Below are 72,089 nucleotides of genomic sequence, written 5' to 3' on the forward strand. Positions count from 1 at the left end.
ATATATATATATATATATATATATATATATATATATATATATATATATATATATATATATATATATATATATATATATATATATATATATATATATATATATATATACCGTACATATTTGTATGGCTGCGTATAGGTTTACATTCGGTCACCGTTTTCATCTTCATTCCTCTCTGTCCCTTTCATTTCCTGTGTACACTAAAATTATCCCATCTTTTATCCGTCGTCCACATCTGCCCAACACCCTCTTACCTCCTCTCATCCTTGTTTACACAGACACACATCTGAAGCTCCATGTAATTAACAGTTACGGCCGAGCTAATTGGCACACTTAAAGAATCAGGGATAACACTAAGTATGTAAACTAACGTTGCTGCTAATGGCACTCTTATTATATGCAAGCAACATTAATGAATTCAGGAGTAATTTGCCTTCGCAGAATCTAATTTTCGCCTAATGAAAGCTGGTAATTACAAGGTGGAAAAATAAGCTGGTGGAACGCGGTAGTGTGGCCTTACCTCGTTACTGGGGTGATGGGCAGTGCAGAGTTGCTACACAGCGGCAGTGCAGAGCTTCCACACAGCGGCAGTGCACAGCTTCCACACAGCAGTAGTGCAGAGCTTCCACATAGCGGAAGTACTGAGCTTCCCCACAGCGGCAGTGCAGAGCTTCCACACAGTGGCAGTGCAGAGCTTCCACACAGCGGTAGTGCAGAGGTTCTACACAGCGGCATTGCAGGGCTTCCACACAGCGGCAGTGCAGGGCTTCCACAAGGCAGTAGTGCAGGGCATCCACACATCGGTAGTGCAGGGCTTCCACACAGCAGTAGTGCAGGGCTTCCACACGCAGTAGTGCGGGCATCCACACATCGGTTGTGCAGGGCTTCCACAAGGCAGTAGTGCAGGGCTTCCACACAACAGTAGTGCAGGGCCTCCAACAGCAGTAGTGCATGGCTTCCACACATCGGTAGTGCAGGCTTCCACAGCGTGGCAGTGTAGGACTTCCACACAGCAGCAGTGATGGTTTCCCATAACGGATGAGGAGAGTGTGACAGCTTGAATGTGGCGCGATTGTTCTACCCTGACGAACATCCTTAACTCCTTTTTCAGTTCAGCCGATGGCCAAGTGTAAAGAGATTGGAGGGTCGATCAGACTAGTAAAAAGGAGACTCATTTTTGCCCTCTACCTACCTCATTGAATTTCATGCATCTGCGACTTAATATTTAAGTTATGGGAGAGGCCTAGTTCATGCATGTGAAAGTAAACGGGCTACAGTCTCTTTAACCCTTTGTCTGCTTGGATTTCTCTTAACTGAACAGTATCGTCTGGCTTTATCCTGAACAATAAACCTCGGTGCAGATCACAGAGACAGGGTTTCCATTCTCCGGGTTAGGAGCCCCTGAGAACTAAGGTTTTCCTCACCTTACTAAAAACTTCTTGGGACCTCCTGAACCAAATAAACAAATACACAAAACACAGCGAAATGTTAAGGATAATATCAGCAGCTTACACTGGCATTAACAAAAACCTGTAACCCTTGATAAACACTGTCTGTAGTACCGCAACATCACGTTTGAATATGATGTCCCCGGCATATCAAATCACACATGTGTAGGCATAAGCGCAGTCAGTGAGGAAGGTGGTGGCAATTGAATCATCATCATCTTCGTTTTTTGTCCTTCTGTTCCAATATTCAAACTGGGGTTTGACGTGCGATGGCTTTTCTCCACTGCTTCCTATCCTGGATTAAATCTTCTCAAATACCCAGTCCTTCCATATCTTGCTTTAAAACACTTTTCCAGGTCTTCTTAGGTCTTCCTGGCGGTCGACCTCCCACCACCTCCAGTTCCTCTGCTATTCTCACACAGCTCCCTTCCTCTCTCCTACTCACGTGACCAAATCATCTAAGCCGCCTCTGCCTCAAGATAATATCTAGATCATTCACCTCGTATCTTCTGGCTACCTCCTTACTCAAAACTCTGTCCTCTCATCTCACTCCCGCCTTGAATCTTAACATTCTACGATCAGTACTCCTCAGAACATTCATCAGTCTATCTGTCAAAGCCCATGTTTCAGCACCATACGTCAATACTGGTCTAATGCAGGCCTCATATATTATACTTCTGTGTCTCAGTGGTATGTGTTTGTTGACCAGTAGGCTAGCTATTTCTGTCTATCTATCTATTGCCAGACGCCATAATCCCGTAAGGAGTGGCCATTGACTCTGAGTTATTTGTTTTGCGGGGAGGGGCACTAACCCTCCACCAACCCACTTGTTGACACGTAGGGATCACTTATGGCTTGGTTACGGTTACCACCCAGCGTTGTAAACTGTTTCTTGGCTTACAGGAAACCATTTGACTTGTCACTCAATGTAAAGCCACCTGTAAAGGAAAGAAAAGTAGTAAGAAGTGACAGGAAAGATGGGTGAAATAGGAAGAGAGAAGGGCAGGCACAGAAAAAAAAAAAAAATGATAAAGGCTAAGAAAGAAGTAGGCAGCACTACATCAAGTGAGTGGATGATGGTCGCCATCACCTGCCACTAGCTATTTCCTTCCACTTTAATCATGCTGACGCCGCTCTTGTTCTAACTGATCTCTCCACCCTTGCTTCACAGTCCAATACATCTCCTAGATAGCAGAACTGCTGCACTTCCTGTAGTGTGCCCCCATTCACCTCAAGCTCATCCTCTGCTTCATCTCCTTCCATCTCTCTTCTTCTATTCCAAAATTTCCTGATGTTCCTGCTATTGCCTTGACTTTTGATCTTGTATCAGTATAGAGAGACATGACAGCTGCAATAAGTCTCTCAGGCACATTCTGTCTTTTCAAGGCCCACTCTATAACTCTCCTTGGTACTCTATCAAAAGCTTTTTCCAGGTCCACAAACACATGATACAAGCATTTCCTCCTCTGTTGAAACTTTTCCTGCAACTGTCTGATGTTGAATATTGCATGTATTGTGGATTTACCTGCGTAAAATCCAAACTGTCGGTTATCTATCCTCACTATCTGCTTCAGCCTTCCTTCCAACACCTTTTCGAATATCTTTATTCCATGCTCCAACAGTCTGACCCCTCGGTACTTTCCACACAGAAGGGCATATCCTTTGCCTTTATAAATTGGCGTTGTCCAGCTATCTCTCCAGTCCTCAGGTGGCTGCCCTCCTACTATGATATTATTAAAAACCCTTGTCAATTCTTTTACACCAATACTTCCAGCCTTTTATTTTCTCATCAGATCAGCCGTTATACCTGTTGGGCCCGGAGCTTTCTCGGTCTTCATTTCCTTTAAGACTATCTCCACTTCAACATCTGTTATCATTGCAACTGGCCCTTCAACTTTACCCATCTATCTCATAATTATTTTCTTCATTTAACAGCTCCTCAAAGTACCTCTTCCACCTTTCCAGTATTTCTGCCTCGTCAGTTATTATTTCCCGATTTTCAGCCTTTACAATTTTAGCTCCCACATCGTCTTTCCTCTTCTTCCTCATCTGTCTTGCAACTTTAAACATTTTTGTCCGTCCTTGTGCACTCTCCAGATCTCTACTCCAACTTTCCCAGGCGACCCTTTTCGCTGTGGACACTTCTCTCTTTGCCTGTCTTTTCTTTTCATTGTATTCTCTTCTGTCTTCTTCCTTTCTAGTTCTCTGCCATACTTTAAATGCTCTTTTCTTCTCACGTATCGCCTGCTTCACCTCCTCGCACCACCACCACGTCTCTTTCTTTTCATCTGTGCCCTGTTGTTTCTCCACAGACTTCCCTCGCAGCGTCTATTATATTATCCCTGAAGTGTTTCCAGTCACCTCTCTGTCTCTCATTTCTTCTCGTAAAATTCACTTCAAATTGTAGTCTTATCTCCTCATCCTTCAATTTCCACTCCTTTACTCTTTTAACACCCTTCCTCTCCTTTCTTCCTTTCATATTTTCCGCCCTCAAATCCATAGTTAAGAGTCTATGTTGTGGTAGACATGCTTCACCTGGTATAACTTTACAATCTTTCACTTTAATATCTTGCTCCTTTCTCATCAGCATAAAATCAGTTTGAATTTCTACTCCTCCGCTTTTGTAAGTTATCAACTTCTCTCTTTCCTTTTTGAACGTTGTGTTTATAATTTTCAAATCCTTACCCTGGCAGAACTCCAGTATTCTCTCTCCCTCTCTATTTCTCTCTCCAAAGCCGAGGACTCATATAAATTCCTCATACCCTCTTCGATCAGTACCAATGTGTCCATTCAAGTCTCCAGCAATGATCATTACCTCAGAGTCTGGTACTCGTGCTGCATCATCAAGTTTTCCCCAGAATGCCTCTTTTTCGTCATCTGGTCTACCAATCTGTGGCGCATATGCAGAAAAAATATGCCAGATCTTTCCCGCCACTACAATCTTAACCTTCATCAACCTTGGAGACAGTCTCTTCATGAACTTACCATTTTAGCAATAGCCCTTCATCCCCTGTCTGCACGTCGCTTGATGTTTTTGTCATGAACCAAAACTGCCTGATACAGCCTAGTTCTGCGACGTCCGTTTTTACTGGATGCGGCTGAATGTATTCGTGAAACATATTTATCTTCATATTCATTAAAAAGCCATCTTTCATACTATCCCTGTTCCGATCAACTCTCATTTCCTGCAGTTCCTTCCTGGATTCGTTGAAATAATACAAATGGAAGATTACTATCACTAATCGTTTATGTTAAATGATTCTGCCTTCCCACTGGAAGTTTCTGAAAATATTCTCTACGCATGCGGTGACTAACGTGAGTGAAATTTTGTCTCTTTTGCTGACGTCTGTGTTCATTGGTACAACATTATCTGACTAAACTTGATAGTTTTATGTTAGCACTGCTGTCTATAAATATTTTCCAGCGTCTTAAATTAAATTCCTTATACTATTATCTTCCAGTTACTTTCATCACTATATTCTTCAGATTACCAGTAATACTTTTACAGTGGAGGGATGATGAAGTTTATATCAATCTCTTCCTGTTCGAGAAGCCTATTATAAATGGAAGAAAATCTACTAAAAATGTTATAACAATTAAACAGAACCTCCTTGTGCTAAGCAAAAACACTTTGTCTACATCAAACTGCATCACTTGTATGATGTAAGCCCACAGATATACCTTCAGGATCTTTTTTTTAAACTCTCTACGGCCACTTGGTACGTTATTGGAAGAGTGTAATGCTACACTTTCGAAGTCTAGTTAAACTCTGTCTCTCTTAATTTAATGTGGAGAGAGACAAGTGAACTTTCGTTTAACGAATGCCATCGTGTTACGCTGAGTTAAGAACTTCCCGGTTGTGTACGCACAAAACAGTCTTCTCAGGATTCCTTTCCCGAGTGTGTAACTTTAGTTAGAAGAAGCTGTCAGTGCCTGTAAGCGCATTCCAGCAGTGTCTGAATCATGAAAACTCATCAGTAAATATTCGCTCGCTTGCACACTCTGTTTCTTACAACACAGCATTTGTTGCAATAAAGGTCATAGGATCCAATTGGTCTGATAGGGAAAAAATGTTGAGCTCGTTTGGCCTAATACTCATAACTTGAGATCAGTACGCAGGACACAACACTCAGCTCTAATGCATGTGTGATTTTACTCAGTGTCTCCATTACTTAATGTATATCTTCTAGCTAAGTGGAGAGAGAGAGAGAGAGAGAGAGAGAGAGAGAGAGAGAGAGAGAGAGAGAGAGAGAGAGAGAGAGAGAGAGAGAGAGAGATTCTTTTCGGGCATGGTGGGAGGGTAAGAATGGAATTTATTTGTAAAAGTGAACTTGGCTTCATAATCAACATCATTATTTCAGCACAGTTTACCTTAACATAAGAGTAATTACTTCATGCACCACACTGTCTCAAGCTTCTGAGGATTTTTAAATTTTTCATTGTACAGTACGTATATTACGCATGTATGACATACTGAAATTTCATAAAAAGCAGTCTGAATTTATCATCATTATCAATATCATCATCATCATTGTCATCATCATTACTTATTCTCGCCATTTTACCATTGCAGTGTCATTATCATCACCATTATCCCAGCCAGTTTCTCGAAAATATAGTATTATACATTAGGTTATGATGAAATATTTTGAAATGAATCATCATCATCATCATCATCATCATCATCATCAGTGGCATCAGCAACACAGCAGCAGTATCAACAACAACATACACAGCAGCACCATTACCCTAACCACTTTCCCAGTAATATATGATTGACTCTCCATTATACAGAGATAAAATATTGCCATACGAATGCCCCTGGAATAATGACCTTTATGCATTATACAAGCTGTGTCTTTGATAGCCTACTACCCACGCGACGTTATAACATCATCAGCTTTGAAGCCTCATCACATATGCAGAGATAATGCTGGTCGCTTTTTACCTCTGTAATCCGGGTGACATGCTTTTGTAGTTTAATTTTGCTACTCTAAAACGATTACAGTCAACGAAGGAAAGGCCTCTTGTACTGGAGGGATTTACTATGGATGTAAGTCTTCGGATTCGGAAAGCCTATCCTTTCTTTAGTAAAATCGTTGAAAAAACAAAAATATAAAGCTGAATGGGTTAAAACGAACTCCAAATTTTGCTTCAGACAGATAAGTAGATCGATTTACTGATAGATATATAAAAACAGGTTTACATTTAGTCAGAGATATATAAAGATAGGTAAGCGAGTAGACAAAGAGATAATATATGCAGTGGGATGGATAAACGTATACAGTAAATACATCCCGTAGTGGTTGACCAATTAGAAATTCACACACACACACACACACACACACACACACACACACACACACACACACACACACACACACACACACACATACACAAAAGTAACAGATCCCAGCCGAGAAACTATAGTCCAATTAACATCATATGTTTGCAAGCTGTTGGAAACAAGAATCGGAGAGAAATATGTTACTGGCATAAAAATAAGAGTAAATCACATCATAGATTCACAAGACATTTCGGTATAGTTGATCTTGCTCGAAGAGTCTCCCGGATTTTTTTTTTTTTTTTTTTTTATGAATTGCATTTATATGATCAGCCGAATTATAAAGAGCGAGTAGTAAAGCTTCACCAGACACTTAAGGTTCGCTGTTGTAATGGCAGTGGATTAAAACTGATCGACAATTAGCTTCCGGAACACAAATTGCGAAATGTATTAAGTGGTTAAGAATCAAGCTGGAAGACGTTACTAGTGGTGTTCCATTAGGTATGAGTGTTCTCCCCTGCTTCTGATGAGAATTACTGTTAATGAAGGCTTGCATTATAATATATCCAAATTTAATTATACAAAATTGTTAATAGAGTGGAAAAATCTACTCAAAGGAATGTCTCTTAATGATATTACTGAACTACTTTGCCGGATCAAAATATGGAAGAGGGATATCGGTACTGGTATATAGAAAATGGAAGAGGGATATCGGTACTGGTATATAGAAAATGGAAGAGGGATATCGGTACTGGTATATAGAAAATGGAAGAGGGATATCGGTACTGGTATATAGAAGATGGAAGAGGGATATCGGTACTAGTATATAGAAAATGGAAAAGGGATATCGGTACTGGTATATAGAAAATGGAAGAGGGATATCGGTACTGGTATATAGAAAATGGAAGAGGGATATCGGTACTGGTATATAGAAAATGCCAAATATTTGTAGTAAAAAGGAAAAAGCTGGGAATGCTACAAATATACAGAATTCGATAATGTAGACCACAAAGAATATACAACAATTATATTTAATATGTACGGAAACCTGCCCAAAAGTACACATAGGTTTATAAGAAAGAAAGCAAAATCGCTGAATTAACAGGTAGATCATTCGAATGTATGGTGGAAAATATCATCTTTTTTTTTTCCTAGTACTCCTGCACTTAGTGGTGGTCAGCTTTGATTGCTTTAAAAAAAAAAAAAATCTCAACAGTGCAAGATAAAGCGGCAAAAACAATACCATGACTTAGACTCAAACCGTATGAAGAACGTCTTGAGAAACAGGATCTGTTGACCTGAAATAAGTGCAAATTAAGAAAATATTTTAACCATGACAGTTTCTGTGTTGTATGGTGGTTTTCTCTTTCACCTGGTGGCTTCAGTCGGAGGGAGTTGTGGAGGGATTACTGTACAAGAGTGTAAGTAATCCCTAAAACTAGCGACCTAAAAAAAGACCAACAGAATTGTATTTATTTCTTCTCCTTTATATCATGCACTGTTCTCTTCCGTCAATTGAGCAACAATGGTGAGAAGGGGAAACAAATATGGTGTACTTACTGTATGTGCAGTAGAATTGTGGTGAATAATATCGCTCCTCATTTTACAAATTACAGAACACGTACAGACCTTACTACAAATTTATTTTGTCTATATAAGACCACACCACCGTTTTCGAAAGTTAATACTTCCTGTGCCCATACTTTTCGATATGAAGTGTATCAGTATTTATGTCCACAATAAACTCGACAGATAAATCATCTGTACTCCTGGGTCTGTTGGGCTTCGAGGTGGTAACTATTACTGGATCCGCGTTATTTGGTAGGGAAGTTGTTTCTAATCAGTGTGTATCACATCACAAATATTTCTTTTGTGTGTGTATGTGGGGGAACTAGACTTGAAGAACATACATACACACATAAGGGGGCTAGACTTCAAGAACATACATACATACATACACACACTGCACACATTTAAATTTGGATATACAAGTAGGCGGATACAACCTGAGGTATACACACGAACCATCTCAGTGCAGCATGTGAGGTGGTGTGTGGGGTGAAGACGAAAGGGGGTGCAAGGAACAGCATCGTGGAATGAAAATGTGAAACAAGCCGTGGCGTAAAAGAAGAAAGCATGTAGTGGGTGGATGGGAAGCAAAGACATGGAAGAAGTTAAGAGACAGAAGACAGAATTACATGTAGAGAAGAAGAGAGAGGTGAAAAGATCAGTAAGAAAGGGAAGAAGAGAGTAGATGACGAATTTGGCACGAATCTGAGTGTAAAGTGGAGGGAGGTAAAGATGGTTGGAGAGGGTGAAAACAAAGTTAGTTGGGGAGTGAAGGAAAAAAATGGTAGATTGATGGTGGAGAAGGAAGAAAAGGTGAGCAGATGGAGAGAATACTTTAAGGAACTGTTAAACTTCGGGAATAAAGTAATGCGAGTATAAGTGGCTGGGGAATGGCTGGGAGAAGGAGGCAAGTGAGATGGGAGGAAGAAATCAGTAGGATGGAGGTAGTGGAAGCAATGAAGAAAGTCAAAATGGGAAAAGCCCCTGGAATTGATGGAGTGTGTGGTATAATTATTAAGCATGATTGAAGGATAGTAGTAGAATGGATATGGAAGATGTGCAGATTGGCCTCGGAGGAATGTAGAACCCGGAGGATTGGAAGTCAGGTATGATTATTCTCCTGTGCAAAGGAAAAGGGGAGAAAGAAATGTGAGGTAATCCAAGGGGAATCTGCCTTCTCAGTGTAACTGGAAAAGTATATGGTAGGAAACTAACCGACAGAATTAGGGAAATAACAGAGGAATTAGTTGGAAAAGAACAGGGAGGTTTTAGGGAGGGAAAATGTTGTGTAGATCAAATATTCATTCTTAGATCCTTAGCGGTAAAGTTTCTAGAGAAGAGAAAGAAGGTTATGTGCATGGCCTTCATGGATTTGGAGAAAGCATATGATAGAGTGGATAGACAAGGCATGTGAAAAATATTAAGAATATATGGAGCAAACAGGAAGCTGTTGAATGCAGTGAAGAATGTTGAGGATGCTAAGCCTGCAGTGCGTGTGGATAGTGAACTGAGTGAACTTTTGTACCTGAATGTTGGATGAAACACGAATGTGTCATGTCTTTATGGTTGTTCAGTCTGTATATGGATGGGGTTATAAAAGAGATACAAGGTAGGGCAGTGGATATCGGAGTGGCCTTAATGAGAAAGGGCAGCGTTTGGAAACTTCCTGTACTGTTGTTTCGAAACGATACTGTACTCTCAAGTGAAGACACAGGGGAATTACAATGCTTGGCGAATGAGTTTGGAAGAGTGTGTAGCAACGGAATCTAAAGGTGAACGTAGGGAAGAGGAAAGTCATGGTTTTCAAGAGAAACGAAGTCACTGAATGGGCAGTGAGGCTGGGGGATAAGGAAATGGAAAATGTGATTGCATTTTAACACTTGGGTAGTGTGATGAGTAAGGATGGAAGTTTGGAGGAAGAAGAGCTTGACAGGGTAGAGCCTGGATGAATGGTTGCTGGTTCTTTGAAAGCAGCGATAAGAAATAGGGAAGTGAGGAAGGAAGTAAAAAAGTCGCTTAATGATAATATTGTGATGCCAACTCTACGTACGAAAGTAAAACTTGGACCTTGTGGAAAGGACACAAGTGAAGAATGACAGCAGTGGAAATGTGTTATCTGATAGGTGCAAAAGGAGTTACAAGAAGAGACAGACTGACAAATGAGGAAGTGAAGGAGTGTTGTTGTGTGCATGTGGATGTGAAAGAAAGCGTTAGGAGGAATATATTGAGGTGGTTTGGTCATCTGGAAAGAATGGGGATCAAGAGACGAACGAGGAGAGTGTATGTGAGTGAGGTGGAGGGGTGGCGAGGGAGGAGGAGGCCGAGGATGAGGTGGAGGGATAGAGTGGAGGGTTATATGAGAGAAGGGAGTGTGAGCTGGGGGGGAGGGCAGTGAAATCGCAGCGGACAGGACGGCATGAAGGCGATTTGTTTTTAGCAACCCCTAACGGGATTAAGGAGTCCGTTTCAATAGATATACTGTAGACAGATAGATAGATAGACTGACAGATAGGCAGACAGACAGATAAAGAGAGCTATTTGGCCATATCGACATACAGATACATCCCAAGGTAATATATCCACGCACCGCCTCTTCAGTACTTGGTTGGTGAGAGGGGCGGTGAGGGACTACATCACCAGCAGCATGTGGGATAAGCAGCTTAGTAGCGGCAGGACGCAGTAGAGCCGCGTGAAAGGACGCACTGCACGACAGATGCAACGTTGATGTGTGACGTAAAGAAGGGATATGACGTAACGGAAAAATAATAAAAAAGAAATTAGGTAAGAAGAATATGGGAAACGAGAATAACAGGATGAATTTGAAAATATCGACGTACAATGCATCAGTGCCTCTTCTCCATCTGGAAAAGTACACTGGCTGAAAGAGTAATCAAAGAGTATGCTGGGAGAAAATGAGTGAATCCGAGATTAAGAGCGAGAGATGTGATTAGATAAGAGGGAAGGGAATAATCAGATAAGAGGAAACTGAGACTCAGGAAAACACAAATTCTGTAAGAGGAAGCAAGAAACTCAAGAAAACAGGCAGAAAAAATAGAAATCCTTACAAAAAATATGGCATGAAAGAGGGAAAAGATGCACTGCCTAAAAAAAGACTCATTGTCTTAGAGAAAAAGAGTGCAGTTGGGTGGCAAGTGAAGGGGGGAAAGAGAATATATGAAATGTTCTGTTACAAAGAAAATAGATAATGGCTGAGAAAGGACGCATGGAGGATACCGCAAATATTGGGATAGAGATTTAGGAAAACGTAAAAGAATGAAGAAAGAAGAAACAAGGGAAAAGAAAGAGGCTTAAAGTATGACAAGACTTGCTGGTAAATGAAAGGAAAGAAGACACTGATTATGAGGAGACCCAGGTAGAATTTCAGGAGAGAAAGAAAGGACGTGAAAAGAAGGAAATGAAAAAAATAACGAAGACGACAATGAAAGACTAGAAAAACAGGGATGAGAGAGAAAAATACTATCTTAACAAGGAAATATGTGTTCATAGAGAGGATAAGAGAGTTAATGTGGGGAAAATTGCTGGGTAACAGGAAACTGGATATCGTAAAAACTAGCCAAAAACGTTAAAATGATGCACACAGACACAAGAGAGGGGAATAACAAGCAAGCTTTTCAAAACACCGACATAGACAGGAGGCACAGACTGAGGAGGAACCAGAGAGCATGTCCGAAGAAGAGGGGATGAAAGGGTAATGTACGGAAAGAAAAAAGCAGAAGAGGAACTCGAAATACAAGAACAAGAAGATGTAATTCGAAATGTCCTACGCATAATGTGTTACCACAGAGGAAAATGAGGCACTGTGTGATAGGACTCACTGATAATCTGAGGGTAAAAGAGACAGATGTGAGACAAAGGCGAAGAATAATTATTAGGCTAAGGGAAATTGGAAGCAAGAAAAACAAGATAAAATTATTCAAAGACGGAGAAAGGAGAGAGATATAGACCAGGAGAAAAAAGCTTGAACCTTGAACGTGTATAGAGTGGAGGAAAGTGAAAAATACAGGAAAAATTGCAAAAAGGTATACACATTAAGGACATACTGAGAAACGAAAATGAGACAGTGCAAAGGAAAATCATTGTGCAAGAGGGAACTAAGATGCAAAAACAAGCTCATTATTAAGATGAGGCCTTTGTAGGATGTGGTAGGAGGAAAAAAAACGGCATACGAAACACGAATAACCAGTTAGAAGGAGGGAATATTAGGAAACGGAGGGAGAAAATTGAACAAGAGGAATGATATCAAGCGAGATAAATATGTGTGAAAAAGAATGTTCGACGAAAGACAGGGGGAGGCGCTGGATGCTGGAGGAGGGGAAAAAAAAAAACGAGAATGACAATGGGAGAGGTATGACGAAACTTACACGTACACAGAAACACAGATGAGGTGGATGTTCAGAGAGAATGACAGGATGGTAGGGTAAGTGAGGGGAAATAACAACGTAACGCGAATGGAGAAGGAAAGACGTAAAAATATAAAAAGGCCTACGCAATTAGGAGAGAACAAAAAGAGTAAAAAAAAATCTGCACTGGAGGAGAAAGCAAATGTGGATGTACAGAGTGAAATTTAAGATTACATGTAGAGACAAATGGAAAGAATTAATGGCAAAAAGGCTTTAAACACTCAGCATGTGAAAGGACCTACGGAGAACGTGATATGAAGTCGAAAGACGAGGAACCACGAATGTCCAGGAGATAAAGGAATGAGAATAAGGTAAGGAAATAAATCAGAGAGAGAGAGAGAGAGAGAGAGAGAGAGAGAGAGAGAGAGAGAGAGAGAGAGAGAGAGAGAGAGAATGGAGTCACTAAGAAAGGTTGACGAGATAAACAGCCTTTGACTCCACTTTCTTTTGAGGTCCTTTACATAGTGCGATCCCCCCACCCCACATCCCCAACACACATATACACGCTAAAAGGACACACTTGCAGGCGAGAAGGGCCACTGCACAGAGTCAACGAGTGAGTACGGTTACTAAAGACAGGGAATCTGGTCAACACACTTAACCATGCAAAGCTGTTTTCATGAGAGTAAAAATAGCATCTTTCCCAGACTAACCACAAGACGAGAGAGAGAGAGAGAGAGAGAGAGAGAGAGAGAGAGAGAGAGAGAGAGAGAGAGAGAGAGAGAGAGAGAGAGTGAGAGAGAGAGAGATTTTGATGATGAAGAACTTATTCGTAGGAGACATACGGATGAATGTTAGACACAGCGATATTGCACATACATCCTCAAAATATTTCCTGCAATAACTGGGATCCAACCCGTGACTCCACAGTACACCCCTCTATCCACTCCCTCTTTTGTCCAGTCACTTCTTGTTCCTTCTTTCTCGCTTTTTTTTTTTTTTTAACTGGTAGACAGTGTTTGTTCTCTTCCTTCTGTGTGCTTCCCTTTGTGTACTTTGCTTGGAACATTTTCTCAGAATTACCTTGCATCAGTCTTCTAAAACCCCGACTACAATAACAGTTTCTCTGTGTTTTACGTTACCCCCTGACGTCTTACTGCGAAGTACAATTGTATGATTTAGCAAGGATGAATTAATACACCGCAAAACTACGGACTGATGTAATGATTCTAATTTCCTCAAGGCCAAGTATAAAACTCTCTCTCTCTCTCTCTCTCCCCTTCTTGACACACCCCTCATCTCCTGCATTTTTCATCATTAACCCTAACAGAAATTTATCCATCGCATCGTCATATACCTAAGTGTCCGACAGATGAAAGGAGTATTCGTTGGTGGTTTATTCCCTGGGTGTTTGTCAGTCATTAAAGTGAATCTTAGATGTAAATAAACCACTCTCTAAACCAAAGTCCTTTCACAATACGGGCCTCGTGTAGATCTTTAAATTTAATCATCAGACAATATTGCTCAAATTTACAAAACAAAATACAAGTGGTGCCAGGCACAACAAACCTCGCCCGACAGCAGTTATTTTATTGCTGTTAAATATAGTGTCAGTGCTCAATTAAAGTTTATGGTAATGGCAGAAATGTTTTCAAGTTATGCCCTCTAACAATCCGTGATCTTGCATTTGACCTTGCAAGGTCACTCAAGGTCAAAGGTCATGCTGCCAAATGAAAGCTCATATGAGACCTCCTATATCCTGGTAATAGTAAATATCTCTATCTTCAACGAGTTTCGAGTCATAGCCCCCTGAATATCCGTGACCTTGAGTTTGACCTTTCAAGGTCACTTACGGTCTAATGTCAAATGAATCAGTTAAAAACACATATGGGATTTCCTCTATGGTGATAATAGTAAATATCTTTCTCTTCAACCAGTTTCGAGTTATAGCCCCCTGAATATCCGTGTCCTTGAGTTTGACCTTTCAAGGTGATTCAAGGTCAAAGGTCTTGGTGCCAAATGAAAGCCTGTATTACGAGTTCCTGTATGATCCAAGAGTAAATATCTCTGCCTTTAACCATTTTCAATTTATAGCCCTCTGAAAATCTGTAACCTTGATTTTGACCTTTCAGGGTCACTCGATTACCTGCAAAATTTAATCACTTTCTTTGGGGATCAGTGCCCACATATCCTGAAAGTTTCATGTAATTTGATTCAGCCGTTTTCCCGTAATGTTGCTGACACACAAGCAAAAACAGAATCTCGATCAAAAACAATACCTTGCGGACTCATTCCAGGCGAGATAACAACGCACCAACAAGGAACTCTGCTCACTCTGTAATGTAATGCCTCATACCACAACACACTCACTTCGTCCACCTCATTATACCATCACAGACAAACTATTTACACCATGTCAACCAAAGATCACTGGGAACACACACATTAGTTAGTCGGATTCGTGCAGTCAAATGGGTTTACGTCCAGGTGGGCCCCCTTGAACACAGCAAACTACAGTATATAGATAAATAGATGCTAGAAACAACAACACCAACTATTACTTCTACTGCTACAATGGCAACAACATTTACAACTACCAAAACTACTACTACCACTACTACTTAACAAATCCAAACAACTCTCTCTCTTTCTCTCTCTCTCTCTCTCTCTCTCTCTCTCCCATTGCCAGTGAAACATTTATTCCAAGCGTGCATAAGGACGTATGTGCACTACTCACTTGTTAATTAATGACCAGCATACGTGTGTGCGCCTTAAGAGAACAACAGCCACTACATGATAAAGGTGCCTACAGCCACTACATGACAAACGGACCTACAGCCACTACATGATAAAGGGACCTACAGCCACTACATGATAAAGGACCTACAGCCACTACATGATAAAGGGACCTACAGCCACTACATGATAAAGGGACCTACAGCCACTACATGATAAAGGACCTACAGCCACTACATGATAAAGGGACCTACAGCCACTACATGATAATGGAACCTACAGCCACTACATGATAAAGGGACCTACAGCCACTACATGATAAAGGACCTACAGCCACTACATGATAAAGGGACCTACAGCCACTACATGATAATGGAACCTACAGCCACTACATGATAAAGGGACCTACAGCCACTACATGATAAAGGGACCTACAGCCACTACATGATAAGGGGAAGTAAGGACTTTTTTTTTCCTGCTTATTTTTTGTCTTCCTTGGTTCTCCTACTTTGATGTTTTCGTTTCCCTTTGTCAGGATCATGTCCATGGATTTCACTGGAGGGATCTGGGGCTACGATGATGATGGAGGTGATGATGGTGAAGGTTGGTGTTGGTGATGATTATTCTACCATTAATAAATGAAGTTTTGAGTGGTAATGAAACGAATGAAGATGATGATTATGATGATGAAACATTAAAATCGTAGCAAAAGTAAAACTTGTTTATATTTTCTTCTACTCTGTACCGATGGGAATAAAAAAGAATGCAATGCTACCCCGGGCACACATATTACACTGATGATTACGCGAAAGGAAGGCAAAACGCAATTATTGTGACTCTGTGTGTGTGTGTGTGTGTGTGTGTGTGTGTGTGTGTGTGAGTGTGTGTGTGTGTGTGTGTGTGTGTGTATGTGTGTGTGTGTGTGTGTGTGTGTGTGTGTGTGTGTGTGTGTGTGTGTTCTAATCCTTTCCACTCTGAGAGCCGACTAGACATGCCAGACACGAGACAGGGTGGTTGAATCGCACAGAAAAACATTACTCCCTTGGTGGTGGTGGCCACCATCATGAAAGTTACGTCCGGCCAACACGTATAATTCAAGAATAGATAAACAAATTGATAAATAAACAAACTAACATTAATAATAATAATAATAATAATAATAATAATAATAATAATAAAAATAATATTGTAATAATAATGGGATCAAGAAGAAACTGGAAAAATATGGAGTTTCGTGATATGTGTTTTAGCCTGTCAGCAGTTTGTTTTAGCTACATTCTAAGATATTTTAGGTACAGAGAAGCACGAAGATTAAGGTTAGATGCTTAAAACAATAGTAATTTACCTTTGTTTTGAGGAGTTAACATGGACTGTATTTGTTGAGGCTTATGTGTACATCGGAACTATCCTACACTGAGCGTCTTACGACTCTCATACTTTGTTTAGACTGATGTCACTTGTATCAGGTTACATTAGGAGATGTATGAACGCAAAACTGCGTGCTAAATATTAGTGCTGTTGGCAGAATCATCATCATTACGTTATAATCATCGTCGCCAACATCGTCATCATCATCCTTATCATCATAACAGTCAGTGGTAGTCAGTTGGAAGACAATTGTTTTTCCACTCTTCTAAGCTCTGACCTCTAGGCTATTAATTTGCTACATCTTTCCTTCTTGTTCACTGTCTGCTTCCTCCTCTCAGTCTGTCTCTTGGTAGCCACTGAATAATACCATAGTTACTCACCTGTCATTTGCACCACGAAGGATGTCAACTGCTCACATTCATATCTTTTGTAGACTGCAGTGATTATATATCCTACTCTCGTCTGATGTCGTATCTAAGATCCAGTCTTAATCTCTTCTTGTGCTTTCTTGCGTAATTCTTTAAAACTGCGCTCTAAACTCTCCTGAGTTTACGTCCAAGGATTCAGACAGACCCCATGTTTCCCATCCGCAAGTCAGAAGAAGAGGGACAAAGGCAGTACATTTTTTAAACAGGAGATAAATCTTATTTTTTCCATGCATAGAGCGATATGTGATATACACTGACGTTGATAAAGACAACCGTAATAAAATAACACTTGAATTGTCATTTTCGTGGTGTACATTAATCTTAGACTATCTATCCATCCATCTATAGCCAGACGCCGTAACGGGTGGCTGCTTGACTTTGAGTTACTTGTTTTGCTGGGAGGGGCACTAGCCCTTTGACAACCCACTTGTTGACAGATGGGTTGGATATATGGTTACCGCCCAGCACTGTAGAAGGTTTCCTGGCTTACAGGAAACCAGTAGGTTTATCAATCAATGTAAAGCCACCTGAAAATTAAAAAAGGGTGCTGAAAAGTGACAGGCAAGATGGGAGGAATAGGAAGAGAGGAGAGCAGACACGGCAAAAGAATGAAAAAGGTGAAGGAAAAAGTAGGCAGCACTACATAATGTGAGTGGACGATGGACGCCACCACATACCACCTTTCTTAGATTCACTGAATGTAATACAGAAAAGCATGTCAAAACGTCTATGAATACTCGTTCTAGACCTTATTATAATTTTTTCTAATGTTCATGTGTGTAGGGGTGGGGTAGACAGTAGGCTACTTCAGTGTGAGCGTTAGTTGTGGGACATGTAGTGTCACCGCTCTCTTGATCACTGTTTTTTTTTCCACGTGCACAAATTATTGACAATGTTGTTAATTAGAACTGTCAGCCTTAAGGATTCCATTATATTTTCGTTACCGCCAAAAGATTATTTTCAGATTAAAATCTAGATGAGGTCCCAGTGCGGTGCGTCCGTTTTTCAAACTTGCTAATAAGATAGATGTTTGGTGTTAAAAACCTGTTTTGACATCAACACCCCAAAACTATTTTTGGTGTTTCAGTTATACTTGTTTTCCTTCGTAATTATTGTTTAAATCTGAGGACTTTCTCACTCTTTTATTATTATTATTAATATTTTTATTATTATTATTATTATTATTATTATTATTATTATTATTATTATCATTATTATTATTATTATTATTATTATTATTATTATTATCATGCTATCCTGTTGAACTTCGGGAGGGCAAAAACTTCTCAGATTTTTTAAAAGTCTATCTTAAAATTGCATATTTGAGCAATTTTGAATGTCATATAAATTGTGCGTAAATTTTTTGGACATTTTACAGGTTAGTAATTTTCATAAATGTACAAAATATGTGCACCGACCTACTAACACAGTTATTAACAAATTCTTATTCAGATACAATTTAGACACAGTCTAATCATTCTTCATAGCTAGCAACAATGATATCTACGCTGTCTTTCTGTTACTTAAGTTTAGACCATCAGTTAACATTGGTTTCTCCATTACAGGACCCAGTGTTCTGCCTGATTTAAAAAAAAAAAGAAAAAAAGAAAAAAGAAAAAAGTGAACTAGATAGACAAACTTTTATGCATATGACCAATATGTTGAGATCTGGTGGAGAGGTTCTACCTTAAGAAATTCCGGCTCAATGTGATGTTCTAAGATGTGGACTTCTTATTAAAGAACAGAGGTGTGAGGATGTGAGAAACTACCCAGCAGCCAGCCTTGCAAGACATTATCCAGCAGTGCTTGAAAAATATAAATGAGGAAATTATTTGTTCCAACCTCCTGTTATTAATTCACGAGTAACCATATTGAACAAGTTTCAAGAGAACTGGGAGCAGACAAGAAACATAACTCTTTGCAGAGACACCTCACAATCAAGGAAATTTTTATTGCAAAACCTGACAAGTCCTTTGACAGCCTTAATTGCATAAGTGAAATCGTTGCCTGCTCTAACTACAGTTGTCTTCGTGGTTGCAGAAATGAAACTCACATCAGCTGTCAGTGCCCTACGGAGGGAAAGATTCCTTTGAGAGAAGTTGCTTTTATCAAAGGACAAAAAGACAAAACTGTCTCCATTGGACCACATCAACTGGGGCTTCCAGATCTTCCTGCTTATTACAGGCAAGTTGAGAAGCACAAGCGACAGCAGGACGAAAAGCAAAAAATTTCTGAAAATATACAGAAAGCTGAGAAGAATGATGAACAGTCCCTGATATCATCTGAAACACCGGAGTTTTGTGGAAATGAAGAAGGCGACGGAGTGTCCATTGATGTTTCAGATGAGTCTACTGTTTGAAGCCCAAAGGACATCCACCAGTAAAAAATGGAGTACAACACTATAGAAAAAAAATTACATTTCCATGCGAGTACCAGGTGTGACCTTCGTCCTACTGTTGCCAGCACCACAGCCACATTGATGAAAGCAGGGTTGATTACTAATGATGCAGCAGTTGACCACAACAAGGTAAAGAGGGCACAGGAGCAACTTATGAAGACACTAGACCAGAAATAAGGCGCTTGGTGGAAGGAAGGAATCACTAATTGTATCATTTTTAATGCCGCCGAGACACAACAAAGGCGATGCTCGGGGCAAAGTAATCAGACAGATTGTTTCTAGGCACGCTCAACGAGAAGCATTAACTGCTTCAAGTGAGCCAGGTTTATAGTATATCTTCCACTTCACACCTGAGAAAACCTCAAAAAGGAGGAACATGCAAGATCATCGCAGGCAATCTTGAAGAATTCATGGGAAAAAGGGGCATTGACAAGAGGCTGGAAGCCATTGCTGGTGATTTCACAAATATTAATACTGACTGGGAGGATAGCCGTATGTACTGGGAAGAGGTAGAGCCTGGCATCTAAGCTGAACTGGCTGGTTTGTGCCCTCCATACCAGTGAGTTACCTCTTTGACACTTAATAACAGCACTGAATGGCAAAACGTCATCAAACAAGTGGACTGGCTCTATAGGGAAGATAACTGACTCTGCTACAGAGCTAGAAGTCAGTCCTTCATTTACAAAGATTCGAACTGGAGAACCTCTTGTCCACCTGAGCAACGATGCGTTGAAGTATCTCCCTGCTGATGATGCATATGGTTACGTGATTACACAAGCGATCAAAACAGGATACCTGCCAAAATACCTGGATCTTCTTGAGGTTGGCCTTGTATGTCACTCATGGTGATGGACAAAGGCAAACAGATTTTGCCAGATATAGGTATCAAAGCTTGGCACAAAGAAAAACATTTGAATAATTTGAGAATGAAAGTGGTGTACATTGTGGGCGTTGTGTTAGCATTTAAGTGAAACACTCTTTAATTCAGGGCCCTCGCTACATTCTGCTTCAACTGCAACAGCTTAAGAGTCAGAAAAAGACTGTGACTGCTATTTTTATTCCTGCCTATAACATTAAGCATGGTTTACCTTTATTGAAATGATAATTCAAACACTGATTTGCTCTAATAATATTGAGGAAAGGCAGCAGGGTGTCCAAAAGATTAGTGACTTCAAAGGAGAAAGAGATGAGGAAACTAAACCTGGGGATATTTCTGTCCGTGCAAGCCCCTTCCATCAACTCAGAAACATTCTCGTTTTTAGACATGACTGATTGGTCTGAGGAGTCTACGAACCACCTTTAACCTGTGGGCTTACAACTGCTGAAGTGAGGAAGTTCATCACTGGGGCAATGCAAGTACTACACCTCAGATTCCATGTCATGCTCAAGCCATGGAACGATGTGTCAGGTAAATCACAGAAGCCTCAGACAATGTATATAGTTACGGGAAGCGAGAAGGTTTCATTAAAGGCCATGAGGCAAGCAGGTGTTTGATGTCCAGTAATTAATCAATGCGGGACTTGATGACATTGGCACAATGAACCAAAACAAATGAATTTTGAGGGTTATACTGTTTAATGATAATGTTTTTCCCTCATTAAAAGATGTTTTTAATGAAACGTTGTTGTTTCAGCAAGTTTCACTTGGTTTTTACGTAAATTGAAGGCAAAATTTCCATTACTATATTAGCTTTCTGGGATTTTTTATTTTTTTATTATAGCCATTATTTAACAAACTTAATGTGATTTTATATAATTTTTTTGTATATGTGGTTTTTAGTTTCCTAGAGTAAATCACATGTTTTTACCCCTCATGAGGAATATTCTCAAAAATTGATCTTTACCATTCAAATCAGCACTCCCCAGGGTCCCTGTGAGATTAGATTAAGGTTTGTGTACCCCGGATCATTGTCCTTGTTGTAAGCTGGAAGTGGGGTTAGTCTTCATTATGGTGACATTGACCTTGTATCCTGACTTTTGACTAAGGGTTAGGATGGGAGTTGGTCAAGTCAGAGCTAAGTTAAAGTTAAGAAATCAGGTCAACTTTCTTGTGCCCCAAAACATTATCCAACACGAATATCAGAAGGAGGTAAGTCTTCATTACAGTGATGATACTCTTTTAACCTACACACAAGATAGGGTGAGGGCAAGGTCCAGTTCAGGTCCAGTCAAGGCCTACATGCCCTCAAACATTATCCTGTCTGTAAATTAGAAGTGAACTATTATATTTCTTTTTATTACATGGACATGATTTTATTGCTCTTCACGCCAAAACGAGGTTAAAAATAGGGTCAAAATAAGGTTATGAATAGATCGTATCAAGGTTCACATACCCCCGGAACAATATCCAGTCCCTTAGTTAGCAGTGGGGTCGACCATCATTTAATCCAGATTAATGCCACCACACTCCCTCGCGTTTTTAGCAGCTGTAATGTACGATGCTCCAAAGGTAAGTAGCTGTACTCATTAAAAGCGAAACGTGACGGTGTGAAATAATAGACGTTTTTGTTTCTTTGTTTTTGTTATGGTGAATGGTTTTCTTTGTTCCACTGTTACAAAAACCTCGGATTGATAAACTACGGTCAGTGCAGTTAATGGTATATTATTTTAGTAGTTTTGGGGGTGGCAGAGGTAAAAAAATAAAAAACAAATAAAACCTTAAACAGACTAGAAATGGAAAATTTGGCAAGAAAAATTAACGACGAGGAACCCTAGCACTAAACTTGATAAGTACGGCATGGTAGACCGGTGGCACTTAACGGCCACAACTTATTTCAGGAAGGACAGTTCGGAAATGAAAAATTTATGCAAGGCTCGACAAGATGCCATGGGAAATCTTTCGCCAAAGTCCGGAAAGGAGGATGACAAAGCATCTCAAAGGAAGGTGAGAAGATCGCCAGTGTAGCGCCCCTGGCGGTCAAAAAAATGGTCCTGCAAAAGGTGCTTTATTTTTTATTAATAGACTTAAAAACTTTAGACATACAGGATGTTAAAGCAATTGTGTGATAGTTAGAGGGGCTGGTAATGGTCACTTTTCTTTGGGATAGGCTGACTGAGAGCAAACTTCCAGCAAGAAAGGCACATGTGGACTGACAAAGGCTAAAGCTTACCTACATGGATGTAAATATAGACTCACAGTTCTTGAGGTCAACAGGAAGGACCCTATTAGGCCCATATGCCTTGTTAGTACTGAGGTCTGTGAGGGAACAAATTACATCACCTGTAGAAATTTTAATGTCAAGATATAGCAGAAGTTAGAGGAGGGAAGTGATGAAGGAACATCACCAGAATTATCTGAGGTGGAATTAGAGGAGAATGTCTGAACAAAAACTTCTGAATTTTCTGTAGAAGAAACAGCGAAAGAGCCATTATAGTGGAAAAGAGGAAGGAGTGGTGATGAAGTTATCAGAGGTTTTGGCAAGGCGCCAAAAGGAGGGGGAGGAATTTCAATCAGTGAGCTCAAAGCATTTAGTACGAATGAAACTACTCTGTGCAGAGTGGAGTACAGACTTTGTAAGGTTCTGGGCAGAAACAGAGAAAAGATGAGATTCAGGTGTGTCTTGGCTCTGGTTTTTCTTGTAGGTCTTCTTCTTGTTGTGGACAGTGTTAGAACAAGAGTGACTACTTTTTAAATTATTTTTTACATCAGTCACAGAATAAGAGAAAGAAATGTATGCTTTCATGCCCAGGAGAATAACCTCCATAATGCTCGAGGCAGACTCATGTGGCTCTCACTGCCTGAGGACCTCCCAGTCACCAGTTCCGTGGAAGCCAAAGGAGTACTGCCTGAGGACCTCCCAGTCACCAGTTCCAAAGTTCCACCGCGGCTACTCCTTGAAAGGTCCACAGGTGATACTGGGGCAATAGGATAGGCTAGGATGATAAGCTTGCGACTGGAGGAATCCAACGAAAAGAAATTATTGAAAGGGTAAACAGAAGAATTAGTTGTAAGGAGGAGATCTAATAACGTTGGAACTCTCTCCAAGGCGGTCACTGATATGGGTAGAGTGCTGTAAAAGCTGTTCTAGGTCATTAAGCACAGAAAAGTTGTAGGCCTGTTCACCAGGTGGGTCAGTGAATGGAGAGGAGAGTCAAAGGTGGTGGTGAACATTGAAATCACCTAAAATGGAGATTTCAGAGAGAAGAGAATATAATAGGATGTGTTCCATTTTTGAAGCAAGATAGTCAAAGAATTTTTCATAGTCAGAAGAATTAACGTTAAAGTACACAGCACACATACATTTAGTCGGAGAATGATAGGATATCCGATGCCAGAGAGCAGCGAATTCAGAATAATCAAGTTCAGGAACACGAGAGCAAGGTATGTTGTGTACATGCACACAACAGCCACCTTTGCTATGTAGTGAGCATAGAGAAAGTAGGAGGATACAGACAAGGATTTGCTGTCAGTTGCCTCAGACAGATGAGTCTCAGTGAGGAAGAGATAATGAGGTATAGAGGAAGAGACGGTGTTAAGCAGAGAGAAAATTAGATGAAGGTTCACAAATGTTCTAGAAATGAACAAAGAGTAAGTCAGACAAAGGCTCAGTACATCTCACTCTAGCGCCACCGAGAGCCAGAGGTGGATTGTGGGGGCCTTTATGGCCCCACCACCACCACTCACCCCCACCCAAGGGAACCACCAAGCTGGGTGTTGAGACGCCATTTTTTTTCCTAAATTTAGAATAGGAAATGTGGTGAGCAATGTGCATGCAGTTTCGTGTTGACAGTTACAGGAAATACTAATGTATTCATTAATTTCGATACATATTTTCCTTATTGTTTTCCAGGTACTGTTTTACCTGGTATGTATTTCATGATCAATATTTTTGTCATATGTATTCATATAAGGCCGTAATTGAACCATGGTTATTTGTCCTTATTTACAAATTTTCCTCTACTTATTCATCAATTTATTATAAACTTATTTGTCCACTTCTTTTATTCATTTTTCTATTGACCTATTCATTATTTTTTGCACAAATAAGCACGCGTATGCAAGCGTGTTCATGCGTCTTGTTAAGCCTGGCTGCTCACATTGCTACTGTTTAAATATTTACATCCGTCATTTTAATCAGTTAAGCAAATTATGCTACTCAGTGCCCTGTCATTTTCAACAATAAAAACATAAGGGCTATTGTTCCTTTTATCATGAACGATCAATTCTGTGGAATGAAACGATGGTATTAATGAGTGAAAGTGGAGTCACTGATCATAAAATACCGTACCTACAGTTTATAGTGTTCACCATTTGATTTCCCCTTCTGATACAATTCTTATGTGTGTTGTATCTGTCTCAAACAACAACAGCAGCAACAGCAATGAGTACCGACAACCCAAGATCGTGTTGTTCTTATTTATCTGACATCTTGAGACATAGTAATAATAATAATAATAATGATGATGATGATAATAATAATAATAATAATAATAATAATAATGATGATGATAATAATAATAATAATAATAATAATAATAATAATAATAATAATAATAATAATAAAATAACTTTAGATGATAACTAATAATAATAATGATAATAATAACAATAATAATAATAATAATAATAATAATAACACTAATAATTATTATAATTAAGGAGCAGACCTCCCAATATCATTTTCCAAAACTTTCCCAATGTACAAAACCTTCTGAGACCCTCACGCCCACCAATGAGCTGCCCTACTTCACTGTCTCCCTCCAACCATGTGTAATGACCATCTATGTCGGTGTACGAGGCTCATCCCCACCACTACTACCCATGTACTTCAGGAATATACACTTCTGTTCTACCCAAGTCAACAAAATTTCTTCTTTCTACAATTATTCTCTTGTATATTCAATAACTTGCCTCTTGTATCTCGTGTTCCCTCCTTACCTGTCTCGCTGTTCGGTGCTCATTTTCATCCTTACAATCCATATGATTAAAAAATACTGGTCCATGTTATCCACTTTATATAGATACCTCTTTCTCTTCGACCTATTCGTGTTCTCTCCTGCGTGTCATATCTCGTGTTTACTGTCTGTCTCTGTCTCTTTCTCTGTCTGTCTGTCTGTCTGCCTGTCTCTCTCTCTCTCTCTCTCTCTCCCCTTCACATATACCTTTCCTTCATTTACCACCGTGTCATCAGGTTCTCTCCATTGTCCTACCCATTAATTAGAGTCCCCTGAGTCACAAAGGCGTCCACCTCCCTTTCCCCTCTGAACCCGTGTCAGGTTAATACACTGCATAAAAAGGCGTGAGAAGTTTTAGCACCGTCTTCCAAGGATAACAGCCCCTCCCTCCCTCCCCTTCATCCCTTTTCCTCTTCAGGTTTAGACTATTTTGTAGCTGCTTCTTTAATGTCTTTACTATGATGGTTTAATTTATATCTGCCACCTCAGCGTAAGTAAATCCATACTGGACAGATAACACACAAACACATACGCAGAAAAGAAAGAAACACACACACACACACACACACACACACACACACACACACACACACACACACACACACACACACACACACACACACACACACACACACACTGAGACGTATGACTGATCTGGGAATACTTAGCAACCACATCTTGGCTAGTAGAAGTACAGAATAGTGATATATCAGATCGAATATCATTTATCAGAGATCCGCAGACGCAGATGCTGGTGCAGATTTTAAACCTTTGAACACTGTGTTTGCGGATGCAACTGCGGATTTTAAACATGTTTTGTGGATGCGGATACGGATGCGCATATTCAGCTTTCACATCTTCGCCTATGCAGATGTGGGTTCAGATGCAGTTTCTTTAAATAATTAAACTATATAACTTTATTTCAACTTAATGTACTGGTTGTACCTAATTGTAAATTACCTATTTTTACACAACGGTATCGCAGATAACCTATTGCTTAACTGTATCCTAGTAACGTACATATATCTTTGTTGAGAAGACGGGTTTTCGCCACACAGTTGGGTAGGAGTTATGTGTTACCATAATGCGGGACGGGAACCCAACTCACTGTGCATCCCAGCCACCACTCTTCCCAACCTCCAGCTTTTGGACAGGAGTTAACTAAAGCTAATGTAAACTTGAAACAGCATCTGCACATTATGTACTCGTAGCTTAAAGGTGACATATTCTTCTTCAAAAGCAAAAGTTTTTGTGCTTTCTCTTTCAGCAACCGCGTACTTTTCACGTCACATAAATATAAGGCAAACACCACTAAAAAATTATTGCTTGCGGGGACGGGTGGAGATTACCGTTCAGGAACCTGCACTAAGAATCTTCATCATGGTCGAGATGGTGGCTCGTTAGGGCAAGAACATCCATACTATACAGCTGATTCAATTAAGTATGATCCCTTCCTAACTCACAGTAGTCGTGTCCCTAAGTGCCGCTGCCTGCCGGGCTGTACATGTCCGGTTCGGTGCCACGGTTCCTTGTCGTTAATTTTTTCGTGAAATTTGCATGAGGTCTGTTACAGTTTTTAAATGTTTGTATATCCTATATGAGTAATATATAGGTGTTCACACACACACACACACACACACACACACACACACACACACACACACACACAATAACTGTAAAATTATTTACAGTGATTGACCTAGTGTGGCAACTGCCTTTGCTATCACAGCACATATTCACTAATTGCCAGTGACTATTGCCAGTTCCCAAATGCTTATTTCGTATGTCTAAAAAATTACGCATATCAACTGCAAAAAATACTTGCAGTTAATTGCCTAAGGGTAGAGATTTGCTGAGAGAGAGAGAGAGAGAGAGAGAGAGAGAGAGAGAGTCCTGACTATAATGATGTTACTTACTCCAGTTTTAATGATAAATTTGTATAACAACATAAGTTCTTACTTCCGCAACATCCACAACATTCTCACACCGCAAGTGCGGATGCGAATGCTGATGTGAATGACGTATGTGCGGATGCGGATGAAGATGCAGAAGTTGACCAATGAAACCGAGGATGCTAATTTTTATTTTAATATGGATGCTTCGCGGATGCGGATATCACTTACATCTCTAGTACAGTGACGCTGGTGCACACTACCTTAAATCACTGAATAGTGTATGGACAATGCTGTCTCCCGACTCAGGTGCTGCCTTACCGTACTGCAAAGGAAAGCTTAACATTGTCTAGAAACCTTTGCCCCAACACTCAAAATACAATAACTTGACCGTCTAATTCTGAGTTGCGATCTGGGGGTACGAAATCTTTACAAACGGACGACTACATACCTGTTCCCTCTTCTCAGTTCACACCCACTTGACCTCACATACTCCAATACTTTGTTATTTGCCAGCATCTTGACCTACTTGTTCATCTCCCAGCCATCCGATGCCTGTGCACTCTTCAAATCCTTCATTTTCTCTCCACTCGCCTTTTGTCGCCGAAATACCTCAACGAGCTTCTCTTGATGTTTCCCAGCAAAATTTTGCAATGGGCCAAGTCTTTTGAGTAACAAGATATTTTTCTGACATGGCACACGACACACTATGTTTTCCGTTTACTATCTGACTTTGTACATGAAACCAAATTGATGCAGGAAGATTTTGTTTTTTGGTGTGTTGGACTGGTCAAGCGAACGGATGAAATATCAGTGGTAAGCAGTGTCATTTTACCACAGCGAAGAGGAGAAACAAAGGGTTAAGGTGGGGGAAAGGGGGAAAGAAAGGGATGGGAGTTATGGGGTGTTATGAGGGGAAGAGAAAAAGGGAGAGGATTTAGAGAGGGTTAAGACAGGAAAAAGATGAAAGAAAACAGTGGAATTAAGGTGCTGGAGTAGTTGTTCCAATCCTAGGCTCACCCAACCGTAAACCTAGTGAACTGCAAGCAGAAGTATCCCTCTTCCTGCAACACACCATCCTCCTTTTAAGTGGTGGAGATGGACTTGAGGGAGGTTTGTATAACTAGGAATCGAAGCCGACAGATTATATTAGTGGTACTGCAAGAAATGTCTCTCTCCTGCACCAAGATGGAGGAAAATGGGGAGGATACAGGGATGGTAGGTACGGAGGGAGGAGAGGGAAGGGAGGGGGGAAGAAGGAGTGAAGTTAAGGTATATGACAAGGATAGGTGGGGCAGGGAAACTGAGAGAGATTGAGAAGGAGTGAAGGGGGAACGGGAGGTGGGGAATAGAGTTAAACCCCTCAGCAGGGAACGGCATCTATAGCACATCCACACAACCTTCAAGCACTTACATTCAGTTGAGATTAAGTACCCTAGTATTGGATGGGTTAGTAAAAGCTATATCTCATCCTCCAGTTCGAAAGTTCTCCCAAAGATAAATAAAAGTGTCGGAAGCTGACACGAAAAAAAATGTACGTTACCGCAGTCTTTTTTTTTTAATGCTAGAAAAATGAGGAGGAAGGGAGAGACACAGTAGGTGATGTGGACATAACACGCAAGACAGAGTTCTGTTCCTGTTCACAGACTTTATCTTCCTCGTGATTTGTGTTTTCTTCCACCATTCCACCCTGCCTTTTGCTTCTTTGATCGTTTGGTTTATTCTGCTAGCTTCAGTTGTATAACTTGGGAACATCTCTAGGAGCTGCTGTCTCTGTCCGTCAATTTCTCACTGATGATTTTTGGATTCACACCATACAATACTGTGCCTTAGTTTCATATCAAAAACATAAAATCTCTCTCCCACGCCACACCACACCAACAACATTAACTGAAGAGCCATGAAGCTCCGTCACTTAGTGCCCTTGCATCTCCTAGCACAACAATCAGCTCTACGTTCTTTTCTACATCCTCTGACGGCTTTCTTCTGCTCTGTCAATTCAGACATAAAAACAGATTCGATTCATTACGATAAATTGCGAAATAACAAGTAATCATTTCGGAAACTGATGCATGTGACGTTTCTAGCCCAGCACACACGGCAAAGTATCACGGCAAAGTTTTATATTCGTCAGAAAAAAAAAAAAAAATGGAGCCATATTTATTGTCTTTAACTTAGTCATATTCTACTACTGCGGACAATAATATAGGACCACTTAAGAATTCAGCAATTATGGAAATCCTCCATGCAATTCCGAATGAATAGTTTGTACGATACCGATGACCTCATCGAGGTTTCGGATGTCGCTGCTCAGTTAGCCATAATGACACGAATAAAAATTTGTCCATAATTACACATTTAGCAAACTAAACATCCAAACAGATGGGTAGGATAAATCTGCGATTATATATATAAATAAGTAAATAAATAAATAAATAAGTATATATATATATATATATATATATATATATATATATATATATATATATATATATATATATATATATATATATATATATATATATATATATATATATATATATATATATAGATATAGATATATAGATATAGATAGATAGATAGATAGATATAGATATAGATAGATAGATAGATAGATATTCCGGATTCACTAGTGGTCGTAGCTTCAGGGGTATGAACGGACTGGTAAAACCCGTTAAAGATCACAGTGTTTAACATTCCTTCTACATATAGGCTAAGTATTTGGTATGTAAAGTACGTCTATGCATAATAGATCCATATGATACGCAGCATGCGTACTTGTAACTTACATGATTTAGACAACTAATGTGTATTGATCATGTGAGTAAGTGTGTTGGACTTGGTTCAGGCTGCCTGAACCATGGGTGCTCTGAAGCAACTAACACCAGAAGTGTTATCATCGAGCTTATCAGGTTAAACTGTGGATACAATAAAACCAAAGTAAGAATATAGTATTATACACAAAATAACATGCTTTGCATGATTAGCTATACATCAGGTATGGAAGCAGAATAGTTCAAAGGTTAGAACGAATCCTACTTTACGTATGAGGTTCGATAAATGGACGATCGTGCAAGAGAAAAAAAAATGTGAACGATCATTAACTTAACTGAAGCAGAATGTTAATCAAAAAATAAATGACAAAGAATCTAATGATCGTGTTAAAGAAGCTCCCTCTCCTTCGCTTTGAAACACTCAATCCATTCTCCTCCGCTTCTTACACAGATTCTACTGGATGCACACTCACTCTCATCCACACACGCGCGGATCCCCCCCTCCCGTGTGTGTGTGTGTGTGTGTGTGTGTGTGGAGAAGGTAGAGAGGAGCATGGTGTTGGATAATATGGGGTGAAGGATGGTACCGGTGAAGAAGGTAAAGTAGTGCGTATTGGAGGAGGTTATTGGTAATGAATGTGAGGTAATGGTGGGTGCTTGTAGACGGGAGGAAGGCATTGATGGTGGTGAGGTGGAGAAAGGGAGGAGGATGGAGCAAGGGTGACAGACGGCAGAGGAGAAGTGAGGGTGGTGGAAAAGTAAATGAATCAATAGAAGGGCGCAAGAAGGAGAAAATGCAGGCTAGGATAAACAGTGTATTACGGAAATAGGCAAAAAGAAGGAGCGATGTGGAGTCGTGGGAGGAAAAAGACGAATGAAAGAATAAAAAGAGGACGTAAGTATATATGTGGTGGAGAAGTGGGGAGGCAGGAAGATAAGAGCAAGGAAGGGATGAAAAAAAGAGAGAAAGGAGGGAAAAAAGACAGGAAGGAACGGAGGAAGGAAAGGAGGACGGGAAGAAAAAAGGAGGAAGGGTAGTAAAATGGCAAGAAGGAACGGTGGAATGATACAAAGAAGAAAGAAAAAAGGAAGGAGAAAAGGAAAGAAGGAACAGAGGAAAACACGGAATGGACGTAGAATGGAGGAAAAGTTTGAAGGAGGGACGGAAAACAAAAAGCTCCTGTAAGTAAGACTGGAACAGAGATTAAAATAAAAGTAAAAAAGAAGGACTTATAAGAATTTAAAGGAAGAAAGAAATTGAGGAATGAGAAAATAACAAAAGAAGAAAGTAAAGAAGGAAGGGAATGACGGAGGGCGAATGGAAGGAAGGAAGAGAGTGAAGGAAAGAAGAGAGGAAAGGAACGCAAGAAGGCCAGATGAGAGTGGTATGAACTTGTGGAAAGAAAGGATGGAATGTCGAAGGAAAGGGGGAAAGGGGAAAAAAACAAAAACAAGAATGCACAGTATTTACATGGATGATAGAAAGGAGTAATAAATGATGTCAAGACTAAAATAAAGGGAGAAGGAAGGGACTAAGAATAAAAGAAAGGTAGGAGACAAAGCATAATTCATACGTGTAGGTAGGAATGCAGGTAAAAGAGAGAAAAAAAGGTATAAATGAAGTAAGGATGAACACCGGGACGGAAGGAGGGAAGAAATGGAGGGATGGAAGAGGAAGGGCAGAAGAAAAAAAGGGGGGGAAGAAGAAACAAACTTATGCGGTTTAACGAACGGATGAACGAAGAGAGGAAGGAGACAGGCACGAACGATGAAATGAAGAAAGAAGCAGAAGGGATTATGAGCTACTAAAGAACATGGATAAAAATTTTTGGAGGGGTACTAAGAAATTAAGTGAACCCGTCAGAGCTGAAGGAACTCTTTCTCGAAGAAACACTGTCTTGCAGATGAGAATTGTGTGCATCCCAGCAATCAGAGGAACTCTGCTACTCTGGCTAAACCACACTATAATTCATTCACTTAGCGGAGAGTGTCGTCCTTTTGCTGCCTGTTTGCCATATCTCAAAAACAGAATAAGAAAATATTACGCCTCTACATCCTTTCTTTAATGCATTTATGTGTGTGTGTGACTAGCGCCATATTGCAGGATTAATCTCTTGTTACAATTCAATATTCAAGATGGTGAGATGGCAAATTTCCACTTAAAGTGGACAGAATATTGGCAAGTTCACCTTTAAGAGTGAGATGAAAAGTGCACTCCATGTAGTAACATCTCAGGTGACTGAACAAACCTCTGTTTGTCGACGACATTATCAGTCAAAAAGAGGAGGGAGTAAAAAAAAAAAAAAAAAAGACGATTAGAACACGGAAACATTCCAAACAGACTTGATATTCTAAATGAGAGAGAGAGAGAGAGAGAGAGAGAGAGAGAGAGAGAGAGAGAGAGAGAGAGAGAGAGAGAGAGAGAGAGAGAGAGAGAGAGAGAGAGAGAGAGAGAGAGAGAGCTAAGAAGAAGAAGAAAAAGAAAATAATTGGAGCGTAAACTTAGGAGTGGATGGAGTGAAATGAAAAGGAATATATTAGATGTCAGCCAGAAGAAGCAGACGAAAGAAGAGGATATAATTACCACATTCAGCACGTAGAAATAAATGTCAGCAGATCAAATCGATTGTGGAACAGATAACTATTGGACAACCAAGGTACATGAACGGCAACCGATGGACGGAGTGAGAGGAAAAGACAAAGAAGAAGACAGCGAGTTGAGGCTAAAATGTGTCTGTTTGTTAGGAGTGATTGGAAAAAGCCTAACATCTAATTGCTCTGAGTAAAGGTGGGATAGGCCTTCGTCCTGCAGTGGACTGACTCAGGCTGCTGCTGATGTCGATGATAATGACAATGATAACGATGATCATTATCATCATGAGTGGAATGGTAATGATACTAAAATGTGCCATTATTGTTGTTATCATTTTATTTTCAGTTGAATATGGTGTGCGGTGGGATCCAAAAATAGCGGAAGTGGAAATAAGGATCCATGCTCAGTAATGCGGGCAACAAAATAATTCACATACGGTTCAAGCCCTATGAATTCGGGCTCCACCTCACAGGCACATATACTGGACGATTAGCAAGAATAAACTATATTCCTAATGCTCAACGTCGACCAGCAGGTACAACTTCCGCACTGAATGCTGTGCTGCAACATAATAACATTTTTCAGTTGCTGGGTCATGTACCATTATTAGTTAATTGGTCATATAGTATTATCAATTACTTGGTCACATTACGGTTATATAGTATTATCAATTACTTCGTCATATAGTATTACCAATTACTTTGTCATATAGTATTATCAATTACATGTTCATATAATACCGTCAATGAAGCGTTTTATCTCGTTTTGCTGTTTTTTTTTTTTTTCTCACAAATGGCTGACTGATTCTCGCAAGGTTGAAGGCCGATGGTGAGGTTGAAGTTTTTGTCAAACATTATGTGTTGGTCTGAAATAACGAAAAACCTTTTAACCCAAGATAATATTTAATAAAATCGCATTTGTTTATATTCTCAGTAAGTATTTACAGTATTTTAGCACACAGTAGCCTCCCCTGTTCTATCGTTTTATCTTGCACTGTCCTATCAGGAGCGCATAGCACGGGACTGAACTACTCTCTCCTGATGCTTAAGACGAGCGTGACCAGCCACTCTCACCTGAATGGCTTTTTTGGACAAGAAAAGGCAACTACCCCTGGGATTTAAGCACTAATGGACGATATCCGATTTGAGTTCCACAATCCACTAGGCCACCAGGCATCCATTTACTGTCTCTGTGGTTATTACCCAACGTATTAAAGTGAAAAAGTAATTACTTACAAGGGCATACAGGATAGGTAGAGTCCACCTCTCCCTGGTGGACGCCCTGAATGACCACACTGTTGGCGATGAAAACAATTCATTTACAACAGCATTATCAGTTTATTCAGCGTTAACTTCAGGTGAAAATTATTAGTTGTTTAATATACTAACTATATTGGCCACGCTTCCATATTACCATTTCAACAGTGTTTACAGGAAATATTGCCAACCTGCTAAGTACTACTAAGCAGACGAGTTTAGAACATTTTCATCCCAGGACATCCTTCCCCATATCCCTCCTCAAGGCCATACTCCTCCCGGACATTCCCCCTAGATATATCCCCGCCTCGACATACTACCCCTGGATTTGTTCCTGCCTACATCCCCCCCTTTATATGCTCGTTCCTTCTCATACTTCAACTGTTATGATAACACTTATCTCGAAACATAATTTTAAAAAATACTATTAATATTGCACCATTCTCATTATTCCGTCTGACACGTTTTGGGGGGTGGTTGACTATACCCCTTGTGAAGTTCAGCACAGGGCACTAATGACTCCTCTTTCCATAAGGCATCAGTGAGTGTCTACAATGATGGATTCTTGTGGCAAACCAGATGGAGTAGGAGTCATTCCTGCTCCCACACAAATTATCTGAGCGATCACGTTTTAGGGTACCGTACGATCCAGATCATTACAGGATTCTTCGCTAAGCTGAGAGAAGCGACATCAGAATTTGGTTAGTGAGTGAAATATACACATTACATGCTGATACATTTTATGGTGCTCCCAGGCTCATCTGAATGTGTACCCAGTGGACTGAAGGCCGAAGTTGCAATGTTTCATGCAGACGGAGGCTCGAACTTAACTGTATTACCGTATCGAATGTTTTCATCCTGATCACATTATTCTTATATTTACAGCATAAGCTTAGTATGGTGAAATCAACTGTTATTTTATTTAAAGAATAAAATCCAATTGCAGTACGATACTGACAACATTTTTTATTTTTTAATTATGTGTCGACATAAGCGTTACCATACCAGTCGAAGTAAAAGGAGGAAATATATAAAGGAGGGAAATGTCCCAGAAGAATACGTCCAGGGGGGAATATGTTCTAGGAGAAAATGTTCGGAGAGGCAGGGGGGAGGAGCCAGGAGGATTTGATTTGATTTGATAAATCTTATTTAGATGAACAGTATATACACAATACAAATTATCCCAAAAGGGTAAAGGTGCATAGGCAGCCTTTAACCTAATTTTAGTTTGACTAATACATATCATATGCTGTTATATACAATACACGTACATTTATATATTACAATAGATCATATAATACACTTCATGTTTTTACATTTTTTCATCATTTCAAATACTTTGCCATGTTCGAACATCCATATGACTTGGTTGGTCACATTATCTGTATTATCATTTCTATACTGATTCAGTATATTACACTCTAATACATAATGTTTTAAGGTGTGTGATCTAGGTTCACTGCAAAGTTTACATTTAGTATCGTCTTCTGTACATGTGATACCAAGTTCCCAATAATATTTATAGCCCAGTCGTAATCTTGTACATAAAGAGTCTTTCTATTTACAACTAGTTATTCCGTATGTAAAGGGTATCTTACTGGCCACATCCTTGTAATGTTTCATGGTGGCACTAGGTCTCATTGTGTATTTATTTATTGTGCTATTATTTTCGTTTTCATTTTGACACTTTCTTAATTTTGTTTTAATTTGTTTAAGTGTTCTAATACATTCAGTATCAGTGTGGTCTTTTGTGGTAGCCTTTTTTGCCAATTCATCAACTCTTCCATTATGCATTATCCCCACATGAGATGGTAGCCACGAAAAGGTAACACTTCATTCTGCCCGATTCAGTTCACGTATAATATTCTTACACTCTATGACAATATTTCCGAACACAGGATTTCTGCTACTGGGGGAATCTAGTGCTCCCCTGCAAAGTGTCCGAGGGGGAAAATGTACGGTGGGGGCGGGGGGGGCAATATCCGGGTTTCTAAGTAGAAACCTGCTTTATACTGCTTCACACAATATGCAAAGCCATATATATATATATATATATATATATATATATATATATATATATATATATATATATATATATATATATATATATATATATATATATATATACGTTGTATGTTCACATAGTTATTTGATCACACACTTTTTCTGTAATATTTGTGTGCATAATCCTATTTGAATGTTCCACAGTATTTCTCTCTCTCTCTCTCTCTCTCTCTCTAAGGAACACTGCCTTGGCTTAGAAAAAAAAGCTTGTGGATTCCAGTGATCAGTCGAGTTATACTAGTCATGTACAACCAAAATCGGTAGGCCCAACATTTCTTGTACCCTTAAGCAACTCAATAGCCATTGTCATACTATCGTGTTTCCTACTAAGTTAACCTCAACCCTTTTCCCCTCTTCACTCCAACATATCGTCCCGTGAAATGGATCGCACTTCTTTGCACTAACTTGCACCTAAATGTGTCACCCACGGATTGATGGACGTTGTTTCTAACTCAGTCACTACCAGAGGTCTCACGAAATCATAATAATTGTTCTGTCCGTAGCAAAACCAAAATTTATTAGGGTTGAAAATTTTCTCATCATTCTGCCCCTTAATCCTCCTAAATCTGATCTTCCTCTTCTTTCTGTCCCACATCATCATATCCTTATTTCCCACTAAATTAGCTTCGCACCCCATCACCAGCAAAACGCATTACACCTTGAAAGGTAACCCAATTCACCACATCATAACTTGTACCTCCATTTGTCACTCAGGCCTCCACGAATGGTGTGGCCCTTACTCAGCCTTATGACACATTCAGCAACCCACCTACCCAGTCGTCTCTGTCGCACCATCGCCTCACCTGACCTTTAGCTTGCCATACCTCATCTCATATTCTCTCACCTCGCTTCTGTCTCTGTTCACTTCTACCTCACGTCACCTTGTTCCACTTTTGTCTCACCCTTACCTTACCTCATCTCACCAATACCTCACTAAGTGAGGTATTCTTTACCTTACTTCATCTCACATCCACACACCCACCCATACTTGCTGCACCACCACCTCACCTCACCTTAAGACTGCATCAAAGATTTTTTTTTTTTTTTTTTTTTTTTTTTTTTTACCCTTGCTACTACCACAAAAATTTGTTCAGCTGAAGAGGGATAATTCGAACTGAAGATTGGAGGGTTAAGTAACAGTCCACTGGCTACAACTCATGTTGCCACTTCTGTTCAGTAAAAAAATAATCACCTTGCCTGAAATCATCGCCAAACTTCTCTTTAAAAAAAGAAACTTCCATACTAAAAATACCTAACTTCTGTCCACTTGGTGCTGAGTTTCTTTATATTTATAAACGTACCTCCGTATAAATCCTACCTCATTCCTGTCTGCCCTACTCTTCACTTTTGTTTCTCCTAATTTGAACTTGTTTAAGTCTTGTCACAACATTCCTTTTGTGTAAACATCACTCCTTCAAATTTAATTCAATCTTCCTTTCGCCCTGCGTGACACTTAATCCTCCACCTCATCACCGCACCACCTGTGTCATATCTTCTTTGATTCACCATCTCTCACTTTGCCACCTACTCCCTCAAGTCACCACCCAAAATTACACAACACATATCCTCTCTTACCAGTGATCGCTCGTTACCCTTTAGTTCCTCAAATAAGCCATCTCCCCAAATACCTGATATATTTCCTTACCTCTCTCTCTCTCTCTCTCTCTCTCTCTCTCTCTCTCAAACACACACACACACACACACACACACACACACACACACACACACACACACACACACACACACACACACACACACACACACACACACACATTACACCTCATCACCCAAGTGACTGACGCATATCCTCACTATCTCATCCCTCGTTGTGAACCCTGATACCTGATTCATATCCTCACCTATCATCTCTCGCCCTGAACCCTATTACCTGACTCGCATCTTCACTGACTCACCATCTCTCGCCCCGAACCCAAAATACATTCCTCATATCCTCACTGACTCCTCATCGCTCGCTCTGAATCCTCTATACCTAACTCATATGCTTACTGATTCACCATCTCTCGCTCTAAATCGTAATACCTGACTCATATCTCACTGACTCACCATCTCTCTCTTTAAACCATAATACATACCTGACTCATATCTCACTGACTCACCATCTCTCTCTTTAAACCATAATACATACCTGACTCATATCTTCACTGACTCCCCATCGCTCCCTCTGCATCCTGAATACCTGTCTCATGTTCACACTGACTCATCACTTCTCGAGCTGAACCCTAATACCTGACTCACATCCTTACTGATTTACCCGCCCCCCCCCCCCAAGTCAGAAAAGTTCCCTGCGCAATGTATATCTGGAGGCAAAATAGATTCTGGCCATGACTGTGTGGACGAGAAGTGTTGCGTCCCACCCAAAGCTACTCTCACCTGCCCTGTGGTACCGTACTTGCCAATTATTGCTTTTATGCCAGACAGGTTCCTATGACTCACACTGAAAACTCGTCTGTGATGGAATACGATAGAAGCTGCGACCATAAGAGAATGATCAGTGCCAGAATTGACATTAAGCTCCTATGGTTACTCAGCTGAATAAAACCATCTAGTGTCAGCTGGAACTATGTACGATAGATGTTGTCACCATAAGCAAATTAATGGTTTTAGTTTCAACGTCCTCCGGCTCCTATTACTCTCCCTTATCTGAGTAACACAACCTGACGTCTCACCTAAAGCTAATGTATGTTGCTTTCAGTACAGTAACCCACCAAACATTCCTCTTATAATCCCTTTAGTGCGAGGGCGTAATTTACAGTTTAAATAGTTACTTCGTTCACTTATATTTACTTCTTCACTCTCAGACGTGATTACAGGTGACAGTTAAAATCTTTATGGCCAAAACCTGGCATAATGAAGCGCCGTGTTGTTCATTCCTTCCTTTGCGCCGACGACACATTACTTCAAATACTGGGTTATTCTCAGTAGCATACTAGGCCTCATAGCACTGTCTTGGCGATATTTTTAAATGCTCATTACACCTTAACTTGCTCTGGTATCTTAAACAATTTTTATTAATTTTACTGACATAGTTTGTATCAGTACTATTCAAGAGAATATTTTAGGTGTAATATGAAAAACACATCGATGAGAAAGATGTCCTACGAAGCCTTCTATTCCGCTCAAAGTATAATCTCGTGTCCGCTTACATCCTTACTCTCACGAGGCCTTTGAACAAGCGTAAACGTTTTCTGTTCATTCGTCAGTGGGTAAGAATATGATGTGAATGTTTCCTTAGTGGAGAAGAATAGCCTTTGAAATGCTCTCGAACCACTAGGAAGGCTTTGGGAAATGGCAACATTCGTGGTTCCAGAGAAGGCCTTGTAGGTGCTGCCCGGGGCCCTCGCACCTCCCAGTACCATAATGCTTCAGATGTCGCTTGAATGCTGAGTGGACGTGTGGACCATTTTCTGCCCAGTGTTTACTTTTTTGTTTTTTGATGTTTCGCGCCTTACATATAAATGCTTGATAAGGCTTTCAAAGCTGTGGTAAGGAATAGATTTTGTGTGTGTGTGTGTGTGTGTGTGTGTGTGTGTGTGTGTGTGTGTGTGCTTTATTTTCCTACTTCATAATCCAATCTGTCTGAATCATCATCATCATCATCAAAAACATAATCCCAGCCTCTTTCCTCCCTTAGAATGGGGTGAAGTAGGGTTCACGCAGCAAGGTAATAGGGAGGTAGGGTTCAGATGGCAAAAAAAGTAATAGAGGGAGAAGTATTGAAAACCTGCTTATCAAAATGATCATATTCCCATTCATCCGCGTTATTAATAGCGGTAGAAATATTATTTTGATAAAAATGGTAAGTGTTAAACATTTTAACAACTTCCCGCCTTATATCCCAGATCCAAAACCTCACACACACACACACACACACACACACACACACACACACACACACACACACACACACACACACACACACACACACACACACTGTGGTCAAGAGGGGTGGCGTGATTAGCAGTAGTGAGGGTGGCCAACCAGGTCATTTAGGAAATGGGTTCTCTTGGAAACATCACATTTTTTCTCTCTCTCTCTCTCTCTCGTCATGTTATTTCCAAATATTTGTATTTGGGCATATGATGAGATTGGCCCTTTTCTCGCTTTTTATGGTTTTTACTTGCCTGCCTTAAAAAGACTGTTATTTGTGCAGATATCGCTGGTAACATTTTTGTCCGGAGAGAAAAAAAAAAAGTAAAAAATGCAAATTAATGTTGTACATAAACTATTCAATAAACTTTGTGCAAATATAAGCAACTAAAGTTCTTGGGCATAGTCAAGTAACCCCCCAAATATTAGTTCTATGAAAATAACAAATGCTGTAAAGAAGAGTGAACTACGTTATAGCAGCCACAAAGAAAGAAGATGGAAGGACAGTAAAATGCACATCCATTCTTTGGTAGTTTCCTGAATTGTTTTGCTGGTGAAAAAATATGCTCAATCCTTTTTGTGTCCCCGTCGAATATTGGCGATTTTGTTTGATTGGAGTGATCATTTGGGTGAGTAGGGGAGGGTAGAGGGCTCGGTAGGACACACACACACACACACACACACACACACACACACACACACACACACACACACAGACTGATGTGGCCGCTCATGTGTCCGTCAGGTATGAAACTCTGGAACATCAAAGATTGAGAAATAAATCGAACATCTACACAAGTAGGTCATTACAAGACTGAGGATATTAATGCTTTCGTTCTTGCGTCATCTTCACTGCTTCATTGCAGCTAACGCAGGACTATTTTAATATACTGAGAGGAAGACAAAGGAGGCTGAGACAGTTCCTACGGTTCCCACTGACTCTTTAGCATTGTATCCAAACTAACTCCAGATTATTGTACTCAGGATCCCCAGAGTAAAAAAAAGAAAAAAAACCCTGTGCTTCTCATCACTATGTCTTACAACAGATGACTATCCCTTGACCCTTTAACTCCTTCACTATTAACAACTCTTATTTTAGATGATTTTCTTATCCTTAGATACCGTTGTTCAATTTTGGGAAAGACTCTTTGTACTGATTGAGGTAAAGAATACTGCTCATGCGTTAGCTGGAATTAGATACTGAAATTGTGGTCATGGGAGTTAAAATTTTCCGTTTTAATCTACCGGCCAAACCATCCTCACCAACGCTTTCCAGCCGAGCCGATATAGTCACTGTTATTACTGTAATTCCGAATGTATAACCAAAATCTTTTGTAATATCAATGAGATCATCTGACGGTAGGAAGAATATATATATATATATATATATATATATATGATAAATAGTTCGGGACCGAGTACTGAATCCTGTGTTACACTGCTAGTTACTAATCCCCATTCCGACTCACTTCCATTAATAATACTCTGCATTCGTCCTTTCAGCCAGGATTCTATCTGTTTTAAGATATTGCCGTCTATACTGTGTGCTCATACCTCTGTAACTAACCTTTCGTGTGAGGCCTAATCAAAAGCTTTACTATAGTCCAGATAAATAATATTGTAAGCTTTATTGCTATCTACTCCCTCATAGATGTCCGAGAAGAATGACAAGTTTGTGAGGCAGGATCATCCTTGCCTGAATCTGTGCTGACATTCATTTATAAGATTAAATCTTTCTAAGTGTTCCCAAATTTTATTTGCTAAAATTGACTCAAGCATTTTTCCTGCTATTGACGTTAGGCTTATCAGACGATAACTTGATGCAGATGCTTCATCATCCTTATCAAAAATGTGCACTACGTTTGCGGTCTTCCACGCCTCTGGAACTTCTCATGAAATTAAAAGTCATTAAATAATGTTAAAAGTGGCTGACATAATTCTTCTTTGGTTTCTTTAATAATTTTTGCTTATATATCTTCTGGACCAAGGGATTTTTGAAGTTTTAACTTATTAATTTCTTTCAGTACGTCCTCCTTACTGGCGGTTATTTTACTAAGAATATTTTCCGTATTATCATTGTAAATATTTGCTGCTTTAGGGACCAGGTCAAGATTTTCCTTGGCAAATACTGATATGAAATAATTATTTAGGATGGAGCACATTTCTTTATCTTCGCTGGTAATGTTACCTGATTCTTTTCTAAGAGATCTTATTCTATCGTTATTTTTCATTTGGTACATTTGGTAAAATCCCTTGGGGTTTTCTTTCAGTTCTTTAGCTAAAGTAATTTCATAACCTCGCGTTACTTTCCGTATCTCCCTCTTTACTTCTCTATTCAAAATCGCATACTGGTGACGTAAGTGTTCCTCTCCACTTTATATTTTTCTATATATTAATTTCCTTTGGCCTATGTGAGATTTTATTTGTTTAACCATCTTGGTTCTGAATTATTTGTTCTAAACTGTTTTGAAGGGATATATCTATCTTGGCCTCCGTGTGTTATATTTACTAATTCATTATACTTCTCACTGGACAAACGGCTACTTGGCACTGGACCTGAGTTAATCTCTGTCACCTGAACCACACTCCCGCCCATATCCTGTCCCTCACCTATAACCTGACCTTCCCCAGTGACCTGACTCACATTCCCACCCGTTTCCTGCCCCTCACCCATGACCTGTGGCTCCTCACTGATCTGGCTCCCTCTAAAGTAACTAATCTCTCCATGGAATACTGTTCTATAATAGGCTCTTAATCCATCAAAATCTTCTAGACGAAAATTAGGAATGGTCGTGGGATTTTCAGCAGAACAGACATCCCAAATAAATTCGATCTTAATTTTTTTCATGATCGCTATTACCAAGTCGTCCTGTAACTTTTATATCACTAATGACATTTTCTTTATTAGATAAAACCAAATCTAGTATGTTATTACCTCTGGTGGGCTCCCTGATATACTGATAAAGGAAATTATCCCGTATTACCTCAAGAAATTCCTGACTCTACATCCCCTGTCTGATTTCACCAACCTATCTTTGGCACGTTATGATCCTCAACAAGTATTACCAAGCTGGACTGTGACGCATTCCTAATTTCCTCCTAGACGTATTTACCAGCTGCTGTAGTTAATTTTTGAGACCTGTAAATAGCTTCCAAGATTGATTTCTCCTTGTTGTTACTAATTTCAACCTAGACACTGTTTCCCTATTTACTTTAATGGGGGCTCCATTGTAACAGTTTAATGAATCCTTTACATAAATAGCTACCCCACCCCCCTTTCTTCCCAGACGGTATGACACAAAAATATTATAGCCCTCTATCTGATATTCTGCAAAAAAAAAAAAAAAAAAAAAAAAAACACCTCGAGTGTCTGTATTCATCCAAGTTTCTCTGATAATGGCAATGTCCATTTTCTCGACATATAAAGCCCTCAGGCGATCCATTTAATTACAAATCCTCCTGCTGTTTGCGTAGTACACTTTCAGATCATTACGAACAGTTATACTTCTACTTTGGGACTTCCTTTTTTTGTTTTTGTTCATCACTGGAAAACTCTTCACTTTACTATTATAACAATTGTTTGTACTATCAACTTATCACTCCTCTATCATCGTTTGTACTGTCCCCTATCATTGCCTTCTCATTTTGAGGTGCCTGAGTGGATGTATCTACACTAATGGTTAAACTGTTGGTCTTACTTTTGCAAGCCTCGATGCATCTATCCAAACCTGATGATAATGATTTCTGAGTGTAGTTGCTGCAACTTCCTGTACATCTAATTCTCAACCTCAGATAAAACATCTAACTCCCTATCTATCATTCCAGCTAAAACAGTAACTCCCTACCTTCTAAGATGAGTCCCATCCCACCTGTACATGACTCAACGTCCTTAAAACCGGTCCTAGTTGTCTATGAAAGGTATTGCATTAACTTTGCAGTACCTTTCAAGGCAGCAATAAAACATATCGCCCTGCTCACCCTTTCTCTCCCAACCAGCCTCCTAGGCAAAACACTGAGTACCACAGCGGTTCCTCCCCTCTCCCTAACCTTCTCCAACATATTCTTGCACTGCTGCCACAATACCTCGCTCTTACGCCTATCAGTATCGTTGCCTCCAACATTGAGGAATATAATGGGTTTGTCTCCACTATCCTTCACCGTATTTGAAATTTTTCCTATCACAATTACCCACCCTGGCCCCTGGAAGACACACATGTTTAGTATACACTGCTCTGTTTAGATATCTTACCCAGGAGTCTCCAACAATGACAACATTTTACTTTCCTTTCTTGATCTCCGGATACCTACTGATATGGGAAGTACTCTCACCATCCTCCTCCTCTGCTTCCCTCTCTGCCGTCCCTTCACATTCGTTATTTAACGTGTCGAATACATTTGTGTTTTTTATCTCCTCTTGTTTCTTAAGGGTGAACTTTGTTGCACCCTTGTGAACAAGTGTCGAACCTTCAGCCTTTTTCTCTGTCTCCTCCAACATTTCCTCCAACAGTTCCCTATTTGTGACTTCTGCCCGAGAACCTGTACCTCCCGTTTTAATTTGAGAAGTTCTCCCTTTAACTCAAGGTAGTCCTTCTCAAAACTTGCAGCAGGAACACAACTCTCCATAGAGGAAGCCATCACGCACAAATTCACACAGTGGTATCACAGGTCACTACAACACACTAGCACAGTACTGTCACAGGTCACTGTAACACACTACCATGACACTATCGCAAGCCACTAACACCATACTCTCGCAGGTCATTAGCACAAGTCACTACAACACACTAACACAACACTATCACAGGTCAATAAACTCACTGACAACTCTCACAATGGGTGGGTACAGCTACAGTACCTAAATCAGGAACGCCAGGGGACGTCTGACAGACTTACCTCATATGAGCGACTGACTTACCTCACTTGAGCAACTGGACTTACCTCACCTGAATGACTATATCTGTCTATCTATCAGTCTATCTATCTATCTTTCAGTCTCTCTCTCTCTCTCTCTCTCTGTATATATATATAATCATCATGCGGACCTCCATTCCCACCCTAGGGTGGGATGAGGAGTAGCAAGGTCCATATATATATATATATATATATCATCCAATCCTACGTTGCCTCATGAAGAGCGTAGGAGCCCGGGGCTAGGCAAGTTGGTCCTGACATTCAAGATGAGAATGACCAGCCTCACTCATTCCCGAGTGGCGTTACATGAGTAGTAAACCCCAACCATTCCTTGGATATAAACCTTCACTGCCTCAGTCCGATTGGAGCGCCATAATTACCCACTAAACCACCAGACACCAAAATTTGGTTATATGGTTACCACCCAACATAGTAAATGGTTTCCTGGTGTACAGGAAACCATTTGGCTTGTCACTCAATGTAAAGTCACCCACAGGCGGAAGGACGAGAAAAGAATGAAGGAAAGAAAGACTGAAGAAGATGGAAGGAAAGAATGATAGAGGAGAGGAATGGGCAGGCACCCGACAGCAGCACTACATTATATATATATATATATATATATATATATATATATATATATATATATATATATATATATATATATATATATATATATATATATATATATCCAGTATATACTGGAAAAGATAGTAAACAGGGTATATAACAACTGTTAACAAGGAAATCCCCAGCGGCATCTGTTGCTCAAGGAAGTCCATCGTGAGATTCCTCCGTCAGCTTAACGGGAGACACCGGAGGCCAGATGAACCAACTGCTGTGCGTGAAGCACCATCTGAGTCTAGTATTCCATACTCTGAGAACTCGACCTACAGAGAAACCCTCCCCCCTTCCCCTTCCAGCACACACACACACACACACACACACACACACACACACACACTGCTGTGTACTCTGGCCCCAGCTCCTCACACATCACTTAGGTCTTAAGCCCTTTCATCCCAGCCTAATCACCAAGGTTACCGCCCACCATCGTTTACTCCCCTGCTTTACTACACAGCTGATTCCCTATTTTCAGCACTATTCTTCTATTCATTCTACTTATGAATTTAAGAATGTAAAAGAATGTTGGAATGTAAGGGAATGTAGGAATGGATACGATTGTTGGAGTAGGGAATGTCGGAATGGAAGAGAAAGTAGGATTGGAAGTGAATGTCGGAATGGAAGTGAATGTTGGAATGGAAGTGAATGTTGGAATGGTAGGTAGTGCTGGAATGGGATGGAATGTTGGAATGAAAGCGAATGTTGGAATAGAAGGGAATGTACAGATTGAAGTCAATGATGGAACCGAAGTGAATATTGGAAGGGAATATTGGAATGGAAGAGAATGTACAAATGGAAATGAATGTTTGAGTGAAAGGGAATGTTTGAATGGAAGGGAGTGTTTGCATGGAATGTTGGAATGGAAGGGAATGTTGGATGGAAGGGAACGTTGGAATGGAAGGGAATGTTGGAATGGAAGAGAATTTCGGAATGGAAGGGAATGTTAGAATAGAAGGGAATGTTGGAATGGAATGGAATGTTTGAATGGAATGGAATGTTGGAATGGAAGGGAATGTTGGAATGGAAGGGAATTTTGGAATGGAAGGGAATGTTGGAATGGAAGGGAATGTTGGAATGGAAGGGAATGTTGGAATGGATGGGGATGTTGAAATGGAAGGAATGTTGGAATGGAAGGGTATATCAGAATGGAAGGGATGTTGGAAAGGAGGGGCATGTCAGAATGGAAAGGAACTGTAGGATGGAAAAAATGCTGAAACGGAAGGAAAGGCAACGTTTGGAATGGAAGGAAATGCTGGAAGCGAAGGGATACTTGCAATGGAAGGAAATATTGGAATGGAATGGAAAGAGTGTTGGATACGAGTTATAGAAGGAAGTGCTGGAAGAAATGAGAGTGTTGAAATGGAAGAATGAAAGTGAATGTTGAAACGCAAGGGATGCTGAAGGGAGAGGGAATGCTGGAATGTAAGGGAGGTGCTGGAAGGAAGTGTTGGAAAGGACGAGAGCAGTGAAATGAAAATGAGTCAGGAATTGGAAGGGAGTGTTGGCATAGAAGGCATACTAGAAATGGAACACTGAAAGGGAAAAGTATTGGAAGGGATGACTGTAAGCAAGAGATGGAAAGGTAAGAAGAAGGGATTGTTGGAAGGGAGTGCTGCCAAGGATGAGAATGTTAAAAAAGGGAGTGTTGAAATAAATGTTCAAATAAAAGGCAAAACTAAAATAAAAGGATGTGGTGAAATGAAAAGGAGATTTGAAAAGAACAAGTGTTGAAATAAATAGAGATGGCCAAATATATATGAAGTATTGAAATGAAGGGGAATGATGAAAAGTGCTGAAGTTAAATGGAGTCATGAAGTAAAAGGGAATGCGAAATAAAAAGGAGTGTTGGAAGAGAAGAGGCGTTGGAAGGGAAAGGTGTGTTGGAAGGAGAGTGTTGCACTGGAATGGAGTGGTGGAACAGAAAAGATACTGGAAGATAGGGAGTGCTGGATGAGAGTACTAATCTCTCTCTTTCTCTCTCTCTTTCCCTCTCTCTCTCTCTCTCTCTCTCTCTCTCCTTACCCAGCCGACATCCCTTTAATGCAATTCTGATTCCTAACAGATGCACCCCACGCTGATCACATTCAATAGCTATAAGTTTTGATGATTCTCCAAGTTTACTTCGTATCGATCCTTTAGTGAAACATTATCATCAACATCATTATCATACTACTAGTTATATATAAGTGGTGGGTAGGATCCTTATACAGAAAATTACAAAGTAAACTGGGTCACACCATTCTCTCATCATTCACTATTCTCGCCCAATATCCCTATCATGGGCTGAACACTAATATTGTTTTTCAGCTGCCGTCTAACGATGTCATTTGACTGAAAATGAAACATTAGAACATCAGATTGCTGAAGGAGCATCACTGCATCTCGACAGATTCTTTACTTACCTTATTCCCTTACAGATCCTTCACATACTTCATTCATTTACATTCATTTATTCACATTCAGTTTCTGAGATTCCATATACTGCATATTAATCTCCAGTGAAGCAGATTCGAAATATTTGCTGCTAGACCTCTCATCACTCTGTTGTTTACTCCGGCTGCTAAATCTCTTGCTAGTTATAAATCACAGGCAAATTTCTCTCTCTAAAAAAAAAAGATTCATTCCATATTGTGCTACTATATATATATATATATATATATATATATATATATATATATATATATATATATATATATACCTCTCACCCTCCTGGATCCTCGCTCAGACCTCTGTGATTCACTACATCGCTTGCTCTCCTTCCATTTTCGACTTGGCCTTCCCCATCACCTCTCCTTCCCTTTCCATGTGATCAACAAACCTTTTTCAATCTGTCATCATCCATTTTCTCCAGTTTTCAGCTGACCACTTAAATACACCCTAGTCATCTCTGTCCATCAGATCACGTCTGCTTCCATACACCTCTATATGAATTTTAAATATTTCGCCTCTTTTCAATCCCTTGCATTTAGGGCAACCCATTGCATCCGTTCTCCATAGTTAGCACCACTGTGATTCACGTATATCCTATTCATTTAAATGGATACAATTTTCCTTCCACATGCTCCATAACACCCAATAATTTACTCAGTAAGATGTGGTAGCACATAATGGCATAATATTATGTGGTCTGGCTATACGAATAAATTGGAGGGTGATGAACTGACAAATATTTGAAGTGAGACAGTTGATTGACTAACATAATTAAAACATGAACAACTTGGTGATTGGTGCTGTAAAGTCCAAGTAAATCAAACAACACACATCATCAAGAAAAGACATTCACTGTCATCATCCTAACCCTTTCTTCCAACATAAAGAGGGGGTGAGGTTGGATGTAGAGATAAAAATAGAGAGGATGTGCAGTTTGCTCCTGTACAGTCAGAGAAATCATGGAAACTGCTTACCCATCCCTGCAAAAGGTATGCCGAGTTTGTTGAAAATCCTGAGCTCACTTTCCCCTATTTCTGATCTTAATTTTGGGGAGGAAGGGTGACCCCCAAAGACTCAATGGGAGGTTTATGCTCCCTAACTATCGTATTACAGTTAAGAACCTATTGTACAGCATGCGTTAATATATCAAAGCTACATCAGCACTCCTTTCACCAGTTCTTAGAGTTTATATCCCGAAGCCTGCGGCCTACCTCATATTATCTAGCACTGAGCACCTGCGACCTACCTCACGTGAGTAGGAATTACAGCAATGCACCACAAAACTTTCTAAGAGCAGCAGTGTCACAGATATTTTATGGGACCTTAGGATGACTCATATCTCTCATACCCACCCCATACTTGTTGTCAGATGCAGAGTAACACCAGCTGCTATGTGCCAAAATTACTTCACTTCGTAACCTGTTTACCTCAATATAATCAACCCCAAAAGGGTAACAACAGTACAAAGCTGTTTTGAATAACTTACAGTTATGTACAGAGTCACTAGGCGGTTTTGGCAAAGAAATCTGATGGTAAAAAATACAGTAGAAGTAGCGTGCCATGAGCTTACAGCAGCATATCGTGCTAACTGGCACCCCACCCACATCAAGAGGTGGGTGCCCACCACCCCTCTCCACCATTAATTTGTCACGTGCTGTACCACTAGAAAAAGGCTTGTCATTATGACACATCTCGCTCGTCTTCTCGCTACCCTACCCACCACCATACACTCCAGAGCATTGAGGCTGCTGACAGAAAGGCAGACAGACAAGCTTAATGGAAAGAACTGACAGAGTCACTGACAGAGATACAGACTAAATATGTAATAAATGTATACATTTTTAAAAATAAATTGATCTCCTTAGTTAACCAGGGTTAGGATCGTTCACTGTTGAAAGTAGGTAATAAGCATAATTTTCATTGACAATATGCATAAATGGTTCATTTACATAACTAACTACTCTAATTACAAGTCCTTCACTTCGGTAAATATGTATGGTATGCAATTTTTTCCCATCAGGTAAAGACTACACCAAAGAAAATGTAGTAGAAAGGTGTAGAAATACAGAACTAACAAGACTCTAGAATAAGTACTGTACTATTGAGTAGGGTATAATATAGTTGGGAAAAATCTCATAATCATTGTCAGGATCAATAACTGTCTCCATCCCTCGCCTGAGAGCAGTGTATGAGAATTGCTTTATGTAGGTAGATAGAAATTTTGTAGCGTAAAAGCCATTTCTGCCTTTCACTAATTATTTCTGAAAAGTTTTATTTTGGCTAGGGGGGCTGACCTCCATAAAAATCATGGTTGGAAAATTGTATATGGTGGATGGCCTTTCCAGCAACCCGACGAACTCACCTTGGAAGTATCAGTCAAATCCATCAAATAGCCTTGGAGGATGTAACACACACACACACACACACAGTATGGCGCTACGGTATCGGGCACATTGCCGAAAATATTTTTCTTCACAGGATTGATAAGAAAAAGCAGTATGAGGAAACAATGAACTGTTTGCCAAATCAAATAGGTCACACAATAATCACACATTATTCAAGTCTTAGGAAACCCGGAATGAAAACACAAACTAGAGACAGAATTATCGTAATATGACGGTAAATCGTACTTACAATTTCAAGCACCTCCCCATTGATACTTAAAAGAAGTATTCGTACTAACAAGTTTAAGAACCTCACCCTCGATGTGGAAGACACTTTGGAAACAGATAGTCTGTAAAATGGATAAAATAATTGGAGCTGACAGGGTGGCAGGGTGAATGAGGGAGAGTGATGTGGCGTGGGAGTAGGAGTAATGATTGAGTAAGGACAGAAATACTAGGAGGTTCTTTTGTCCAGGTCACCCCACACAGGATACGGCGTCAGGCAGTACATTCCGTGGACTGACTGATGCAGTTATGATAGTGGACATGGATTACGTTATTACTGAAGTGCATACTGTATCTGTGTGTGTGTGTGTGTGTGTGTGTGTGTGTGTGTGTGTGTGTCATGAGCAATCTGTGTATATTCATCATTTAGCCATCTGATTCACCGTGCAATCACCACTCCTATAAATTCAGCACTGCATAAATTTTACTCCAATTAACGATAATGGAAGAGATATTTTGTATTTTGCTTTTCTGTTTCCAGTTGATTTAACAGAGTTTTAGGGATAACTTTTGAACCGACGGGGTTAGATATAGAATTCATTAATATTTTCGCAACAAGGACGTATGATAAAGGTTGACCAGTCGGTAAATAGACAATTTTAAATAATTAAAAAAGGGCCTGTTGTAGTGATGCGGTTCATTAAGGAAAAATTTAAATCATTCAGTTTGTAGTTCTCTCTTAAACTGAATAAAACTGCTTGGCCATAACAGGCCTAAGAGGAAAAATATGTTCTAGTTCTGAATGGGGACGCCCTCGACAACAGTATATGCCTTCTCAGACATTTATTCATCATCCAAAACAGTATTTCTCCATCAGGAGTGTAGGTACCATTAACTAGGCTACTCAGTCCAAACATAAGGGGAGAATGACCAGGTGCTCTTCACATAGCTGCGTTCTCTGAAACGATAATAATCCTCGGAATTTCACCAATGGTCTGCTTCCTGTTGCAGTCCCCTGACTCCCTAGACAAAGAAGCCAATGCACTACATCAGTAGCTACCCAGTACTTAGGCCCACCCTTAATCTTCTGTGCCAGTTCATTACATCAGTAGCTACACAGCACGAAGGGCCACCCTTGATATCCAAGTGTCAATGGACTACATCAGTCAATACACAGCACGAATGCCCGCCCTTAATCTTCATATGTCGGTGCATTACATTAGTAGCTCCACAGCACGAAGGCTCACCCTTGAGCTTCGTGTGTCGATTCTCATCAGTAGATACACGGCGCGAAAGCCCACCTTTGATCTTCACATGTCAGTGCACTGCATCGGTAGATACACAGCACGAAGGCCCACCCTTGATCTTGCGCGCACAAGAGAAGCAGTCCACAAATGGGAAAGTATTCAAGTGCAACATAATTACATGGCTTTCATACGCCAAATAAAAACGTCAGGAGGTAGAAGAATAGAAAAGAAACTGCGTCCAATATATGAGTGAATTAAAGTGTGTAGCCAGGGTATATTAGGCCAACATTATTTTTAACATAAAAGAACAGAGGAAGAAAAACAAATGATTACTAAACTAATTGAAAATAATTGATCGCAACCCACCCACCTTCCCCCACCCATTGCACAATATCGAGAATCGCCTATGTATGCAGCCACATTTTGCACACCGCTCCCATCCTCATCCATAACCTTTGAGTTATATATTACACTGGGGTTATGTTTGTTCGTATAAGCGGTGAAACGAATTCACTTCCCTTTTAAATCAGTGCTTCTATTAACCTAATAAATTCGTCCACCATACACTGAAGAAAATGTGAAGTTCTTTATTCTCGGTCAAAACGTTAAAGGTAACAGCGTAGAACAATTTCCGTGACTTATGTTTCTCTAAAGCTTGTGAATTCATCTGATGTTAATCAGAGTAAAATGTAATGTTGGTAATTCATAACCAAGGGTTAACACCAGCATCACGGCTATTTCATCTTGTTATTACTAGGAGCGAAAGGTGTACTGCACATCCAACTCGCAACTGTATGAATCACACTGGTGGACTCAGATGGTGTCCCCCTCGTCCGTGGTAGCGTGATTGTTAGAGCATTCAGGTCGGGGCATACTGTAACCTACGTGACACGGTTCAAGTCCAAGAAGTGGCCAGAGGTTTTTCTATCATGGTGACGCTACAAGGGGCGTAGGTCGGTCTCCCACCCTTAAATCTTCTGGACTAACGATAACCTAGCCTCCAAGCTCGGAAGTGGGTCAAATGGGAATTGGCAGCCACTGTATCCTGTTCATCAACGAAAATCAAAACAAAACAAAACAAAATGGAGACCTGGATGTAACATCAACTACTTTGGGTCGTGTTTTGGATAAGATCGACTCACTGTTTTTTTTTTTTTTTTCTGTCGTAAAACCCGTGGAGCAGTCAGTACACATTTACCTACACCTCCCATTGGTTTTAGTTTCAACCTAGTTTTTGCTCTTGTTCTTTTTTGTTTAAATTATCAGCACTTCCAAACTTACAATATGCAGTGACACAGGGCGTATTACCCTCAAAAGCCTCACTATTTAATGTCATCCCCGTTCCTCTCCACCCACCACACTTTCATCTGCCCTTTCCTCTCACATCATCATTTTAAACACTTCTTTTATCTGTCAAAACCCTACGTATACAATGCCCAATTTTACGTCTCATCCTGTACTGACCCACCACCACCACACTTATAACTCCACAACATTCACCACTACCGCATTCACCATCACCACAACACTCACAACCACCACAACACTCACCATCACCACACTCACCACCACCGCCGCACACCACCAACACAACACTTATCATCACCAGCACAATCACCACCACACCACCACCACCACTACACACCACCACCACCACAACACTCACCATCACCACACACCACCACAACAACATTCATCATTGCCATAACCACCACATTCACTACCACCACAACATTCGCCACTATCACCACATACTCCTTACCAACACAACAGTCATAACCACCACAACACTCACTATCAACGCCACCACACTCAGCACCGCATACATTACCACAGTGTATAATTCCCACCTAACTAATGTTCCTTCACACTTCCGTTAAATCAACCAAAACAGTGACCTGCCACTCCTTACACTATCCCTTTCGACTCACCTGCCTTACTCTGGCTACCCCCTTTAGGTCTCATCTGGTCCACCTTCTTCCCAGGCCTCGGGTAAACACCTAATTATTAAGATGGGGTAACCTAGAATGGCCAAATACATTTGTGTAAGAATTTGAGAGTATATTTATCTATCTATCTATCTTGAGAACTTGGTTTGGTAGTTATAATACTGAAGAGAGTGTATATTTTGTAGGCTACAATCCCACTGACTGAGACCAGAGTATCATCAGGGACAAAAGTTCGATAAATATTTCACCTAATTTTCTTCTCATTTTTCAGAGCTAATATTAATAAGTTGACAGAAGTTGGGTATGTTGTTACCCAAACCTGATTCTCACTGTTGTGATGCATCAGGGACGAAAAGTGCGGACATGGCCTAAGTGAGAAGCAGATGCATTAGAACAACAGACCAAATTTCGTACCTGACCTTACACAAAAAGCGTATTTTTGTATGAAAAGGTTCATAAATTACTGAATGGAAACTTTAATAGCTTCTTCCCTAAGTTACTACTGACTATTTCGGCCCTCTGATACTAAGGGGGGGGGTCGGGGTTTTTTCCCTCATGTGTTGGGAACACTGGCAGAGAATAAGTTTAACCAGTGGTGTTGACTATATGTGCTAACACTGAATGCGGGCTAACCACACACACACACACACACACACACACACACACACACACACACACACACACACGCAACACAGTATGAGAATGTCACTCACTGAAGCTCCAACTTTGTGACAGGGGTTGAACTAGTAAGACAACCCTCATCCGCTCCTCTTCATCTCCCCTTTTCCCTCCTTTCCCTTCCCCGTCTCATCCCTTCCCTTTTCTCTTCCCCCCCCCCATTCCTCCACCTTTTTCCTCCCTTCTTTCCTCTTCTCCGATTTCCTCTTACCCCTCTCCTCTTCTCATCTCTTTCCCCTTCTTCTCTCTGACCAATCTCCTATACCAAACCTACTTTTCCACTCCCTCTTCCCTTCCACCCTTCTCTTCTCATCTCTTCGCATTTCCTTTCACCTTCTCTTCCAACTTACTTCGATCTCTATCCCCCTTTCCTTTTCTTCTTCTCGTCCTATTTCTTTCCCTTCTCCTTCTTAAAGAAAAAAAAAAATTGAATTCCTGATAGAAGCTCTGTAGGCCTACATCTTACACTGGGTCTCTAGCCTGCCATTGATGAAAGACGGATTGAAGTCCGGGGTGTTTTTGCACGACAGCCTACCAAGCGTTGATGTGGATTCGAACACCATGATTTGTTGGAGTGTGTGTTTGTTGGATTGTGTACTTGTTGGGCTGGGTTGTGTATTTGGTGGATGGTGTATTTGCTGGGTTGGTACTTGTTGGATTATGTGTTTGTTGGAGTGTGTATGTGGTGGTTGGTGTATTTTTTGGGTTGTGTATTGTTGGAATGTGTATTTGTTGGATTGTGCATTTGTTAGATTATGTATTTGTTTGGTTGTGTATATGTTGGGTTGTGCATTTGTTGGATTATGTATTTGTTGGGTTGTGTATTTGTTGGATGGTTTATTTGTTGGATTATGTGTTTACTGGGTTGTGTACTTGTTGGATTATGTATTTGTTGGGTTGTGTATTTGTTGGATTATGTATTTGTTGGGTTGTGCGTTTGTTGGATGGTGTATTTGTTAGGTTGTGTATTTGTTGGATTCTGTATTTGTTGAGTTGTGTATTTGTTGAGTTATGTATTTGTTGAGTTGTGTATTTGTTGAGTTATGTATTTATTGAGTTGTGTATTTGTTGGGTTGTGTATTTGTCGGGCTGTGTATTTCTTGGCCTGTGTATTTGTTCGGTTGTGTATTTGTTGGATTTATTGTGTATTTGTTGGGTTGTGCATTTGTTAGTTTATATATTTGTTGGGTTGTGTAGTTCATGGTTGGTGTATTTGTTGGAATGTGTATTTGTTGGATTGTGTATTAGTTGGATTATTTGTTTGTTGTGTTGTGCATTTGTTGGGTTGTGTATTATAGGGTCGTGTTCTTCTTGGGTTGTGAATTTGCAAGGTTGCGTAACTACTAGCATGTGTATTTGCTAGGTTGTGTATTTGCTGGGCAGTGTATGTATTGGGCTGTGTACTTACCGAGCTGTTATATACTGGACCCTGTTTGTTGGGCTGTGTAGCGGACTGTGCCTTTGCTAGTTTGTATATTTGCTGGGTTGTGTAGTGGACTGTGCCTTTGCTAGTTTGTGTATTTGCTTGGCTGTGTATTTGCTAGGCTGTGTATATGCTAGGTTGTGTATTTGCTGGGTTGTGAAGTTGATGGGCTGTGTATTTGTTAGGTTGTGTATTTGATAGGTTCTGTATTTGCTGGGCTGTGTGTATTGCTGAGCTCTGTATTCACTTGTGTGTGGTCGAGGTGAGTTATTGTGCAGAAACAACCACAAATTCAGCTCGCTCTCTGACATGATTGGGTGGGAGCTATGGATCACACATGTATATGAGCCAATTCACTCAGGTTATGCTCTCGTTTAGTGAATTCTTGCTCCCTCCAGGCGATTTGACTGAACTAAGGTGAGGTTACTGGAACGGGAGGGCTAGTTGAGGCCTTAATCATTTAATCCAGAGACGAATTCTTTTATTCCTGCTGTCTCCAGGCGATTGTATTATGCTTACAATAGGCATCTGTTAATGAAAGGAATAATGAAAGCAATATTTAGTCCTCGTAATCGAAAAGTCTCTCCAGAGATGAAAAAACTCGTCTAGTGGCAGCTGTAATAAAAAATACATGAGTGAAGGGGTTTCTCAACTCAGTATAGAGATCTGTCTTAAGCTGAATAAAATCACCTGAATGTAGCAAGAATTACATGTAGAAACTTCATCACCCATTTATAAGCATCTGAACAGGGAATGATGTTGGAAATGTCGAATTCTTTACGGTACGCCATAATTATAACGTTCTTGCATTAGTTTTGCTGTTCTTGTGAAATTGTTATTCCTTTTTATTTCGTGTGTGTGTGATGAGGTTATTTGTGCAGATGTGGTAAGACTAAACTCTTCCGTCTTCTCTTTTACGAAAAGAAGGGTTGTTATTTTTCTTACGATCTTTTTACTCTCTCTCTCTCTCTCTCTCTCTCTCTCTCTCTCTCTCTCTCTCTCTCATCACCATTAGTCTGTACTATCGGTACTATATTTTTCTCTCTTCACCACCACTATCACACTAGCTACCCCTCCTCTTAACACACTAGCACCACGCAACTCACTTTTAAACTAACATTTCTCGAAAAGAGCAGTCAGCTTCACTTCCCTCTCTTCAGCTCCTCAAAGTAAAAGTTACCGAAGCTCCCAGTCTTTCATTAACACAAGTGGTCAATCAGGAAGTGGAATTTTTCATGTCTTTTTCCTCCCATGAAATCCAGGCATTCGTCCAAAGTAATTTCAGTGCTCGCAAGTCAAACAGACCTTGACTCCTGTTACGCGGCAGAAGAGTAAAAGTAAAGAACCCGAAACTGTTTTATTCCCGCTACCATCTGACTGTTTCGCTAACGTCAAAAGTGTGTTTTCTTCCTTTCGTTTTGGGTGAAGCCCTTTGGTATTTTACTCTGGATAACACAGACAGTTTGTTCACCTGATGGAAGTTCAAGCTCTTAAAGGGTTATAATAGGGCGTAATAAATCAAACTCATCCTGCACTAAAGCCCATTCATTTCTCAATGATTAAAGGATATTCCCCGTAGATCAGTGGCTGAAACAGACAATGCTACTGTTCTGCACCCTTTTGATTACAGCTATTCATGACTAAGATCAGATCCTGCTGTTAATCTCCTGCTTCAGCCCAGCACTGAAGATGGAGAGATAGCAATTTTACAAGAAATTTACGTCGACAGAGTATGGATACCGGCATGGTTTTCTTCATTTTATGAGTTACTTAACCTCAAATTTAATTATGTTTTTGCATAGACCTCCATGCCCTGACATGGCGTAAGTAAACTCCTCGTCTTACGATCCTAGCATTGACAATAAAAGCAGAAGCGTGAGGAGCTGAAGCAAGTGTGTGAGAGAAAAAAAAATGTTTTTGTCATTTCGGCATTTGGTGATGTGCTGCATCTCTAAAGAATTCAGTAACAGTATGTGGGGTTCAGTGTAATACTACAATATAATCATTGTTAAACAGGGAGAAATTCACTGTCAGATAATATCGTCTTTATGTCTGTGGGGTTGCTCCTTGTGGTGGGTACAACTTAAAATAATGATCATCAATATTTTTTGCATTTCATAGGACAGCCTTCACATCTCCCTTGGTGGGTTATGTTGTAGGGCGGTTAAAGTGCAAATGTTATAAAAATAACGGGAAGCGCGCTGTACCTATGTTATCTGCTAGTGTGTTGGAAAAAAAATGGAAAGATGAAGGTTCTTCCTCAACAGTATTCCCGGCATGAAAACCAGAATAAGAAAGAAAAACACCATACACCGTTGAATAGAACAACAACTTACTGGAATGACTTGATAAACTTGTAGGGAATTTGAATCACAGCGTAATACACAGAAGCATAAGAATCAATGAGAGTCCATTTCTGGCCGGAACGCATGTATTTTGCCAATGAACACAGTTTGATTTTGAGGGAATTATATCTAAAAGTGAGCAGCAAACAACACTGTGAAATCAAGACCCAGGTGTAACATTCTAAAAAAATCAATAAGAGAAAATGCCACACGACAATCAGGAGAAAGAGTGCATGGCCCTAAAGCAGGAGTGCATTAGAAATATACGTGTAATGAGGGCAAGAGTGAACGAGATAAGTGGAGGTATGAACAAGTACTCAAGAAAGTGGATAAGAAGCGGCAAAATAAAAGTGCACGATGGCAAAAGAAAGAACACAAAGAGGTTTTAAGTAATGAAAAAGTGGAAAAAATAATTGAAATAGTAAATGAAGAAAATACCACAAAAACTAAGAATACACGAATTATTGCGATACGAAGCATCAACAGTAAGAGTGTAATGAGAGATTTGCAAAAAAGACGTAGCCTACTAAGAGACAAACGTAAAATATTGAAAAGATATAAAAGCATTGATGTCTGAGATTGTAAGAAAAATAAATGTAAGAGATGGTAAACGTAAGAGTGTAGGAAGCAAAAAATATGAATGTTGGGAATTATCAGATAAAAGATATGACCGTAAGGAAACGTAAGAGTAAACCTGTGATGTATACTAAAAAAACAAGTAAGGCAAAGTACAGTTTGGGTAAGGAACAGCAAAAACAAAGCAAGCGAGTCTCAGAAACTGTAAGAGTCAAAGAAGCAGTAACAGTGTAAGAAGCATTAAGAAAGTAAGAATCAGTAAGAGGATAAGAAACAGTAGGAGGCAGGAAAAGAGAGAAGGTTAAAAATCCCAAGAAGGTTGGAGTTGGTGAGAATGTGAGAGCCAGTAAGTGAAATTAACAATATAACCGTAAGAAAAAAAAAACAGGACTAAGAATGTTAGAAGCAATAATACTGATAATGTAGGAAGGAAGAGTAAGATACAGTGAGATCGTTAGCCACAGTAACAGTGTGTGTCAAAGGGGTATGAATGACGATACAAATATAAAATGAGAATAAAATATAGTAAGGGTGTAAGACCTAGTAAGAGTATTAGAGTAAGAAACATCCATACCTAAAGCGTACGATTATGAGAAGAAATCTGGGTAAAATAGGAGGAGAATACGAAACAGTATGAATAGCAAAACTTAAAAGGCAATAAGAGGAAAAAAACAGAGCATGAAGTAAATCAGTGAGAGAAGCAGAAGTAAGGAAAGAAAGTGTTAGAACCAGTAAGTGTGCTTGAGAACGGCAGAGTAAAGTTGGAAGGAGCTAAAATGATAGGGCGGGGCGAGGCGGAAGTGGAACTCTTAGGATGAAAGAATGTCAGAAAGATAAAGGCTGATATAACAGGGTTCCAAGACTGGAAGAGGCGGGGAGGGAGGTAAAATGAACTTAGGAGAGGGGAGAGGTTTGGGAAGAGAAGGACAGAATGAGGAAGAGAGGGGGAAGGGGTCAAAAGAGGAAAGGAGAAGGAAGGGAAGACTGAGGGGGAGTGAAAACGACGGGTCAGCTGTGAGGGGAAGGAAGGGAAGAAGGAAAGGAGAGGAAAAGACTAGTTAGAAGAAGGAAGCACGAGAGGAGGGTAAAGGAGAAGTGAGTACGGGAGTGAGGAAGATAAAATGATAGAACAGGGTACTGAGGCTAAGGGGGATGAGAGCTGGGGTGAAGCGAGGTTAGAGGAGTAGAGGGGTCTGAAAAGGGGAAGAAGTAAAAGGGAGAAGGTTGGGTAGGAGTTGTGGAGTAAGTGGAGAGTGAGGAGAAGAAAGGAGAGAGAGAGAGAGAGAGGAGGAAAGAAGTAGGGGAGGGAGGGAGAAGGGTTTGAGAGATGAGAGGCAAGGTGCAGAAGTTATGAGAGTATGTAGGGGTGAAGATTATAGAAGGGTTCAGAGGCTGGGTGAGGTTGGGGATGAAGAGAGGTAAAGAAAGGAGAAAGGAGAATAGGAAAGAAACTGGAGAGAGGAGAGATGGAGAAAACAAAAGGACCAAAGATAGCGGAGACAAAGCATGAAGGGGAGAAAGTGGACAAGAGGGAAAGCGAGAAGAAGAACTGGAGAGAAAAAGAGTGAATGGAACTGAGAGAGAAGGCTGGACAAAAGAAAGGGTAAGGGAATGGAGAGGAAAGGAGGAAAGATTTCTACAGGAAAGGAAAGTTTAGGATTAGGAAAAGGAAAGGAGGGTTAGGGAAAGATAGTGCGGGGATCATTAAGATAAAGGACGAGATAATAGGGTTCCGAGTCTGGAAGGGGTGAGTGTTGATGAAAGAGAGAGAGAGAGAGAGAGAGAGAGAGAGAGAGAGAGAGAAAGGATAGTAGAGAAGGATGTAGAGTGAAGAGATGTAAAGGAGAAAGGGAAAGGAGGGGAGAGAGAGGAGGGGAAGTGAAGGGTAGTGATGAGCAGGAAAACGAGGAGACGTCAGATGAGGGAAGGGAGAGGAGAGGGGGGGGTGGAGATGAAGTGAGGAGGGTGAAGAGTAGAGGGTGTGGGGGCGAAGAAGATATTGGTATGAGATGATAAAGTTCTAGACAAGATGGCGTGAGGGTAGAGGAAGGGAGGGAGGGGGAGGAAAGAGTGAGGAGGGAATGAGATGGAAAGAGGCCAGGAAAGAGGAGGTAAAGGGAGAAGAGATGAGGGTTTGAGAGAGGTACCAAGAGGGCTGGAGATAAGAGAGTTAATACATGACTTTCTCCGACTAGATTTACCACTATATTTCCGAGACGCCTATTCTTCTGGTTTTATTTTACAGGCCGAGTTGTATTCTTCAATATAGCAGATGGTCTGGATAGGTCCAAGAAGTTTATTTGCTGTTAGATTTTCCTTGTGTTTCTTTGTAAAGTATTCTTTTGTACTGTTTACTCCTTTGAACCTTTCCTTCTCCAGTGCACGGAATATCTCTCTCTCTTATCTCCTCTCTCTCTCTCTCTCTCTCTCTCCACCATAATGTTTCCTCTCTCTTTTTCTCTCCATTTGTAACCAATTTTTTGTCTCTCTCTCACACACTTTGTATTTCGTTCTTTTCCATCCACTACAGCCACTTCTCCTTTTTTCTCTCCAGTACACCCTCACTACCTCTCTCATTTCTCATCCTCACTACCTCTCTCTCTTCCCTTTACTATAGTCGCTAACTCTTGCTCTTTTCCCCACTATTTTCTCTCTTCTCTTCAGTAACTCTCCTCTTTCTTCTCTCTTCCAACCTTCTTTCCTCTACTGCCTTTCTATATCCTTTTCACCACACTCTGTACCTCTTTGTCTGTCTGTCTGTCTGTCTCTGTCTCTCTGTCTGTCTGTCTGTCTGTCTGTCTGTCTGTCTCTCTCTCTCTCTCTCTCTCTCTTTCTCTCTCTCTCTCTCTCTCTCTCTCTCCCATTTTCATTTTTGCCTCCATGCAGACTATCTGAAACTGAAGGGTCTGATACAGGTTTCATTATTGCGTCACTACCATTCGCCTCTCCCACGTTCAGCAAAACTCGACTCCGCGCTAAAGGGAAGTGGGGAAGTGCTGGGGTCTATTACATCGAAAATCTCTCCACGGCTAACAAGCAGAGTATCAGATGGAACCCAGAGGTGGAATAAGAAGATAAAGCAGAGAGAGAGAGAGAGAGAGAGAGAGAGAGAGAGAGAGAGAGAGAGAGAGAGAGAGAGAGAGAGAGAGAGAGAGAGAGAGAGAGAGAGAGAGAGAGAGAGAGAGAGAGAGAGATGAAATTCGGAAATATTCTGGGGGAGGATGAACCAGGTTAACAGCTAACATTTGTGAGAGGTATTTCTCTTGAAGCTGGATACTTACGTTTCAGCAACACACACACACACACACACACACACACACACACACACACACACACACACACACACACACACACACACACACACACACACACAAGTTAAACTAATAGCTGTGAGAAAGAAGGCAACGAGGTTTAGCTCATACGGTAACAGTTCCTACAGGTCTTCATAGACCTGCGGTGAAGCTTTTGCAGCCAGTTTTTAATAGTTTCTCTCCTTGAAACTCATACAAAATGTGAAACTGTTTTATTAGAATGAATCCTTAAAGTCAAAATTGAAAAGTGCATAATAAACAGCTGATGCTTAGGCTGATACTTAAGCTGACATGTCAGACCTAATCATCTCAAATTGTCAAGCTGAGCAAGTATGTATTTCATAAGAATGTCGCTAAAAAGCCTCCTTACAGCCGAAACTGAAAATCGCTTAATAGCTGATGTGTCAGCTGACACAACAGCTGACATGTTAAATAAACTCAGATTGCCAAACTAAGCAACATTGAACTTCATAAGAAAATCGACCAGAGCCCTCCAAGTGAAGATATTCGAACTTTCCTTGAAGGAGGAGTAAATAAATAAATAAATAAATAAAGAGATCCCCCAGGGTTACCACTCATAGACCTGTTGGTTTCGCCTCAGGTGACAACATGAGCAAACCTGAGGAAATAATAAAAGCTGAAAGAGACATGAAAGTGACTAATCGGAGGATTGGTGCAGAAATAAAAAGGTTTGCTCTGAATGACTGCTACGAAGTACAGAACAATGGAAAAAAAATAAATAGATAAATAAATTCACGGAAGAATTTCATGATCGAAGAGTAAGTCCAGGATGGGCAAATGGGTAGACAGAGATTCCCATCATTAGGTTAAAAGAAAGGGACGCCTTCTCGTACTGACACCGATATAACTGGTGGGTTCCACTGATCGGCTATGTATACGCACCGAAACTCCCTGCCCTCCAAAAAGAGGGTAGTGAACTGCAGAATAACATTTTCACTCTGAAGGCAATCGGGTTCACGTCCGTCGTAGTATGAGATAAGGGCAACAACCAAAAAGTTAAATGAAGTAAGGAAAGCCCTGAGAAAAGGCTGAGGGGTTACACAAATAATAATGGCGGCCTCACTTTCCATCTCATTTAGGATGTATGTTACCTTAGATTAAACAATTTAACAAACACTACGAAATAGTCTGAAGTCAAAGCAGCGCCTAAATCAGAATCGGTTATGATGTGAATCTTTGCACACTAATTCCGTTCTTCCTTAAAAAATGAATAATTAAATTATCTCAGTTTGCTAACATGGATCGTACGTACGAGAGTGAAATAATCGTAAGACATATAGAGATGTTCAGCTTCTGGTTATGCTTCAATATTAAACAATAAAATATCCCAGTTTCGTATTCTTTCTTCTAAAATGTATCTTGGTTACATGAGGAAAATTAAGGTAAGTAATTTCGTTGGAGCGTACAGCATGAGAAAGGGTTAATCGAGGGTCTTGTCCAGGGACAGGCATCATCAATCACGGATGAATTGTATAGTACCCCAAGCCCCCGTACTTCTCCCACCAACACATCCCTCTACCCTCCCCCACACACACCTGTCTCCCTACACATGCCCCCTCACCTTTCTTTCTTCCAAACTCTTCTATACGTTCTTCTCCACACCTGTCTTTCCCACATAGTCTTTTCAATACCTTCCTTTTCCCCACACAGTCCCTTCTATACCTTCCTTTCTCCAACACCTGTCTCTCTCCCACAATCTCTTCCATATTTTCCTCTCCCTCAGAATTGCCCCTCCTTTACAATCTTCTTCTATACCTTCGCCTCTCCACACCTACCTCTCTCCCACAACTTCTTCTATACCTTCCTCTCCCCACACTTACCTCTGATCGATCATATCTTCTAAGCCTTCCTCTCCTCCACAATATCTTCAAAATCTCCCTTTCCCTTACATTCGTCTCCCTTTATCTGATTTTCTTAACTTTTTAAAGTGCCACACGAATGGATGCCTGCAAACGTAACCCCGATATTCACATATAGTAACAGAGCACAACCAGGAATACTACCGCCCAATTACTTTAACATCAGCGGTTTGCAAATCGCTTAAAACAATTATCGAACACAAGTTTATGAAACACATAGAAACAAATGATCTCATCAGAGATTCGCAACATGGTTCTCGGAATAATTGCTCTTGCCTCATGAATCTGTTGGACTTTCTCAACGATATTTTGAACATGTACGACGAAGCTAAATCTGCTGACGTTGTCTACCTCGATTTTCAAAAGGCTTTTGGCAAAGTTCATGCAAAAGACTCGCTCAGAAGCTAAAGGCTCATGGATTCAGTGGCAGTGTGCTCGGATGGGTCGAAGATTGGCTCACCGGACGAAAGCAGAGAGTTGTAATAAATGGAAAAGAGTCAGACTGGATAAACGTTACAACCGTAGTGCCTTAGGGTTCAGAGTTAGGTCCTATTTTTTTTTTTTTTTTGAATATACATAAACGATATTGTTGATGGATACTGTGGTAAGATTTCAAAATTTGCCGAAGATACTAAAACAGGTAACATAGCAGATACAGTACTGCAGAGGCAGGCAATTCAGTGAGCTCTTGATCAACTGTTTACAGTAACTGAGCCCAAACGTGGCAAATAGATTTCAATATTAATAACGTAAAGTGCTAAAAATTGGCAGCAACAATATAAGAGTTATAACATGAACAACGTCCAACTTGAGAGGGTAAACCATGAAAAAAGGTTTAGGAGTCATAATAACAAATAATTTGAAACCAAACGAACAATGTACAGAGGCTGTAAAAAAAGAAAGAAAAAAAGCCAATAAATTTACTGGATTCATAGGTAGAGCATTTGAATATAATTATGTCTGATAATATCATCCTCACTTCGTATAATTCTTCAGTACGCCAGCACTTGGAGTATTGCGTTCCATTTTGGTCACCGTATAATAAAAAGGATATGGAGAAAGGTGAGAGAGTACAGCGAAGGATGACAAAGATGGTACCTATAGATTGGGAGATAAACCATACGAGGAAAGTTTAGAAGCCCTGAATCTCTGTACCCTGACCAGACAGAGGTTACAAGAATATTTAATTCAAGTATTCAAATTATTCAAGGGAAAGGATAATATGGCCATCGGTGAATATTTCACGGTTGATCGCCCAAACTATACTAGAGGTAATGGACATAAAATTATTGGCAAACGATTTCAGTCACATGAAGCTAAGAATGTTTTCTTTAATATAGAGTTATAAATACAGGAAACAAATTGCCCTAAAATGTAGTAAAGTTTGATACAGTACTAACATTTTAATCGCTTGGATAAATAGCTGTGATCTGACTCCCAGCTAAATATGTTCAATCCTGAATAACACATTTCTGGGGAGTATGGTATTTTTTTCTTGTTTAGAGCCAGGAAGATAAAACTGCTGAACAACACCAATGAATATTGCTGACTTAATGTTACTCTTCCTTTCAGATAGATAGTATAGAATAAAATTTCCTTTCCCTCTTTCTTATGAAATTTCCATGACAGTTCTTCCTTGCAACATGGTGGTCCTTCTCACAATCTCCTGCCGACTTCGGCTGGAGGGTTTGGCGAGTGGGGGGGAGCCTTCCTGCTTTTCTATACTTGTCTTTAACTGATATATTTTTTTTAATGCAAGGAAGAAGGAACCAGAGACCAGAAGCCAGTAAATTATTTCCCCCCTAAGAAAAAATAAAAACAATAAAACGGAGAGCCAAATTCAAGATCTGTTTATATCAAGATGCCTGGACACACTGAACTTGAAAGAATAGAGATTACTGGCAGTAGGAAATACACTCAGAGGGACACAGTTCCAGAGTTGACCTGTTGCATATGTGAAGGACTAGGAGTAACGATTAACACTTGCATTAGAGAGCTGGACAGATGAATGAGGAGGATTTCTTGCTAGACGAGTGCTACGTGGCCGCTGTAGATGTGGAGGGATGTAAGCAGACAGTTCAAAGGAGCAGTGAACATTGGAGAAGTGATAGAAAAGAGATAAAGATACAACAGTGCGGCAATGAGACAGTTGTTGAAGGGAGCCAGTCAGAGGAGAAAAGTTAATGAGATGAGAAGCCTTTGACTCCACCTTGTTGAGAAGAACTGTATGAGGGAAGCTCCCCACACGTGAAAGTTGTATTCTACACAGAGGCGAAGAAAACCCGTGTATAAAGTCAACAACTGTGCAGAGGTAAAGAAGGCATGGAATCTGCTTAGCACACCCAATCTCTTGAAAGCGGGTTTTAAGAGAGGTAATAATTATGTTCTTTCCAAGATACATCCAAAGAGAATGAGGCCCCAAATAGGTTTAACAATGATGCAGGGTTGAGCTGGATAGTGTCAAAATTCAGAGGGTACTCCTGAAGAGGATTATGTCTGGTTGATAGATGTAAGAACTGAGTTTTTGTTGTATTAGGAACAACAAGATTACCTTTACTCAAGTCTAAGATATGAACCAAGACATTCGATGTGTCATAGCTTCATCCTTTGTTCGTTGAAGTAACTGCTGAGATGGACGCTGCGGGTTGGAGTCATCAGCGCACGAGTGGATGGGGTTAGATCACAGCTTAGAAGATCATTGATGAATAAAAGGAAGAGAGTTGGTGATAGAACAGAGCCTTGAGGAGCACCACTATTGATAACTCTAGGAGAAAAATGGTTGCCGTTTACAACAGCAGCTATAGAACGACCAGAAAGGAAGCTAGAGATGAAGGCACAGATAGAAGGATAGAAACCATAAGAGGTCAGTTTCGAAATTAAAGATTTATGCCAGACTCGGTCGAAAGCCTTTGAGATGTCAAGTGCAGTGACAAAGCTTTTGCCAAAGTCCAGAAAGGAAGATGACCAAGAGTCTGAAATGTAGGTGGGAAGATCGCCAGTGGAGCGTCCCTTGCGGAACCCATACTGACGATCAGAGAGATGGCTGCGATAGGAATGATGCTTTAAAATTATTTTGTGAAGAATAAACTCGAAAACTTTAGAAACTCAGGATTTTAAAGCAATTGGGCGATAGTTAGAGGGATGTGAATGGTCACCCTTTTTTGGGACAGGCTGAATGAGAGCAAACCTCCACCAACAAGGAAAGGTTCAAGTTGGCAGACAAAACTGAAAGAGTTTACATAGGCAGCGCGGAAGTACAGAGGCACAGTTCTTGAGGACAGCAGGAGGGACCCCATCAGGCCCATATGCCTTGTTAGTATCGAGGCCAGTGATGGGAGAGAATACATCAAGTGAAGACATTTTAATGTCAGTCATAAGGAAGTCAGAGGGGGAAAGTGATGGAGGTACAGCACCGAAATTGTCTAAGATAGAATGGGAGGAGAAAGAATGAGTGAAGAGTTCTGCTTTATCAGTAGAAGAAATAGCTACAGATCCATCAGAGCGGAAAAAAGGAGGGATGGATAATGAAGTAAAGTTATTAGAAAGGTTTTTGTGAAGGAGCCAGAAGGAGTGGGAAGAATTCGAGTTGGAGAGTTCAGAGCATTTAGTATGATGGAATTACTTTCAGCAGAGCAAAGATCAGACTTAGTGCGATTCCGGGTAGCAACATAAAAGAGATGAGGTTCAGGGATCGGTTTTCTCCGGTACCTTTTGTAGGCCGTCTCCTTATTGTGGACAGAATTAGAACACGTGCAATTAAACCATTTTTCTTCTCATTAATTGTGAGATATGAGAATGGAAAGTATGCGTCAATACCCAACAGAATAGCCTCCAACCGATAAGTCTCAACTGTGTAAGAAACACAGGAGGAGAGAAGTGGTGAAAAGAGTAAGTGAAGCTAGAACGGTAAAGGAAGAGCGAGAAGCGAGAAATAAACATAAATTTTATAAAAAGAGAGCTAGGGAAGTGAAAGATAGATTAAAAGAAAACTGTAATTAAGAGGGATGATAGAGACCCTGAACAATAAAATAAAAGGGAAGGCATAGAAATGGAAGTTACCATAGTGTGTTTGACCTGACAAAGATCCTTCCAGCTCGGTGATGACAACTGTAACCACACTGTAAGGACAGAGATTTACTACTGCTCGTAACTACGGTTCATCGAATTTCATGAGACCACGATTTAATGTTTATATTGTAGGTTTGGGTCAGCTTTGTCCTGTGAAAACGAACCGAAGTTGAGTATATCCAATTTTTTTTTTTTTTTTAATGGCAGCTAACCCCATAAAATTCGCAATGAAAGAACAATAATGGATGACTGCAGGTAACATAGTATGACAGACAACAACACGTGGACAAGTAAGGTGTCAGAATAGCAATCCAGAGAGAGAGAGAGAGAGAGAGGAGGGGGAAGGTGGACACTGTTCCATATGAACCCCTACAAGTTGTATGGCGTTATGTTTCCCGTGCAGAAGTTAAGCATAATCAACCGGTTTCATACAGTATTTTTATTGACCTTTTCAATTCAATGATTTACTTTTTTACAATATCGTATGGGGAGGCGGTGGCTCAATCGGTAGAGAGGTGGCCTGCAGTCCTGACGGACACAGGTTTGAATCCCGGCGGGGGCAGGGAACAGTTTAAGGATTTGAATTTCATAAAATCAGGCTTTACTGATCTACCAGTAGACCCGCCGACATGTCGTAAAAATACCCCCGCTAATACCAATACACCAGTCCTGCATGAGACAGCCCTAGCATGTATTCAATATGGACGGTGGGTGTTAGCGCCGAAGTGGTGACATGTAGAGGTTTATGGTATGTAGGAGGACTGCTGGGCCTTGATAGCAGGCTGTGAAGCCTATGCTCAGAGTCGGACACATAAAAAAAAAAAATTGATTATATTATGTATAAGAAGGCTCTTATGATGGTTAGAGAGAGAGAGAGAGAGAGAGAGAGAGAGAGAGAGAGAGAGTACAGCGATGGGCGAATAAAAATATATTCTTAGCCTGAGAAGTTAATAACAAAAAACTTTGGAAAAATCCACTTCTGTGATCAACCTAATGGTTATAAATTGTTCAAAACATTTCCAAAAGGCTCCGGTACATTTGTAAGCATGAGGACCAAGTTACATTGTCGTGAGGTAAACGATGATTCAACACTAACATTTAAAGAGTTGTTTGGATAACAAAATTATTTCACATCCACAACTAAATTTTTCACTCTCGAATAATATATTTCTAAGTATGTTTTCTACATTACAGAACATGAAGGAAAAAGGATAACGACATAATATTGACATCCTTCTCTCTCTCTCTGTCTCCGGGTACTGATAGTGCAGGAAGTTACATTCTTTCATCCTTTCCTGTGAAGTTTCCCTAAGCTTTTCATTGCTGCTGAGGGAAGTGGTGCCATCCTTGTCTTTGACTAATATCTCACATGCAGGTATAGGAACCTGGAGCTTCTCCGCTACATCTTATTCTTTCTGCATTCCTTTCCTCCTCGTGATTTTTTTTTTTTTTTTTTGAGTGGTCATCTATTCATATTGGCAACGTCGGATGTGTGCCTAAAAAAAGAAGACTGGGCAACGTCGCACCTTCGCATCAGCTGGGTGGAAGGCGCGAAACAAAGACAAGATACATCAATATTTCCTTACCTACGCCAGAGAAGCAGTTCATTGGTTTATTTATATATTACCTCATATAATAATGTTAGGTTAGGTTTTGTTGTATTAGATAAGATTAGAATAAATAAGTTTAGGCCAGGTTAAGTTAGATTTGGTTTGGGTTGGTTATAATTATCCGAAATGATAAGAATTCTCGCAGATATGGTTGAGACTGGATTAGGCTTTGTTAGGTTTGGTTACATCTGATACAATTAGAACAAAAATTTTAGGTTAGGCTGGGTAAGGAAAGATTTGGTTTGGTTATATTATATAAGAATAGATAAATTTAGGTTTGGTTTGTTTAGGCTAGGCGGCTTCGAAGCATCATATACATAATGCATTTATAAACAGTCAGTGGATAATGACACTGACCTCCTCCAAATAATGACACACTTCAAACCTTATTTTGATCCTGAGAGTCAATGGTGTCTTCTGATTTTGTTTCTGAATCTGGCTGACGCCAGGCGTTTTTGTTCAGACACTTTTAAAGCACTAGTTAAACGGTAAACCACTCATAAATAATACTGTAACACAAGATGATATAATTATATTTAAATTTTAACAGCTGATTGAGGCGAAGGGGTAACGTTGCCGAATCATTAACTCGCTGAACTCCCTCCGACGATGCCAGTATGACCCGATGACTAAGTGTACCCTAAGTAAAAAATCACGCTTACCGCCAACCTCTCTTCTCTGTCTTTCTGTCTATCTGTTTCTCCGTCTGCCCCAGCCGCCTTCTTGTACCTCACCCTTTTCCTAATTTCTCCTTCTTCTCATACACCCAAAACCTCCTTGTCCCCACCCCAACCCCTTTCTCATACCTCTACACTTTCTAGTTTTTCGCCATCGCTCATGTCTCCTTCCCCTAAATTTTCACCTAAACTCCCCAGTTTCCCCTCATTTCCTGTCTCTCCTCTCCCAAATTCCGGTTCCCTTTTGCCCCCTCTCTTCTAACCATTCTTCCTTATCGTTCTCCTCCTCCCCCCCAGTCCCTCCCTTTCCCCTCTGCAGCCCTCACCCACGGCAGCAAATGAACCCTAGTAAGGTGTAATAAACTGTGCCCAGTGAGCGGTCCCATCTGGTCTGTTGGACACTTATTACCAGCTGGACGCAAACACTCTCTCTTTATGTGGTGGTAGTGGCCAGCGTGTGCATGTGAGTGTGGTGTAGTTATGTGTCCATGTGTATGTGTTAACACATTTGTTTACTTAAACAGAGTACAAGGCAAGCGTTTTGTGTGTGTGTGTGTTGTAATTATGTGTGCGTGTGTATGTGTGAACATATTTACTTACATAGGCTACAAGGCAAGCGCATTTTGTGTTGTGTGTGTGTGTGTGTGTGTGTGTGTGTGTGTGTGTGTGTGTGCGCGCGCTCGCACGAGCACGCTAGAGGTGGGGGATAAGCGTTGGTATGACCTTGTTGATATGGTACTCCTGTTTGTAACACAAAATGACGACATTAACAACAGCCCTTTTATTATTATTATTATTATTATTATTATTATTATTATTTATGATCTACACTCATTATCATGCGTGGAAATTTTTGAATCCATGATTGTTTTATTATTATTATTATTATTATTATTATTATTTTCTGTTAGTTTACGTCTCCGATTTTTATCATACTTATTGAGGATGTACAGCCACCTTCATAAATATGGATCCACACCTGCTCGTATTAGTTGCTGTAGTGTCCGCTGCTGGTGAGATGCAGAACTGTTTCACTTTAACGCGTGGTACACATATCATCAGTGCGCCAGACAGTAAGGCAAAAAGTTCCGTCTATCACCAACAGCTAACAACACAATAGAGAAAACGAGCAGATGCTAGTCTTTTTTTATGAACGTGACATTACGACACTATTACACTGACCCAGTTTTTTTTACCTTGGCCTACTTTTCAGTCACTTGCCCAAAAATGTTTAAAAGTAATTAATTTTTGAACTTTAGTTTAATAGAAAACTTTTTATAGATACTTGAACATGGACGAAAATCACGTGACAAGATTATTTTCCAAACATTTTTATGGAAAAAAAAAAATTCAGGTAGTTTATGCGTGACTGTACGATATTTGGGACACGCCGCTTTTAGACAGTTTTCATTCGCTCTTATGTACAGGAAAAATCAAAACAAAAATGAGGCACTTTATTGCCCAGTACATGTTGTCTGGTCATGGGCCGGGTTTGCATTCTTTTTGGTGGCAATTTGACCAATGATTTTTTTTTTTTTTTTGTTATTCGAAAAAAAAAAAAAAAAACAATATCCTCATAGGCTGAGAACAGTAACTGTCCCTGACAGTTATAGTCTCCTAGTTATTAAGCTTCGCCTTATGTCGAAGCTTATTGTTTTGGTATTACTATGATTTTCCTTTGCACTTTTCTTATTATATCTTGATGATATTATACAGGAAGGTACCCTAAGGTTACCCAAGTACTTGTGCCAAATATAAATGACCTTGACCATTTTTTGAATGTCATATGTTCATTTCTGGTGCA

This window comes from Coenobita brevimanus, chromosome 30 (assembly GCF_032717465.1).
Source record: "Coenobita brevimanus isolate Jiangsu-jjx chromosome 30, ASM3271746v2, whole genome shotgun sequence".
Taxonomy (NCBI): domain Eukaryota; kingdom Metazoa; phylum Arthropoda; class Malacostraca; order Decapoda; family Coenobitidae; genus Coenobita; species Coenobita brevimanus.